This window comes from Pongo pygmaeus, chromosome 9, assembly GCF_028885625.2.
Source record: "Pongo pygmaeus isolate AG05252 chromosome 9, NHGRI_mPonPyg2-v2.0_pri, whole genome shotgun sequence".
Lineage (NCBI taxonomy): Eukaryota > Metazoa > Chordata > Mammalia > Primates > Hominidae > Pongo > Pongo pygmaeus.
The window spans coordinates 22,879,687-22,940,634 of NC_072382.2; the positions used below are offsets into that span (position 1 = coordinate 22,879,687).

The window sequence follows — 60,948 nt, forward strand, 5'->3', positions numbered from 1 at the left end:
AACTGAAGTTAAGGGAGCATCTACCCACGTGATCTCTGATCCTCACAACTTTCCTAGGAGATAGAAATAATCACGTCCATTTCACAGGTGAAGAAACGGAGGCACAGAGAGAAGTGACTTGCCCAAGATGGCACAACCACACACCACGGATTAGCAACCAGCTCTGCCTGGCTTTACTAGAGCTCGCGCACGCGTTTTCCACCACCCTTTGAAAAACTCGACCGGGACCTGTAAACGAATTCAATTTAGAGAAAGCAGCGAGGAGTTTCCGCGCTCCTGAGCATGGCAGAGCACCTGAGGGAAACGGTTTGAGAGAGAGGAAGCTTGGTGTCCAGGCCCTGAAGCACGTCACTGCGCAGACACAGCCAGGACACCGGACCAGGCTCTCCAGCCAAAGCTCGTTCCACAGCCAACCCCTGGGGACGAGTATTTTCCTGGGTGTTTCCGGCGGGCGGCTCCTCCTCGGGGCGCGGCCCAGCCTCCTTCAGGCCCCAAGACCTTGAGTGAGGACCGAGAGAGAGCGCATTGCGCGGGTCGGCTGAGATGCGCGGGCCGGGGGGCGGGAGATGGAGCAGTGGCGCTCGAGAAGTTCAACGAAGAAGCCACCTCCCAGCGACCTCCGGAGCCTGCTTCCTCCGGGCCTCGCCTCTTTGCCCCGGGAATGGCCAGAGTGGTACACAAGGCTATGGCTTTGGGTGTTTCTTTTTATCCCATCAGTTGCCCTTGTGGCTCTGCAAGTCGGTTCGCTCAGGTCTTAGTCGACCTGGGAGCGCGAGCCGCCCTAAGTTTCCCCAAGGGCTGGGGGTGGAGAAACAAAGCCGCTGCGCTGCGCTTCCGCCCATAGATAGGAAATCAAGGCCCTTGGACTCAACTCTGGACCGAGGGGTCGACGCCAGGAGAGGTGTCAGTTCGCCCGCAGTTGCGCGCTCTGGGCCTGCTCTGGGCGTGTGGGGGCAGTATAGAGAGGCCAGTTGTGCGCCTACAGGTCCTGGGGAAGGAAGGACCTCAGGCGGGGTGGGAGAGAGGGTCGAGGTCTGGCCCCTGGAGTCCTCAGATACTACCGGCCTTATCGGGGGAGTTGCACAGACTGGACGCAGCTAATGAGTAGCAGTAGGCAATCGAAATATAATCACCACCACCACTTACGAAGCACCTACAATGTGCCGCGCACTGTGCCAAGCAGCCCCATGTTTGTCCCCCTCCTTCAGTCTCTTTCTGTGACTAAGGTTACCGTAGTGCTTCTCCTGTGCATTCCCCTCGGCTCTGCCCTCCCCCATGTCAGCCTCGCTCCTCTCAGCCCCCCTCCCTGCCAGTCACAAGCCTCGGGATTATGCGATCAGAATGTGCGCTCCGGCTGCCTCCTATGACAGGTGCTAGGGCAGGGACCCCTCCCTCCGGAGGCAGGCGGCAGGAGGGCAGGGTGGGGGAGGTTGCAGGAGGCTGCCGGGATAAAGACAGCAGGCCTGGGAGCCGGGAGCCCTGGGCTGAAGGGTCAACCTGACCTCTTGCTAGCCCAGTGACTTCGGGAAAAGGGCAATGCCTGTCTGGGCTCCCCTTTCCCTAACAGTAAAACAAGGGCATAGACCCTACTCCACAAGGCAGTAGTAAGCTCACGAAGCGAACCAAGGAAGGTGAAGAAGGTGCTACTCAAAGTGCCAGGTGGGTCAGAGCCGGGAGATGGAGAGCAGCAGAGACCCTACCCCTAAGACCTTCTCCCACTCAACACACGCCCTCCATCTCCCTGCGCACTGACAGGAAGGGCTGGACCGTGGGAGTTATTAATTCCTTTGGCTTTTTCACTCCCGGTGCTTTGAAAGGACCCTGACCCAGGGCCAGCTGCGGGTAGAAGAAGCGGGTGAATATAACCCATTTTCCCAGCTGTTGAAGGTCAGGAACCCCAAATGATCAATCACTTCAGGGGCTTTTCAGCCTGGGCTAGGGTGTCTAAAACAGCAGTCTCCAATATGGAAAGGGTGGGAAAATCTGAAGTCAGCATGATCTCATTTAATCTAAGCAGCCATCCTATGAAGTAGGTAGTGTGCTATTATTATCCCCATTTCACAGAAGGAGAAACTGAGTTCCGTGAAGGCAGTCACTTACAGGCATTACACAGCCAGTAAGCAGCACAGCTGGGATTCAAAGCTGGGCTCCTCACCACTAATGCAGCCTCTGTCCAAGCATTTTGCTGCCTCCTTCCTTCCCACTTTTACCACCCCACAGGCCTCCCCGCTGTCACAGAGGCCTCACTCCAGCTCTGTCCTGGAGCGAATCCAGAAGCCCCCTCCCAATCCAGAGACCATACTGGGGACGGAGGGAGGGTTGGAATGGAAGTCAACACAGCTGCCACTGACTGCCCACCAACTCTTGGGGTGGGGGGGCGGGGCAGGTGGACAGACAAATGAAACCTTAGAGAAGAAGGACTCTTGGAGGCCCAGGGCCATAGTTGTGGGGAGGAGACAAGGGAATTATGGGCCATGCTCACTCCTGTGAGTGAAGCCATGGCACAAGGTTGAACAATGGGCTCTGGGGAATGGAGGAGAGTAGGAGTGGGGAAAGGAGGGAGGGAGGTGTGGACGCAGAGCCAAGCTTGAGTATCAGCCAGAGAGAATCAGGAAGCCAGCCCCCTCCCGTCCCCATGGAAGCCTGCCCCTTTGACTCTCTCCAGCTTCAGCTAGGTTTTCTGAATGGTGGGATGGAAAGACCATCCCTTCCTTACCAGACAGAGGTGTTACCCACCCCAGAAGAGCCCTCTTCCGCAAACCCACAGGTTGTCAGTTGGGCAGTGCGAGGCTGGGCATGTAGACCTTTGCATTGCAGAATGAAAGGGAGGAGGGGGAAGGGAGTGAGGTCCAGGTCTGAGGGAACCGAGAGAACTCTGGGGAGAGCGATGCTTTGTCCCAAGGGCCAGCTCTGCCCAGGACAGTGGAGCTTAACCTTCTGGGGGCCAGGAACTCCTTGGAGATTCTACTGAGAGCATTGAGCCCTCTCCCACTCTCCAGAGCCAGGCACACGCAGACACAGTTTGAAGGGTCTTCAGATCCCCCTGGCCATCACACTCCTATGCCTCCACCTCCCCAGTTGAGAAATGGGTAGAACATTCCTACTGGCTTCCCTGGAACTAAGGCTGAATAAAGGCAGGTCCACTCCTCCTGCCAAGCACCTCAAGAAACTGAGGCCTCGCGCCTGCCCAGGAGGTGCCTGAGGACCCTGGATAGGACCCGGGATAGGCGCTGCGTTTGGCCCACTTCTTCCACCACCACTCTTTTGCAGCCACATTTTGAAACCTTAAAGGACCAGCTTCCAGGAGAGAAGGGACGGGGAGAAGACAAGTAGGCACACGGGGGTTCCCTCCAAACACCTGGCCTGGGGTTTGGCTAATGACGTGGGAATTATGTGTGGACTTAAAATATCTGTGCTTTCCTCGGCTGTAATCGATCTGCAAAGGGTGGACGGGCTCAGACCCCAGAGGCCGACTTCCGGTTCCAACAACTTCCTCTCGGTTCAACGAGAATTAAGGTGGCCACCGAGCAAGGTGGAGAGCTCGCCTCCAGGGCTTTCGAGCCAGGTTTGCCGCGGGTCCCTGGAGCTCTTCTCCCCGCCCTGCGCTCTTGGCCTTGCCCTTGCCAGAGACGGCGGGGCACCAGGCTCCATCGCGCACCTGGACTTCGCCTTCAGGCGGGAACCCCAGCACCCGCGCGGAAAAGCGGGTGGCCGGCTCCCCAAGAGCAGGGATGCAGAGCCTGGAAGCGAATATGGAGGGCAAAGGTGTGCGTCTCCCTCCAGCGGGCGCGGGCGGCGGGGTTGGTCAGTTTGTAAAACTTCCAATCCGCTCCTGCTTTGCGCTTCATAGACGCGGGGTACCAAACAGCGTGTGCGCGGCTGGAACGCCTCGTTTATCCCGCACCTCTGGGATCCGCGCTGTTCCCAGATAAATGAAGGTGTGCCCCTGAATGCGGGCTTCCTTTACGACCTCCTCACTCCCCTGCCTCATTCAACACAATATGCTGGGCAGGAGAGACGCAGCTGCGAAGGCCTCTCCCAGCGCCTGATTCCCAGCGTCCGCTAGCCCGAGTTCCGGAAATGGCTAAGCCCCTAAACTCGGGGTGCAAGTCCCAGCGTGAGATGGGCGAGGAGGAAGGGCGGGCGACCCTGGGGCGCTGCTGGGGCCCTGCTGAGCAGGCACAGATCGGGTCCCACGCCTGCTCCCCCGAGGTCCGCCCGCGGTCTCAAAGCCCCTAAGCGATCCCTGCTCTTTGGAGCGCCTGGAGAGCACTCGTCGTGGGCAGTGCCTCCCTCCCTGCCTCTATCCGACTGGAGGCTCGGGTTGGCGCGGCGGCGTCTGCATTCCGGGGAGATTGGGGCAGGGGCTGCGGCGGCTGTGGGCCGGTGCCCGGGGCAGATGCTGACCTCCTCCCGGCGGAGGACGTGGTGAGTCACGCGGTTGGCTGGGTCTGGCGAGCGCGCCGAGGACCCGCGCGGACTCGCTGCTCTCGCGCCCGCCCCGGCGGCTCTGGAGAAATGGCAGCTTTTCTGCGAGCCCTGGAGGTCCAAAGGGGTTAGGAACCTTTGGATCCGCCGGTCTCCCGTAGTGTTTTGCTCCAGGGATTTCTGATAACGCGCGCAGTGGTTAAGACCGTAGGTTCTGACGTTGGATCGCCTGAGTTCGAATCCCAAGTCCTTTGCTTTGCTGTGTGGCCCCGAGCTATTACTTCACTTGTCTGTGTTTCGATTTCGTAACCATTATAGAATGAGAATAATAGTTCCACCATAAGGCTATTGTTAGGATTGCAAACATCTCAGTGTGCAAGGGCTGACTTGTAATGTAACAGTTGCCGATAGGCTGTGGCAATTACGTTGTTATTTCTAGAGTGTGAGATGTGTGCACAGGGTTCCCTAGGACAGGAGGGTTCCCATGCAAGACTTAGAAGCTTCTGGGCTTCATATTTTGACTCTTCCCGTCTTTTCTGCCAGTGTCCAAGGTGTCCTTTCAGCCACCCCACACTTCAGTTATTGTAGCCTTCTGCCATTTGCAGAGCTGGCAACTTCCAGCCAAGTGCTGCACAGGGCTCGCTGATGTGGGCGTAGTCCCCATTTGACTCACATGGAAGTCAAGGCTTGGGTCAGTCAGGCAAGGTTACATAGAAGGTAGGTGCCAGGCTGTGAAGACGGGGTGCCCCTCCTCACAGGTCCACAGTGCTCAGCCAGGGTGGCGGTGCAATAGATAATTGGGGAGTAGAGGGCAGCTCAGACTGAAGGTGGTGGCTCTGCCGGGTCCAGTGACTCACACCTGTAATCCCAGCACTTTGAGAGGCCAAGGTGGGTGGATCACGAGGTCAGGAGATTGAGACCATCCTGGCTAACACTGTGAAACCCCGTCTCTACTAAAAATACAAAAAATTAGCCGGGCATGGTGGCACACACCTGTAGTCCTAGCTACTCGGGAGTCTGAGAATCACTTGAACCTGGGAGGTGGAGGTTGCAGTGAGCCAAGATCGTGCCACTGCACTCCAACCTGGGCGACAGAGTGAGACTCCATCTCAAAAGAAAGAAAGAAAGAGAGGGAGGGAGGGAGGAAGGAAGGAAGGGAAAAAAAGGAGGGAAGGAGGCAAGGAAGGAAAGAAGGAAGGAAGGAAAGGAAGGAAGGAAGAGAGAGAGAAGGAAGGAAGGAGAGAAGGAGAGACAAGGAAGGAAGGAAGGAAAAAAAGGACGGAGGGAGGGAGGGAGGGAAGGAAAGAAGGAAAGAAGGAAAGAAAGGAAGGAAAAGAGAGAGAGAAGGAAGGAAGGAAGGAGGGAGAGGGAAGGAAGGAAGGAGAGAGAAAGAAAGAAAGAAAGAAAGAAAGAAAGAAAGAAAGAAAGAAAGAAAGAGTCTGCTGTGCTCTCTCCCCACTGGGCACCCTCTAACCAACTCAATCCCCCATGCTCGGGCTCTACCGGAGCCACCAGGACTGGGCAGCTACCCCCCCAGCTAGGGGCAGTCCTCTGGGCTATTCATTCAATCATCTATTCAACATATTTTCTGAGCAGCGCTGGGTGCCAAGTACTGCACTCAGCACTGGGGAGACAGTGGCCAGGGACTTGCATTCTAGGAAGAACACAGACAATAAACCAAGTACATCAACAAATGTGGGAGATAATTTCAGATCGCAGTAGACACTACGGAGGAAAAGGAAGATGTGACAGGAGTAGCTAGGGTGGCGAAGGAAGGCCTCAGCAAGGAGGTGACACCCAGCACTAGGGTTGAGGAAGAAAAGCTTTTCTTCACCATGTCCCCACAACCTTCCCAAGTGTGGAGCCTGGAGCCTGAGGCCACAGAATGTGGAAGCTGCCTCCTGGAGGGCTGACTGGGAGAAGCAAAAGGGAGGGAGAAAGGGGCAGCCAGCGGAGCATTTGCCAGGGGTGGGAGTGCAGGACTTGAAGCAGTTATGGTAACCTTCCACCATTTGCAGAGCTGGCAACTTCCAGCCAAGTAGTGCACATGACTTGCTGAGGTGGGTGTAGTCCCCTGGCTCTCCCAGTACACAGTGAAGTAACTGGGCATGCAGAAACTGCCTGGCATGTGAAGGAACCTGACAGGAATCAGGCAGTAAGCTAGGGAGAGCCTCAGCTGCGGGAGAAATAACGCACCTGGAGAGCAGCAGTCAGGCCCAGACTCAGGCTCCAGCACTCTCCCTGTGGCCAGAAAGCTGGAAGGATGCCCTTGCTCAAGAACCAGCTGGGAGTGGTTCCACTTTCAACTACGGAAGGACCAATAGAGGAACAAATGATTGAACACAAACAGAAACAACCAGCTCCTCTTATTAGCACAGTCCCTGGAATGTTTTGGAAGGGACCTAGGAGAGGGAGTTGGTGGAGGTTTGCATGAGGGCTTCAGGTCACACACTCAAACGACTTGCCCAGAACGTTGTCCCCAAGGTACTTTCTCACTCGTTGGCACGTGCTCATTCTTCCTGGATCCATCTATAAGATAAAATGCAGAGGACTAAAGGCGCTCGTTCCAAGGACACAAGGTCTCAGGCGAGACAGGAAAGATTCTGGCTTAGGGCATGAAATCCTTGGGTTTGAATATCCAGGTGGTCAGGGAAAGGTTGAATAGCGAGGCGGTAATTACACAGGTAATACAAGCCCAGAGTGTTTAGGTGGTAAGAGATGAGGTGATGCTCAAAAAATGCTTCATGAAACACAGCAAATTTTTGCATTGGGTGCGCCTGGTTCAGAGGTTCTACGAAGAGTGTACAATTGCAATTGTTCCTGTCTTGGGGTTGTCATCCCCACCCCAACCCTCTCCACCACAATTTGCCTCTCATAGTCCTTCCCTCATTTTTTAGGCAGGAATGGAGGTGGAGAAAGAAGTGGGGGTTTTGCCACCACCTTCTGGGTGCCTGCAGGCAGCTGCTGGGCACAGGAGAGTGGAGTAGTCTGCTGGCTTGGAACTCCTTGACAAAAAAAAAAAAATGCATCTATAAGCCCCTGGGAACCATAGGACACTTTCATTCATTCACTCAACAAGCATTTTATGAGTGCCAAGCCCTACAGTGAACAAGACAGACCTGGCCCCTGCTGTGAGAAAACTCACTGCTCTCAAGGCACAGGCGCAGGAAGGGCCAGCACGCTGTTAATTCTGCTACTTGATTCTTGAAGAGGGGGTGAGTGGGTGACCAGCTGTCCTTGACTAGGGAAACCAAAGAAAGAGTCTCAGAAATTGGTGCTGCACTGAGCAGTTGGAATAAACTGAGGTAATAGAGTCCTACAGCCCCAGGTTTAATCTTTATTTTATTTTATTTTTATTTATTTATTTTTTTTTCTGAGACGAAGTCTCGCCCTGTCGCCCTGCCGCCCAGGCTGGAGTGCAGTGGCACAAACTCTGCTCACTGCAAGTTCCGCCTCCCTGGTTCACACCATTCTCCTGCCTCAGCCTCCCGAGTAGCTGGGACTACAAGCGGCTGCCACCACGTCTGGCTAATTTTTGTATTTTTAGTAGAGACGGGGTTTCACCGTGTTAGCCAGGATGGTCTCGATCTCCTGACCTCGTGATCCATCCTCCTTGGCCTCCCAAAGTGCTGGGATTACAGGTGTGAGCCACCGCACCTGGTCCAGGTTTGATCTTTTATTCCACAAATATTTGTGGTGTGCCAGGCACGTAGGAGGCTGCCCTGGGGCAGCTAGTGGGGTTGAGATACACACATAGCCAGGCAACCAGACAACCACGAGATCTGGGACAGAGATGAGGCAAACGGAAGCGTCACCTTAAACTAGGAGAGATGGGAAGACTTCCTAGAGGAAGATGCTCTAGGCTGAACTCTGAATCATTAGCCAGACAAAAGTGCAGGAATGAGGTTAGGGAATTCCAGGTAGGGGAAACCACCTATGCTACAGTGCACAGGCTAGAGACCTTGGCAGGTTCTAGGAACTTGAAGAAACTGCTGGACAGGAGCATTTAGGATGATGGCAGGAGCACTCCGCTTTTTGCTATCTAACTTTGGAAAATTATTTTGGTTAAGTCTCAGTCTACCCATATGCAAAATGGGTATGATAAGCCTTGTATTGCCAGATTGTTGGCACAACAGGAGCTCAATAAATAAAGGACTCTCAAGTGGCTTAGGTCTGCCGGCCAGTGAGGCGCGGTTCCCATTGGGCATGGAGTAGGGGGCGGCTGGAGCCTGCGCGCTCTTGGCTTGGTTTGCGGAATATCTTTATTAACGAGCACTTCAAGGTAAGCCGGCGATGGAAACCAGATGTGGGATCGCGCGGTCGGCGGCGGAGCAAGGACCAGAGATACCAAGGGGGTAGGGTGGGGGTAAGAATTAGCCCAGATGAGGTTGGGAGCAGAAGCGCGACCTCCCAGATATTTTTTTTCTTTGAGAGACCTTAGATGCAGAAAGTTGACATCTGACCCACATTCCTGGGTTCACGGTGCTCAGGCCCTCTTTAATTTTACCTTGCACTTTTACCTCTCACCCCACTCCCAGACTCCTTCGAGGTACGTTCTCGCTTAACGATTTTCTCAGCGGTTTAAGGAGGGCTGCTCTCGCTGGTCTCCTTCAACTTGAACCATTCCACAGCCGGGGGCCAGTTTCCCCTCTGCGTCTTCGCTGTCCGCACGGCCTTCCAGGTCGGTGGAGGGACTAGCCTGAACAGAGGTTTCAGGGCGCGACGGCTATTTCCCAGCTGTGTGACCTGGGCCAGGTGGCCGCCCCTCTCTGAGCCTCCGTTAGCTGATCAGAAAATTGGGGGCCCCAATCTCTAGCACGGTTTTCATGAAGCGAAATCGAGGGGCTGCACGCGCAAAGTTTTTTTCCCTTGCTGTAGCGGTGCCAGGGGCCTTGAGGCTCGCATTGGTGGTGAAACCACAACCTATCAAAACTAAGAAGTTCGTTTTACAGTCGGGGGCAGTGAGGCCAGAAAGAGAAGAGACGGTCTCACCCCTCTCCCCCACCCCTGACCCCAAGGAGTGAACAGGTGACAGCGCGACTATCGGGCAAGGTCAAGGGGTCTCCAGACTCCGCTCTCTGTACTTGGCCTGGCAGGAAATCCCCTCGCCTGGGCGCAGACGTAGGGCGTGCGCTGTGCGGCCTCTGGAAGGGAGCGCAGAGGGCAGCACTCTAAAGCTTCTGAAGCCCGGCCCAGCCCAGGGCTTCCCCAGGGCTTCCCCAGGGCTTGAGAGAGCACAGATTTCTCTACATCCCAGCCCAGCGCCCTTACAGCAGACGGAAATAGTTAACAAGACGTGCAAGTGACCATGCACTGGACGACGAAGGCTTGTGTGTGTGTTAATCTCCCGTAGGAACGGGAATGGGGAGGAAGGTTGGAAACCTAGGAAAAGGTGCCAGCGGGAAGGCCCGCAGCTGCGCCCGCGAGCTCGCGCGCAAGAGGCCGAAGGACTCGCTTGCATCCGCAGGCCCGTGGTCCCCCTGGCTTCGAATGTCAAAACCTGTTAGGTTTATTTTGGGAGGCTTTTTTTTAACCTGTCATTAAAATTTGCATTTCCCTTTGCCCTAGGCCAAAGCTCCGACACCCCGCCAATTCGCAGCCTAGCCTCGGGAGCCCTGGGGATCCTGGCACCTCCCCAGCCCCGCCTAGAATCGGAAAAGCCCTCGGGCGTCTCCGGGTTGAATCCCCGCTAGCGAGTTAGTAGCATCTCCTTAACAGTGGAGAGAAGAGGGCAGGGGCCAGTGGAAGGAGAGAGGAGGAGGGGACGAGAGAGGGGAAAAGAAGAAGCACGGCAGGGAAAAAAATTTACTTTTTTTTTTTTTTTTCCGCTGCAAAACCTTAAGAGGGTTTGGGAGATCTGGTCAACTTTCCGAAACATCTGAATCTTTTTACTGCCCTCGATTCTTTCCCTCGGCTAGCTGTGGGGAGGGAGGAAAGAGAGAGAAGGAGAGAGAGAGGAAGGGGGGGAGGGAGGGGAAGAGAGAGAGAGGAGGGAGAGAGAGGAGAGAGAGAGAGAAAGAAGAGGGGGAGAGAGAGAGGCAGGCGTGGAGGGGAGGAGGGAAAGCGAGCAGGCCGGGCACGGAGTGCACAGCCACAGCCTCCTCGCCTCCCCAAACTCCCAACCAAGGCGCGCGGTGGCGTCCTCGCGCCCTCGCTCGCGCCCCCGCCCGCCGCCCGCGCAAGCCAGGCATGAACGCTGAGACTTGCGTCTCTTACTGCGAGTCGCCGGCCGCTGCCATGGACGCCTACTACAGCCCGGTGTCGCAGAGTCGGGAGGGCTCGTCGCCTTTTAGGGCATTTCCCGGAGGCGACAAGTTCGGCACAACTTTCCTGTCGGCCGCCGCCAAAGCACAGGGATTCGGGGACGCCAAGAGCCGGGCCCGTTACGGCGCTGGGCAGCAGGACCTGGCGACACCCCTGGAGAGTGGAGCCGGGGCGCGGGGCTCCTTTAATAAGTTCCAGCCCCAGCCGTCGACCCCGCAGCCCCAGCCGCCGCCGCAGCCCCAGCAGCAGCAGCCGCAGCCCCAGCCGCCCGCGCAACCGCATCTTTACTTGCAGCGAGGCGCCTGCAAGACGCCCCCGGACGGCAGCCTCAAACTCCAGGAAGGCAGCAGCGGCCACAACGCGGCCTTGCAGGTTCCCTGCTACGGTGAGTGCACGTGCGGGTCACCTGGGGCTGGGGACCACGGGGTGCTTGGCTTCCGCATCCCTTGAAACTGGTGGCTTGCGGGAGGTATGAGTTGGCGGGCTGGGGTCGGGGTGGGGGCAGCGGTTGGTGGCTCTGGTCGGTAAACGGGATCGATCGCTGCGAGGGAGCCAAGGGATCTGTTCTGTCTCCTTCATGTCAGGCGGCCTAGGCACGGAGCGTTTCGGCTGTTAAACTCGACTTGTAGTTTGTTTTTCCCGGTCCCTTCGGCATTTCCCCAAATCGCTCGCTTTGCGCTGCCCGCTGGGCGGGATTTGAAGCGGATGCTTCTTACCGGCCCAGGGCGTGCGGCGGCAAGCAGTCCCCGCGCAGCGCCAAGGAGTCTCCGCGCAGCGCTCTGGCGCTGGGCTGCGGGGCTGCGGGGCTGCGGGACTGCGGGGCTGCGGGGCTGCGGGGCTGCGGGACTGCGGGGCTGCGGGACTGCGGGACTGCGGGACTGCGGGACTGCAGAGGCCTCGCTCCTCGCCGGCTGGGAGGCTCCTCGGGCGGCGCCGCCACAGGTGAGAGCGCCGCAGGTGCGGAGCCAGGCGGGAAGCCCGGAGTGTGGTTGGCCGAAAGCTCACGGGAAATCCAGGCGCACTGGCGCGACACAGTGCGGAGCCAGAGACCCTGGGGTCCCAGGGGACACTGGGGTCTGGCAAAACCCGAGTCCTGGGACCCTTAGCGCTACTTGCAGTGGGGATGCGGGCAGGCCAGTTCCCCGGGAGCTTCTCCCTCGGCGATTCTTGGAGGCGGCAGGCCTCTGAACAATGGTTTAGGACGGAGTAAGAGGGGAGACAGGAAGTCCCGAGTCCCAGGTGGCCCAGGGCTGTGGCAAGAGAGAAGGGTCTGGGTCCTGATTTGAGCCCACAGGGAACCCGAGGGAGCTGGCTTAAATGACCTCCAAGCCGCCTTGAACGCAGCCACAGGAGGCAGGCCTGGGCCCCCCAGAGCACAGCCACCATTGCCTGGGAGAGAGAGACACTCAAGGACGTCTCTAGCCAGAGCAGCTCGGTAGCCTAGGCCTTCTCTTCTTCCAGAGAATCAGGGTTCCTGAACCCCAAAGCAGAAGTTGGAGCAAAGACGCAGAAAGGGAAAAACCTTCTCTGGGCCAGGAGCCCTGAGCACATACTCTCCCGGAGGCCTTGGCCTTCAGGCCCGGCCCTGGTGAGAAGAGTTGGGGGCAGGGAATTTGCCCTGATCCAGGCTGATGGAGAGGCACTAGGCCTGGGGACAGAGGCTGGGACACGGCGGAGGCCTTGGTGGCGAGAATAACCTTGGGAAAACAGCCGATGGCAGATGTTTTCTCGTATTCAGGTTCCTTCTTTCACAGGCGCAGAACTAGTTCATAGATGGCTGCTGACAAACATTCACAGTCATACGCTTGTCTACAATTGCATTCTACACACACATGCAGAGAGCATCTTCTTTAGGAGCCGATGTGGTCATACCCCAAGAACACATGCCCATGTGGCCTCGAATGAGCCACATACTCCCAAACCCATAGGACAGAACTGAGAGAAGATTTAGAAAGATTCAGTGGCCCTTCCCCACTTCCTCCACCTTCCTCTTCACCTCCAGTTGGAATGAGATCAGGCATTCAGATCACAGACCCCCAAAGCTCCACACACAGACACCCACAGCTCCTCACACAGACACACACAGCTCCACACACAGACACACAGCTCCACACATGGACACACACAGCTCTACACACAGACACACACAGCTCCACACATGGACACACACAGCTCTCATACAGGGGCTCCTTCCGTGCTAAGCCGGCAGAGACTCTCAGCCCTGTCCATACTGATTGCCCTTCTCAGCCCAGGGACACAGGCCCCAGCTCATCCCTGTCATTCAGGACTATTAGGTGAGGGCAGGTTGCAGACTAGGGGACCCATGGAGGTTCATCCTGAATAGCCAGCGGGCTCATGCTTTCTCTCCACTGCATTGGATTTTCATATTTTAATGAAAATTACCAGTGAAACCTCTGAAGAGGCTGATACATTAGGCAAGAAGAGAGCCTAAGGAGCTCCCCACCTTTTGGTTAAATGCCTTCAGGTCCAGAGGGAAGGCGGAGAGGGCTGGCCTCCCCTGAGCCCTCTCTCTGTGCCCTGCTGGGCCCCCACAGCCAGCCTGGCCCTTCCTCTACTTGCACTAGCCTTTGGAGCTGAGGGAAAGGGCCAGCCACTTGACCCACTACTGCCCCTAACCCGTGGCAGTGTGACCTGACAGCAAACACCTTCCCAAACCCCGGTTTCCTCATCTGCATCCTGGGGTGATAACAGAAAGACCTTACTGGGTCATAAATGTGCCTCTGCAGAGACAGCAAGAGGCAAGAGCAAGAGCCCCCGCTACCCCTGCCCCTCCCAACCCCCGCCCACATTTCCATCCCTATCTATCTCCGAGCTGCTGGGAACTCGAAAGCACCCAATTCTGAGGACAGGGCAAGTCCCTGCCACTGCTCTGGGTCATAAACTGCAGGCTGGGACCAAAGGCAGCCTGTAACTACCGGCTGCCTAAGATGGAGGCACTGCTCGGGGCAAAGCCACAAACAATAAACAGCAAGTCAGTGTTTGTTCTTTCCCTCTCTCAGCAGCTGAGTCTCCCCAGCCAGGAGATGTCTGGTCCTTCTAGGAAAGGGATTAGGCGCTTTAGGTCTAAGATGAAGAAACTGAGGATACAAAAGGTGAGGCTCTGCCCTTTACAGAGGTAGCCAGGAGGACGGACTCCGGATTGGGATCCCTACCCTGCCAGCAAGCAGGAAAACTGAGGCATGCATTGACAACAATTCTCTCCCACAGTTGTGAGAGTGTGTATACTAAAAAGGGGAGAAATGGAGTTCAAGGAAAAATCCTTAGACGTTCCCAGGAGCATGGGGAAAGTCGGAGGCGGGGGCGGCCTTGGTGCCAGTACCGGCGCTGGCTGATCTCCGTCTTCAGGCAGGCAGCTGAGACCTGGCAACCATTCCCAGCCCTGGAGGTCGGGGCGAAAGCTGTTCTTTCACGTGTGTAACTACACCTAACAAAAGGGGGAAGCTCGGAGGCCTCTTCCTGGGCCTCAACTTCTGGGCCCACTCCCGGCAGAGTCCAATCGCCTTTCGGCAAGGAAGGTGCCCCAGGCAGCTGAGCCAGGGCCAAGCCGAGGGAGTGCGGGGCGGGGAAGCCGCCTCCAGTCTCTGCTGGCCGAGTCTGGACCGGGTTGCGGAAAGAGTTGGTGAGAGAAACCCTCCCGTGCTGCAAGCGTCCCTACCCCAACTTGGGCCTTCCTTTCCCCAAACGTGCTAAAAGAACGAAGATTAAGGCGGCTCCGCAGTGTCCTTTGGGTGTGGAGACCGCGTTTTTACGAAACAGCCCCCACCGAGCCCTCTTCTGTTGCAACCCAAGACTTCACCATTCTCCCCTCCAGACTCTGGGTCTGCTCTTTGGCCTCCTAAATTCCTTGCCCGAGCTCAGGGCGGGCCGCCTGGGCCCCAGGAGACATGTCAGGTTGGAGACCCGACGTTTCTCAGCGACGCAAAGAGCCTCCCTGTACTCAGGGCAGGGACTCCGGCGCCTCCCCCCCAAACTCCGGATCCGACCCCCGGAGCCGCAGCCGGCGCGTGCTGGTCCTAGTCTACCAGTCCCGAGACGCGGGGCCGCTGCGGGAGGCTGCCCCTCTTCCCCCTTCCCTTTCGCTTTCGATTCGGTGGCGACAGGTTTTTGTTGAAAGCAGATTGCTACCTCTCCATCCACCCACCCCCAAAAGCAGCGCTCTCAGCGCCAAGGTCTGGGGAGGCGCGGGCCATGCTGGAGCCCCTGGGGTGCCTCCTAGGGGCCCAGTCCCGATTTTTCGAATTAGACGCAGTGGTTAAATACCAGAGGGTATTTATTTCCCCTGCACCGACATAATCCATGCACCACGAAATGTGTAAATTCTGCCGGGGTCGTATTTGAATTTAGTTAGAGAACTGGGGTGTGTTTTGTATACAAGAGACGACCCAAAGAAGACAGAAACGAAAACCCGACAGAAGCAGCAACAGCCAGTGGGTGACTGGGGTGATCGCAGGAAAACTCCAGCCTGGGACTGAAGCCTGCTCGGGAAGGGGCGACTGTTGTTTAATTTTGGAGGGAGGGATGGCGAAGGAAGATGCTTTTAATTTTTTACTTTGTTAATTTCCATAGCCTGCTTCACCAGTCTGGTCCAAACACATACGTTGTTAAATAGAAAAACAGAGGGCCTGGATTAAAACTCAATATTTTAAGTCAATCGACTTGCACGATCTTGCACAATCTTTTCTTTATTATAATTTACATATATTGAAGTGCTTAGCTCTGAGGAGGAAAGTTGGAAGAATTGTTATGTATGTGTACACTGTTAGTTAGGACGACCATCTGGATAAAGAAACAGACCATTTATATATTTCCTTAAACGTTGTAAAACGTTAAAGCAAAAGCATTTTTTGTAAGTTGTTTTAAGAAAATTTCAGAAGATACTTCGGAGCACCGGGGACCCCATTTTGTTCCTGACAGCAGTGTTTCTTGAGTAGGGTGACACTTTAGCCGGGGCATTTGCGCGGTCTCGATTCTAATGCGAAGTTCCAAGCGGCTGCGCCAGGAACCTCGCCGCGATCGCCAGGCTAAGCCGGAGTCACCAAGCCCTGAGCTCACGCGCTGCGATGCCGGCCCGCAGTAGGAAAACAGATTAAAACGCCCTACAGAAAATCTCGGCGAAGTCCCGGAGGACTCTGGTTTCTAAGATCAGCGGGGCGCACTTTCTCCGGGACGTCCCTTCTTCTCGGTCTCAGCGCCTTCCTGCCCGCAGCCGCGCGCAGCTTTGTTTTGGTGGCAAACTGAAATAAGAAATGGAAATATATTGGTCTTTGCCACTGCCAGGGATGAGAGGTGGTTGACGTCCGGCGCGTTTGTCCGGGCTTCGGGCTTCTCTGCAGACCCCTGGACTGGGGTGCCTGAGGCCAGGAGAGGAGGGGGATAGTTGCCCGGAGCCCCCGCGGCTCCGAGGCCTTGGGATGATTCATGGGGGGTGCGCTGCCTTGGTGAGCCTCTCGCCCCGAGGGTAGGCGAGGTGGGTGGGTAGGGTAGGGGAGTATATGCTGGAGAGAAGAGAGAACGCTTGACCAGAGAGAACTTCCTGCTCCCGGAGCCTCAGCGTCCTTAGCCCCCCAAACCCCTGTTCAGGAAGCCGAAGGACCTAGGCCCAGGCAACGGTTTGGGGTGGGGCGGTAAGTGCGCCGTCCTGCACCCGGACGTCGCCTGCCAGGCGCCACCTGGCCATGTGCTCCCGCAGCGCAGGGGTTCTCCAGCCATCAGCATAAGTCCTCACCGAGGTGACAGTCATCGGATTGGGAAACCAACACTGCGAGGACCCGGCTATGTGATGATACCGTCCGGGGGAATTCGAGTGGAAGCCGACCGTCCTGCGGTGCCACTAGACAAGTGAGAAGCAGCCCTTCCAAACAGGGCCCTTTGCTGGAAGGAGGAGGTACCTCTTTCCAGCCAGTGAGCGCTCCTAACTGCAACCGGGGTCTTCTCTAATATCAGTTACCCGCGGCTTCCAGAGACCCTGCCTCCAGAGGTGCAGCACACCTCTCCTCTGCAGATGTATAAACCGGGGACACCCCCATCTCCATTCAAGATGCTCCTTCCTCACCCAGTAGAGGGGTGCGGAGTAAACCCGGGACAACAACTTGCGTGCTGCCTGGAGGCAGGTCCCTCAGAAAGGACGACAAAAATTTGGTGATGCGGGAGAAGCTTCCACTGTGTCCAGGAAAGGGCAGCGGCCCCCTAGTTGCACCGGCCCCGGCCCCGGCCCCCACCCCCAGCACATTCTGTCACCTTAACAAAGACCGGCTTCTCCACCTGACCCCAACCCGCACCAGCCAGCGCCGAGGAAAGGGAGGAATGGAAAGGAGTTGTGGCTCAGCGGCGAGGAAGACCCACGCAGAGGCAAGCCTCTGAGGAGCCAAGGTTAGGGTGTGTAGGGTGGTACGCAGGGCCGCGGGCCGGTTCGGATTTGGACTCCAGAGGCAGTTGAAAGGGTCACCGTGGCGCTCCGCGGCTCCCAGGGTGCCGTTTTGGTAAGGAGGGGGTCACTGGGAGATACGGGCGGGGTAAGAGGGGCCACCGGCTGCCAAGTACCTGTCTTTCCGGGTGAAGGCGCCGCTTATTCTCGGGACCGCTTGGTCAAGGCTGCTGGGCACTGGCGCCGCTGCACATTGGGGGCAGAGAGGGAGCCAGTGCTTGCTTCATCGGATTCTTAAAGCAGATTCTTTAAGAGTGGATTTTCATTCTGAACTGGAGGCCCAGCATGGATGTTGGCCCCATGCACCTCGTAGAGGGACAGGACCTGGTGACCCAGGTCAGAGCAGAACAACTGGCTCTCCAGGGCTCTGAAGGCCACAACCAAGAAGGCTGGGAAGCTGTGGGAGGTTTGGACCATGACACTGATGTCCAGCGTGGCACACGTGGGGACCGGGACCCACAGTTGGGGTGTAGATCACCCCAGCCTCCACCTTTGCATTCTCTACTCCTCCATGGCCTTGGAGAAGTCCGTTCTGCTTCGGGGTCTGAATTTTAGCTGTATGAAATGCAGGAGCGTTGACAATTTCCAAAGACCCTCTTGGAGTTTCTGTGCTGGTAGCAGTCTGGGCCCACCTTCACCCGCTTTGTCTTCCCTCCTCACCCCCACACGCATTTTTGTCCAGGAGAAACTGGGGTAAGGTGGGTGGAAAAGGCTTCCCTGGAGGCTAACACAGGTCCTGAGTGGGGAGCCATCCCAGGACACAAAGCCGGCTGGAGGTCCTACAGGGCCATGGTGGAATGCAGGTTCTAGGCTCAGGACTGGGATGCAAATAGGGAGGGGGTAAGCGAGTGTCTTCGTGACCAGGCTCAAGCTGAGGCCCCAGGCTCATGGCCCCTGTGTCCTCTCATCTTCCCTATCCCAGTATTTATGGAGCGCCTTCCCTGGGCGGACCTTCTCCTAGGAGATAGAACATGCCAAGTCCCTGCCTCCTGTGTTATGGCTTATGTCCTTCCAAGTGTTTTGTACAGTTGGGCTTAACAAATGTTCGCTGGCTGGAAGAATAAATGAAGAACTGGTGTCTCCTGTAGTGTTGCCCCCACATGGTTAAGTGCACCCAGGAGCCGGCTTAGGTGTTTGTGTGAGCGTGTGCACAGCATGAATGTGAGCGGTGTGTGCCGTGCCCATTCTCTCTGGGTCCACGTCCTGATGTCTGAGTGTTTCAGGGCAAGGCCGAGGGTTTGTGTGTAGTCCGGTGAAAGGCATGTCTATCCTCTGGCACTTGTGTCTGTGTCCCCCAGTGTGCGAGCCTCAGGTGTACAAGGGTGAGTACCCGTGTGCATGGCTCTGGAGCTTCTCTGGGTCTGTGGGTGGCATAGCCTCTGCCTCCAGAGGCGCCCCCAGGGAGAGTGACTAAGCGCCCTTGCATCATGGCCTGTGGCCTTCCTGGCCCTGGTCATGGCTCCCAGGAGCAGCTGACTCACTGAGTGGCAGGCAGAATCTCCCTGTGGCAAGTCCCCGGTGGGGCCCAACCACCCCCAGCGTCATCCTGGGGCCCTCGAACGTGGTTCATCCAGCCCACCCACACTGCGGCGAGGCCTTCCGACAAGCCACCAGCTCTGGAATGTACCCTCTGTCCCGTGTGGCTCACTGCAGAAGAGACGTGTCCTTGGCACTGTCTATGCCCACTGCTGACCCCATTTAGCACACGAGCAAACTGAGGCCCAAGGGGAAATGGACCCCCACAGCCAGGTTAGTAGGAGGGCAGGAACCCACCGAGTTCTCCTCCTTCCGCTATGATGGGTGGAAAGGCAGAAAGTGTTGAGGAATCCAATCCACTCACCCGCTCTCTTGTTGGATGCGACTCCTGCAGTAAGTTGCACTCTCTCTGTGCATCAAATAGGGCAGATGCTTGCAGTTCTGCCTCAGTCTCCTTAGAAGTAAAGCAGACCCTACCATGAGCTCCTGGGCATTAGAGGAGAGAAGGAGAGCACCCATGGAATCCCTGGTGGGATTGCAGGGACCTGACTCTAATGCAGCCCCACCAGGCTGGGACTCCTGCTCTCTGCCCAGCTCCCCAAGCTGGGTTTTCTTTTCCTAAGTTCTTGAAAACCACAAGCCAGGGTCAGCTGAGGCCAGATGACCAGCTCCTCCCACTGTGTAGGACTGTCCACTAGGCCCTGAGGGCCTTTGGTTACATCGAGGAACCTGGTACCTCCCCTGACCCTGCAGTACACACACAATGGGTCATGGTGACATGGTGGGGGTCTCACTCAAGATTGGAAGAGATGGCAGTCATCTCCTGGCCCACATGTCTTATTTCACAGACAAGGGGACTGAGAGGCTTGATTCCATTTACACAAGGCTCACCAAACTTTGCCTGTCGCTATGCCAAGCCTTGTGGGGGATTCTGGGAAGCTCTGGATGCGGCCCCTGCCTTCAGGTCCAGAGGCAGAGACAGACAAGTGATCTTGAAATTCCAGTTCAGTGGGGTGGGCCCTGAGATGGGGAAAGCCCTGACTCAGGCTCTGAGGAGGTCAGGCTGGCTTGCCCTGGGGTGTGCAGGCGCCACCAGGGTTTGGTAGCTTACTGGAAGCCACTTAAGGGGAGGGTTCAGGAAAGTTGGGGACAGTTGGGATTTGTCCAGGCCAATGAGTTTTCTCTAGTGGCTGGAAATCCTGAGGCTTCTTCTCTCTTGACTTTCTCCTTTTCTCCCTCCATGCTTTCTCTGTAGATCAATAGGTCTTGGTTTTTCTATGGAAATAGTCATGTATAACAGCCCCCTTGCTTCTCTAGTGCCACTCTATTTCTCCCTGTGTTGAATGGCACTTTGGCCCTGTCCCACCTGGGAGGGGAGTGTGAGGAGGATGTGACGATGGAGAGAGGTAGTGTGTCTGCCCCGTACATCCTACACCACCAGGTTCTCTGCCCCACCCCTCACACTATACCCTTTGAGGATGCTAGGATATTGCAAATGATAGTGGTGGGGTTCTGATCAGGTTTCAGAGTATGTATGTAGAGTTTGGGGTCCTCCTGGATATGTGAGCCTCCCCGATGTCTCTACATGGCCACAAGGATTCATTCACACCTGGTTCACCTTCCAGCATGGAGCTGGGACAACTCCAGCTCCATGGCCTCTGACTTCAAGGAGGGAGCTCACTTTCAAATGGGGAAGACAAACATGCACATAGCTCTACTGCACGGCTCCGCTGTTGTGTGGCCTCAGCCTCCCCATCTCTGAACTTTCTTCATGGGACTCAGTGGTTTCAGAGGCCTTGGGATTCTGTGATACTCACCAAGAGAGGTGGATGGGCCCTCCAGAATCCTCGAGATGCCTCGAGACCCCACACTCTTCCCCATTCATTGTACCAGCAAAGGGGGAAGGCTGGTCCAGTCTGCCAAAGGTTAAGAGTCTGGGATTCCAGGCCTGGCTCCTGGCCTGAGTTTTCCCATCTGCAGGACAGAGACGATAATGGGTTTTGAGGCAAAGAAGGCTTAGAGTTGGCTGCTGCTACAGAACCATGTGACAGCCCAGAATGACTGAGCGTCCCTGCCTGTGCACCAGGCAGTACACCAGTGCTGCTTATGCATTATTTCACTTAATCACCATCACAATCCTATGAGATTAGTACTATTATCATCCCCATTTCATGGATGAAAACTGAGGTTCATGGAAGATAAGTAACTCGTCCACAGTGAGACAGCCAGGAAGGAAGAGTCGAGTCTTGCTGGCCAAGGGCTCCAAGAAACCTAAAAGGCATCCTGTTCTAGAATGATCCTGATTAGACTTGAGATAACCCTAATTCTGTCCCAGATGATGTGGGGATGAAAGACAGGGTCTTACAAACATGGCCCCCAGGGCAGGGCGCGGTGGTTCACGCCTGTAATCACAGCACTTTGGGAGGCTTAGGCGGGTGGATCACAAGGTCAGGAGATCAAGACCATCCTTGCTAACACGGTGAAACCCCGTCTCTACTAAAAATACAAAAAATTAGCTGGGCGTGGTGGCAGGCGCCTGTAGTCCCAGCTACTCAGGAGACTGAGGCAGGAGAATGGTGTGAACCCAGGAGGTGGAGCTTGCAGTGAGCCAAGATCATGCCACTGCACTCCAGCCTGGGCAACAGAGCAAGACTCCATCTCAAAAAAAAAAAAAAAAAAAAAAAACCATGGCCCCAAAGCGTTCTTCTCAGCTTCACATCCGGGGATGCAGAAGACAAGTATTGTTAGGAGTAAGTTTCGGCACCTGCCAGGTTGAAGTTCTACACCTGACTCTGTGACCTTGGGCACAGCTTCCTCACCTGTGCTAGGTGAAAACAGGGTCCCAGGCATGGCATAGGGCTTCATAGTTGGTATGAGGAATGACTGCATGAGTTTCCAGAGGTTTCAGGAACATGAGAGAACCTCTGATCAAGGTAGGGTGGAGCTGAGGAGCATCTGTGGGAACAGTGGGGTAATAACACCTGCCCTCTAGGAAACATGAGAGAACCTCTGATCAAGGTAGGGTGGAGCTGAGGAGCATCTGTGGGAACAGTGGGGTAATAACACCTGCCCTCTAGGAAACATGAGAGACCGCAGGAGGCTTTGTCTGTTTTGTTTCAAACTTTCCCCAGAGCCTGGAGCTAGTCTATATAGTAGATGCTCAATAAATGTCTGTTGCTGAGTGAATGATTGAAGGGATCTTATGGGAGGGGAACATGCTAGGAACTTTGTAAGTCTTTCCACTCTGTCTTTGTTCATCCTTCCTTTGAATTGAAGCCTGGGGTGAGAGCCTGCTTTGTCGTTCTCTTGCATTCTGGTAGAAAATGATTGTTTTTGCAGGGTTTCCTGTGGGGTGTAGGAGCAGGGAGACTCTGGGTAGCTCTATTCAGCACAAGCCTTGGTCTTCTCCGACTCCAGCAGTTGGAGGAGTACCACTTTTTCTCACTGCTCCTCTTTTGGGTCTCACCCCACAGGCCACAGGCCTGCGGTCTGACTGCCACACCCCCCGGGGTCAGCTCTAGTCAAATGGTTTTCTCCCTTCGTCCCCAACTCTCCTCCTCAGGTCTCCCCGATTCCTTACAGTGAGTTCCGTGTCCTGTCCGCTGGCACCCCCATTCCTGCCACCTGCCCAGGGTGCTGCCTGAGAGCTGCTGAGGTTCCTCCCCTAGTCCCCCATTCACTCATCCTCCACCCTGGGATTCTGAGACTCACCTGCAAGGGATGCAGCCCTCTGTTCTGGCCAGGATGCCATCTGACCTCACCCGGCTTCCCAGCGGGGCATCCGGCTCCAAGACCTGGGCTCTTCCCAGCACACCCATAATTCCTTCCACCCGTCCCACCCCGGCATATGCAATCTGAGGGCACTTGAACATCCACGATCCCCTGAGTCTCACCAAAGGCCTAGGTGGAGGAATTGAATCTCCATTTTACAGACAGAAGCCAAAGCTCAAAGAGGGGGAACAGCTCAGAAGGAACGCACGGAGGAGTGTGCGCCTGGCAAAAGCTCCTCCTCACATCCAACAGATCCTTCAGCCTGGCACTTCTGTGTCGGGCAGGGACCAGAGTGTTTGGCAGTGAACAAACTGGCTCCTGCCCTCAGAGAGCCCATAGCCTGGTTAGAATGTGCTACATGCCATGGGAATCCCCAGGGAAGGTGAATGGACTGGGGCTTCCTGAGCATGGACATTTGAAGCGGACCTTGAAAGTTGAATAGGAGCTCACCAGCTGAAGGAGCTGAAAGAGGCCCTCTAGACTCAGGAAACAGCATGAACTAAATCTTTGGGTAAGGGAAGAACATGAAGCAAGTTTGTGGAGTGCAGGGGCATGATGGATGCCGGTGAGGTGGGCTGAGGAATGGCAGGGGCACAGCTGAAGAGAGCTTTATATTTTATTTTATTTTATTATTTTTTGAGACAGGGTCTCACTTGGTCACCAAGGCTGGAGTGCAGTGGCGCAGTCTCAGCTCACTGCAACCTCTGCCTCCCAGGCTTAAGTGATCCTCCCACCTCCGCCTCCCAAGTAGCTGGGACTACAGGCTCATCACCACGCCCAGTTAACTTTTGTATTTTTAGTAGAGACAGGGTTTCTCCGTGTTGCCCAGGCTGGTCTTGAACTCCTAGACTCAAGTGATCCTCCCACCTCAGCCTCCCAAATTGCTGGGATTACAAGCATGAGCCACCGTGCCTGGCCCCTGGGCCATTTATTTTCTACCAAGGGGTTCAGACTTTGGGGAAGCCACTGGAGGACGCTGAGCAAAACAGTGAGACCCCAGGCTGAGTGTTCTTTGCATGGTTCAGTATGGCCTTTGCTTTTTGCATTCAAAATCTTTATTTTAATTAAGAATGAACTTTTTATTGTGGTAAAATATACATAGCATAAAATGTTACCATTTTAACATCTGTAAGTGAACCTTTCAGTGGCATTAAGTACACCCACAATATTATGTAACCATCACCACTGTTTCCAGAACTTTTTCATCATCCCAAACAGAAACTCCATACCCATTAAACGAGAACCGTCATCACACCCCTGACCCCCCACCCAAGTGACCTCTATTCTACTCTCTCTCTATGGATTTTCCTACTGTAGGTACCTCCTTATTTTTTTTTTTTCTTTTTTTTTTTTTTTTTTTTGAGACAGAGTTTCACTCTTGTTACCCAGGCTGGAATGCAATGGCGCAATCTCAGCTCACTGCAATCTCCACCTCCCGGATTCAAGTGATTCTCCTGCCTCAGCATCCCAAGTAGCTGGGATTACAGGCACCCACCACCAGACCTGCCTAATTTTTGTGTTTTTAGTAGAGATGGGGTTTCGCCATGTTGTCCAGGCTGGTCTTGAACTCCTGACCTCAGGTGATCCACCCACCTCATCCTCCCAAAGTGCTGGGATTACAGGTGTGAGCCACCACACCTGGCCTTAGGTACCTCTTATAGGTGGAATCATATAGTATTTCTCCTTTGGCATCTGGCCATTTGTGTATCTCCTTTGGAGAAGTGTATTCAAGTACTTTGCCCATTTTTTAATGGGGTTGTTTGTTTCCTTGTTCTTGAGTCATAAGAATTCTGGATATTAATTCCTTTTCAGATACATGATTTGCGAATATTTCTTCTCATTCTATGGGTTGTCCTTTCACTCCCTGGATACTGTCCTTTGATGCACAAAAGTTTTACATTTTGATGAAGAAGTACAATTTTTCAATTTCTTCTTTTGTTGTCTGTGCTTTTGGTGTCATATTCAAGAAATCATCAATAACTCCAGTGTCAGGAGGATTTTCGCCTATGTCTTCTTTTAAGAGCTTTATAGTTTAGCTCTTAGGTTTAGGTCTTTGATGCACTTTAATTTTGAATATGACATAACATAAGGCTCCAACTTCATTCTTCCTCATGGGGATATCCACTTTTCCCAGCACCATTTGTAGAAAAGATGGCCCTTTTCTCATCGACTGGTCTTGGGACCTTTGTTGAAAATCAATTGCGCATGTATTTGAGAGTTTGCGTCTGGTCTCTATTCTGTTGCATTTGTCTATCTGGCCCCTGAATGATCATCTAATATGAAGTCCAGGATCGCAGAATGTACAAGGACCCTTGTAGGACATCCGTTCATCTCCTTGCCTGCAGGCCAGTGACCAACAGGTCACAGAAATTCAGCTCAAGGACACGTTTTTTTTCCAGGACCTGGAGCTGGTGAGAAGGGGTGGAGGGCAGAGCCAAAGGCGAGGACTCTAGAGCCACAGTCTTGGCCCTGGCTAGGCCCCTGGATATTCGGGGGCCCCTCTGCCCCTTCAGTTGACCATCCCATGAGGACGTGGCCTTTGGGGAAATTCTCATGTGCTCTGAGGGTCTATACGCCCACCTTCTGAGATGCTCAAATCTGGGACCACTTCCTTTATTAAGATGATTCCAGAATCCTTCCAGTGGAGCTCGGAGGAGCTCCAAGAGGGAAGCATCCAGTGGCTCCATGCTGTTGGCCCCGTGCATATTTTGAAGATTTTCTGTTAGATTCCCAAAAGAGGCACTTTCAACTCCCTGTCCCCTACCCTAGGCCATCCAGTGAGCGGCACAACCAGGGGCTGGGGCTCCAGGGACTAGACAGCAGGGTCCAAGGGGAGCACAGCTGCAGAGAAGTAGCCGTCCCCGGCTCCCCGTCCTAGGAACTTCCCCGGCCTAGGTGACTAAACAGAGGCCTGCTTGAGCCTGGTCTTCCAGCCATGTGCCCTAAGGCATAATTTCTAGTGTTCTTGGAAAATCACAGAAACTATGTTCATTCCACAATTGGGCTACACAGGCTGCTTGATGCTTCAGATGCCTTTGGTTTGGAGAAGCCCGTGGAGCTCAGGACCTGGAAACAGATTTCGGCCCACATAGCTGAGAGACCTTGGGCAAATTAGTTGACCTCTTTGCCTCAGTTTCTTTACCTGTAAAGTGGGGATAAGAATCATGTCTACCCGTTAGTGATAGGGTGTGGCTTAAATAAGGTAAAATAAGTAAGGATCGGGCCGGATGTGGTTGCTCACGCCTGTAATCCCAGCACTTTGGGAGGCTGAGGCAGGTGGATTGCCTGAAGTCAGGAGTTTGAGACCATCCTAGCCAACATAGTGAAACCCTGTCTCTACTAAAAATACAAAAAATTAACTGGGCATAGTGGTGGGCGCATGTAACCCCAGCTACTAGGGAGGCTGAGGCAGGAGAATTACTTGAACCCAGGAGGCGGAGGTTGCAGTGAGCCAAGATCATGCCATTGCACTCCAGCCTGGGCAAGAAGAGCGAAACTCTGTCTCTAAATAAATAAATAAATAGGTAAGGATCTTAGAACAGTTCCTGGAGCATAGTAAGTGCTCAGTCAATGTTAGCTGTTATGATTGATAAGATTTTGCTGGGACCTTGATTCTATCAGACTGGTCAGAAACCTTGACAGGCAGTTAAAGTTGACTGGGATGCACAGAGTTGGAAAATGAACAAATTATTACTGAATCTACGATTACTGTGTGGTTGACATTGTCTTTTAAAACATGGATGAGTGATAGGAGGGGAGGGGGCTGCCATCTCTATCTAACGCAGCGGGGGCAGGCTTCAAGGAGGGACAAAGGCCACCCAGGCCCCTCAGGCCCCTCCTCCCCATAGGCTGCTGCACCTCATACCCATGCGTCATGAGCTGGGGAATAACTCTCTCCCTGCTGAATGTGTTTTCTGTGTTTATTTGACCCAGAACTTCAGCCTGTCCCCAGGGCAGGGGTTCTGTTATGTTCCTCTCTGATCAGCACAGGGCTGAGCACAGAGAATCAGGCTCGGGGAATGTCAGGCAGCCTCTGCACCCTCCCTGGGCCCTAGCTTGCCCATCTGCAATTAAGAAAGCACCTGGTGGGCATTGCCCTGGGCCACACCTGGACTGAGACTTTTCACGGAAACCCACTGGGAGATATTAGTATCCTCAATTTGAAGATGAGGAAGGTGAGGCTGTCCCGCTGTGAATTGAACCCAGATCTCCTGAAGCCAAAGAGCCTTTTTCCTCCCCTGCCCAGGGGGCTCATGCCCACTTCCTGGACGCCCTCATGCCTATGTGCCCATCAGATTCGACCAGCATGTGAGAGCTCTGTAGACGGTGGAAAGGGGAGCACTGGGAGGGGTTTTCAGCACACCGCATGCTGTGCGTGGGCTACACCATCTTCACCCATCTACTGAAATGATGACCACGTTCCCTGACCGCCCAGACCCCACTCCCTCCTCCCTCCAGAGCCATCCTGAGAACCAGGCCAGCCCAGCCCAGGACCCCCATGTGATGTGGAGGAGCAGCTCCTGTGGGTGAAGAAGGAGGAGACAAACCCTTCTAAACAGAATGAGTAATAGCCTCCTCACTTGCCCAGTGTTGGCAAAGCCAGGGACAAGAGGCCGGTTTGGAAATATTACTTGTACCATGTGGCAGGTGGACAGTGAGAGCCAGGCCTCCACAGGGAATGTATGTGCCCAACCCCTGCTGTATTAACGCATCCCCCAGGATTTAGCCCCATGAGAGAAGATTCCACAGAGCCCAGTTTTGTGCTACACAAAGTATCTTCTTAGGAGATCCATCCCGTTGCAGGGGATCCATCCTCCCAAGAAGTAGTAACAGGTGGAAAAGAGATGTATTTGTCTCACGTTCGCTGTGGATTAAGGTTTGCTTGGTAGAAGGGACACACCATGCATTATATATATATTTTTTCTTTTTTTAAGATGGGGTTTTGCCATGTTGGCCAGGCTGGTCTCGAACTCCTGACCTCAGGTGATCCACCCACCTCAGCCTCCCAAAGTACTGGGATTACAAGTGTGAGCCACTGCGCCTGGCCACACCATGCATTTTAAAGAAGAGACTTATTTGAATTTTTTATTTTGTTAAGATGAGCAGAAGTCAATGAAAAAAACAGTTTCTTCCTTCCTTCTTTCCCTCCCTCCCTCCCTCCCTCCCTCCCTTCCTTCATTCCTTCCTTCCTTCCTTCCCTCAGACAGGGTCTCACTATCACCCAGGCTGGAATGCAATGGCTAAATCATGGCCCACTGCAGCCACAACCTCCTGGGCTCAAGCACTTCTCCTGCCTCAGCCTCCTGAGTAGCTGGGACTACAGGCTTGTGTCACCACGCCCAGCTAATTTTAAAATTTTTTTTATAGAGATGGGGGTCTTACCGTGTTGCCCAGGCTGGTCTCAAACTCCTGAGCTCAAGCAGTCTGCCCACCTTGGCTTCCCAAAGTGCTGGGATTACAGGCATGAGCTACCATGCAGGGCCAAAAGAACCATTTTTAACTAACATGTTAATTGTGAATGCTGAAACATTGATTATTTATATTTTATCCTTACTATATGTGATAGGCAAAATCCTTGGAACCCATCTACTCCAAATCCCAGCCATTTATACAAAAACAAACACCAACCAAAACTTAGATATAATTATCCTTTAGATATTTTGAATCGTTAACTATTTTATAGTTGTAAATGTGGATTTTTTAAAAAGCCAATATTGAAAAATCTTTTCCATTCTTACCAACTTTAAGGAAGTTGATGACTTTCTTAAAATACAAACTAGGACTGGGCATGGTGGCTCATGCCTGTATTCCAGCACTTTGGGAGGCTGAGGTGTGAGAATTGCTTGAATCCAGGAGTTTGAGACCAGCCTGGGCAACATAGTGACACCTAGTCTTAAAAAAAAAAAAAAAATTTAATTAGCCAGGTGTGATGTTGTGTGTCCATAGTACCAGCTACTCAGGAGGCTGAGGAGGGAGGATTGCTTGAGGCCAGGAGGTTGAGTCTGCAGTGAGCTGTGATTGTACCACTATGCTCCAGCCTAGGCAACAGAAAAAAAAAAAGCAATCTTATAATTAATCGAGCCATTACTTCCCCTTTCTCATCCAAGGTGAGAAAAGCCTTGTTGCTTTTTCAGTTTGTAAGTGATTCTCTAGATTAGAATGAATACATTTTGGCCGGGCGAGGTGGCTCACACCTGTAATTCTAGCACTTTGGGAGGCCGAGGAGGGTGGATCTCGAGGTCAGGAGTTCAAGACCAGCCTGGCCAAGATGGTGAAACCCCATCTCTACTAAAAGTACAAAAATTAGCCAGGTGCAGTGACCGGTGCCAGTAATCCCAGCTACTCAGGAGGCTGAGGCAGAAGAATGGCTTGAACCCGGGGGACAGAGGTTGCAGTTAGCCGAGATGGCATCAATGCACTCCAGCCTGGGTGACAGAGCGAGACTCCGTCTTTATAAATAAATACATAAATACATAAATAAAAATAAAAGAAGGAGCAAATTTGAGAAAGAAAAGATTTGATGTTGGTGAAAGCAGCACATTCTTTCTGGGATCATATGCTGCTTCTGCAGGCTAAGAAATTCAATTGTTTGGCCAGGCGCAATGGCTCATGCCTGTAATCCTAGCACTTTGGGAGGCTGAGGCAGGCAGATTGCTTGAGCTCAGGAGTTCAAGACCAGCCTGGACAACAACGGTGAAACCCTGTCTCTACTAAAATACGAAAAGTTAGCCGGGAGTGGCGGCATGTGCCTGTAGCCTCAGCTATTCGGAAGGCTGAGGCAGGAGAATCACTTGAACCCAGAAGGCGGAGGTTGCAGTGAGCCAAGATCGTGCCACTGCACTTCAGCCTGGGCAGCAGAGCAAGACCCCGTCTCCAAAAAAAAAGAAAGAAAGAGAGAAAGAAATTCAATTGTTTAAGATTAGTTTGATTCAGCATGTACTTGGATGCCAGACACTGACAACAGGCAGGGTGAGGGATAATGATGCCTCGTAACACCCTTCCCCTGCCCTTGGCGAGGGCACAATCTAAAGGCAGAGGCTGCCATGAATCCACTCTTTAAAAGTTTTTTAAGTCTATATAACCAAATAAATTTAACATTTGATTTTACAGCAGTTGCCAATGTTTCACCCCATTTATAGTCTTTGTTATATGTATGTGAAATGGCCCTTCATTGAAAGGGACCCTGGGAGCTACTTTTGACAGAAGTTTATGGTTCATAAATGTCATTCTGGGAGCTGCCACTCGGGAAACCCGAACTGGAGAGGATGCACCTGGGGAAGGGAGTGGCTGGGGATGACACAGTTGCAGGCTGAGCGACGTTGCCCTGGCTGTCAGCTGCCAGATCGTAACTGTATTAATATATCATGGCAATGATAGAGTGGGTGCCGTGTGTGGGTCAGGGGATACGCCGTTTTGCACTCTACTTCAGTCAGACCTCACAGCCATTCTGGAATGTGGATGTTCTCAGCCTCAACTTACAGATGAGGAAACTGAGGCACACAAAGGTGAAGTCACTTTTCCAACGATACCCTTCTGTGGCAGAACCACAAGGTGGCTTGGGAGCTTCCTTAATAATCTCCTTTAGTCGGCTCCCATTTCTTTCATGGGGAAAACTGGCATTCCCTAGTCTTATGTGAAGCGTTAGCTAAACACAGCTTCAACAGACCTCTCCAACCACATCGCTGCCTCGAAACACCTCCTCTACAGAGATCTGGAGTCGCCCCAAGGCTGGGCTAGGTGCCCCTGCCCTTGTCACCACCCTGCACTGTAACCACGGCCCCTGTCACTGAGGCGAGCCATTTGAAGGGAGGGACTGTGTTTTACTGGGCTTTATATTTTCACCACCTGGAACTTTGCCCAGTGCATAGCTGGTGCTCCAGGAATGCTGTTGAATGAATTAATGTAGCAAATAAGTGGCAGAGCCAGGGGCCAAGCCCACGCCTGTTGTACCCCAAAGACTTCTCATTCATTTCATTTTGCCTCGTGCAGGATCTAAGCCTCTCCGTCTCGCCTGCCTCCGGATGAAAGTGATATTACAGTGTCTTGGTGAAGGTGGTGGAGCTGCAGGATTCTTTCTGCTACAGAAGGGAAACAGAGGCTTGGGGGAATTAAGTGAGAGATGTCTTGGGACACGCCCAGGGCCACATGGTTTAGGGGAGTTGAGAGGGACAATGAGCAGACAGACCACAGGGCTGGATGCAGGAGGTGCAGGGTTCGAGTCCTGGCCCTTCCATTATCAGGCGGTATGACCTCGCTCTGGGCCTCTGCATCTTGGCTGTGAAGGGAGGGTCTGGTCCAGTGGGGTCTCTGAACCCTGGGGACGTATTGCTGGGATAGGGGAGAGCATGGGAGACTCTGCTTCTCTGGCAGTGGGTCCTGCCGGGGACAGGGTCTCATCCAACCACCCACGCCATGAGATGGAGCTTGGGGATGGGACGAGGAGCCGGGAAACTTCTAGCCTCCTTGAGGAGAGAAGCTGATAGGGGCACTTAGAGCCCAGACTGAAGTCAGAACACCCGTCCCACCCCAGGAGGCATCAGGAAGTGATCTCCAAGCATTAGATCATACATGGGCTTTTCATGGAGACCCTGAAGCTTGGTTTATCCCAGTCCTTTGAGATAGAAATGACCCCAGTGGCTCAGCAATGCCCCTTAGGACAAGATGAAGCCTGCCTGACCCCTCCAGGAGTCCTCCACGTTAGAAAGATGACTCATCACCACCTTGAGAGGCAGTGGGCTTGGCATGGGACTATCCGGTCTGCCCCTCCTAGCTATGTGATCTTGAGCAAGTTATTCATCTTCACTGGACCTCAGTTTTCTCATCTGTGAAACGGAGATACCAACATTGACCTCTGGGATCTGGGGAGGGTCAGAGGAGATAGTGGGTGGGTCAGGGCAACACAAATACAAGGCATTACATTATTGCTGTCATGGTTGTAATCAGCCCTGGTTGGAGAGCTCCTGTCTAAGGGTTCTCCCTTGGAAATTTGGGATTTGCCCTATTTGGGGTGGGGGGATGGTGTCTTGGTATCTTGTTTTACCATAAAATGCAACATGCCTTGCCGAGCCCTCCTTGGCTGGCAATACCCAATTCAAGAGCCACTCCATTGCGGAAGCCTTCTCCGACCTTTTCAACCGAAATCAACCGCTCCTTTCTGTGGGCCCTGCTGTGCCTGGGAAACAAGACTCTTGCCCTGGGGACCCTGGAACACTTGACCATGCTTGTCCCTCACCCATCTCTTCCACTAGGCCATGATTCCTAAGGGAAGCTCTGATGAGGCGCCCAATGAATGAATCAGTGAGGCAAGACACAGGGTGGGGGAGGGAACAGGAAAGACAAATTCCAGACACAAGCTGCGGGGTGGAGGGGACCCAGGCCTTGGCAGAGGGGCCATGGGGGCTGAGGGCTGGACAAAGTTTAGGGTTCTTTCTTTCCACCAGTTTTTTTTTTATACGAGGAAACTTTACTCATTTGGACTAACTATAGGACAGTTGAAATTACAGTAGACTCAAAAATTAAAGTACTTTTTCAACTTTTAAGTTCCAACAGTAGCTTGACCTTGGCCTCCTACAGCTCTCAGAAGAGCTGCTTAAAGGAGTCTCATGTTCTAATTGGGTCACAATGGCTTCCATGGAAGTGAGGGCTTCCAGAGGGCTGGGGAGCAAGGTGTGCTCCCAGAGTTGGCAGTTGTCTTGTGATTTTTACTGCAACATACAAGGCCCCTTGTAGAATTATGAATGGTGGTGGTGATGAGGGGAAGGCAGGGAGGTTGCCAGGTAAACTTGTCCAGGTCCTGTTCAAATGATTACATATGCCAGCTTCACAAGAGGGGTTCCTAGGGAAGGTGCCTTCTTTCCATTAGTCCACATACCTTTTCGTTTAAAAAAACTTTTTATTTTGATATAACATTACACTTAAAGTTACAAGTGGACTACAAAGAATTCCCACATGCCTTTTATGCTGACTCCCAAAATGGTGATGTTGTGCCATATTTGCATTGTTTTCAATCTCTCTGGGTCTCTCTCTATGTATATGCTCTGTTTACGTATGTATTGATATACATGCATACTATATACAGCTGTATCATTTAACAGTAAGTTGCAGGCTGGGCGCAGTGGCTCATGCCTGTAATCCCAGCACTTTGGGAGGCCGAGGCAGGTGGATCACCTGAGGTCACGAGTTCGAGACCAGCCTGGCCAACATAGTGAATCACTTGAACCCGGGAGGCGGAGGTTGCAGTTAGCCAGGATTGTGCCACTGCACTCCAGCCTGGGCAACAGAGCAAGACTGTGTCTAAAAAAATAAAAAATAAAAATAAAACAGTAAGTTGCAGACATATGACTCATATGCCTCTTTGCCTCTAAGTACTTCAGCGTGTGTAGGCCCTGAAACAAGGCACTGGTCCACATCTGAGGTCCCAGATGGTCAATGAAGTTGATCTTCAGCAGAGCAGTTTAATCAGGGGCAGCCTTGAAGGTGGTTGCAAGGGGGCCAATCTCTCGAGGCAGCTGAGAGCAGCCATTCTCCCGTGACTTCCTCCCTTTTTCCTTGACCCTGTCTCCTGTCTGCCTGTCCCAGCCCCACCCACAGCATCCACCCAGGAGGGCCCAGCACGCATGCTCCAGGCCTGGGATTCAAGCCTCAGCTCTGCCTCTTACCGGTTTTTTGTTTTCTTTTTTTTTTTTTTTTTTGAGACAGGTCTCCCCCTCTGTCACCCATGCTAGATGGAACTCTGGGGTCAAGTGACCCTCCCATCTCGGCCTCCCAAAATGTTGGGATTACACACCTGGACCTTCTTAACAGTTACTGTTAAGAATCTCCCTTGTAGATTACACCACCCCTGGACCTTCTTAACAGTTACTGATTCTTAGCAAGGCATTTACCCCTCTGGCCTCAGTTTCTGGGGCTGTAAAATGGAAACCTGGCGGTTGTAAAGAGGCTGGAACCCTACGGATGGCATAATAGATGCCCTAGTACTTTGTAAAGTACAAAGCCCAGTTCCTGGTTTTGTTTTGTTTCTTCGTTTGTTTTTTGTTTTTTGTTTTTGAGAGCCCAGCATTAATCCCTTTTCCTTCCTGGACTCTGGGAAGCCCACTCCATCTCTAGACTAAGAGAAAGACAGTCCTCCCCACTCACCCCTGCCATTGCGGGAAGAACTGAGAGAGCTTCTGTGTGAGGACGGAGCGGTGGAGGACGGGGCGGCAGACCCTGCCTCGGCAGATGCCCGCCTCGGGAAGAACCCACAGGGAAGCTGGTAACAAATCTGCCAGCCACGTGGAAAGCCGCTGGGCCAAACGACAGGGGTGTCCTGGGGAGCTTTTGCAAGGCAAAGGCTTTTGCAAGTTAGTTTCCTGAGCACCCACTGTGCGCCATCCTCTCTGGAGGGCCAAGGAATCCTCATGGGTCTCCAAAGGGAGGCCACTTAAGGAATGAAAAAGAGCCCAGGTCTCAGCCTGTCTGTCACTCAGTCACTAGTGACACTGGTGGGTCCCTTCTCTCAGTGCCTCACTTTGCCCATCTGTCCAATGAGGATGCTGGGGCCACCGTGCGGGAATTCTGAGGGAACTGGAATGAGGCAGGAATGTGAAAATACCCAGAAGTAGGGGAGGAAAGACCCCTGCAAGGAAGGCCAGCGACCCACCCCATCCATCTCTTTGTCCCTTGTAGTGCTGGAATGGTGGCAGACGCATAGTAGGGCTGAATTACTGCTTGAGTGGCAGATCCTCCCAGCTAGGACCTGGGTCTTCAAACAAACGTCTAGAAACCTCATTAGGCACTGGGGCCCCAGGATCATCACCTTCCGTCCAGTGACTTTATTGGAACTGCAGTGCCTCCTGGTGGCCAGTATGCACAACTGCAGTCTTGATCTTGGCCTGCTGGGAGTTGGGCCCTGGAACCTGAATGCTTAGCCTTCTGGGTAAGCAGCCAGGGCCGGGGACTCCTCTTCGGTCTTGGCTTCCCACAGGGCTGTGCCCCTCCATCTCCTCTTCTCATACCCCTCCCTGGCAGGAATTCATGCAATGTTGTTAAGCTGAGCAAACAGAAGGCAAGAGCTTTGTCCAGAGCCAGGGAGCTGCCAGGGTCACCTTTGGTCCTTCCTGCCCTGTGCTGTGGCTGGTTCCCTCGACCTCCCTCATCCTGCAAGGTCCCTTCTTCCGACTCCATGCAGCAGCCTCCTGACACAAGCAGTGTGTGCAGGGGACCAAGGCCCTGCTACGTCTGGAGCCCAGCTCCAGGGCCTGGGGCCCTTTCCTGCAGACGCACTGGCCACCCTCAGCTGTGCCTGCAGAGCTGCCCCAGCCATACCAGAGGCAGAAGGAGCCCAGAGGAGTCTCCCCCAACCCAGGCACACACAGGCATTTGCATTAATTCCAGGGGTGTGTCCTGAGCTCTTACTCACATGAGGCCCAGGCCCCAGCTCCAGACCCCAGCAGTACATCTGGGAGGCCCACTCTGACCAGCTCACAGTCTAGGGAGGGAGCAGGCCCATAAGTCGGTGCTGTAAAGCAGGGGATTCGGTGTTTAAGAGGCAAGGGAGGTCAGGCAGGAAGAAAGGTGACCCTTGGCTGAGCCTCGAAAGCCCAGGAGAGGGAATTCACAGCAGAAGAAATATAAAAAATAAAAGGTTCCATAGTATTTTTTTTTTTTAAAAAAAGGAAAGACAAGATATCACTTTCATCCTTTGTGCTGGCAAAGATTTTAAAAACACTATAATGACCATTATTGGCTGTGAAGTGGGAGGGGACACCGTGGTAGCTGAGGACGTTACAGGTTTCTAGAAGACAACTTGACTGTGTTTCTCAGAGACTCCCAGATATGTGGATAATTGAACTTTGTATTTCTAGTTCTTGAAGCTTCTTCTAAGGGAATGGCCATGCATGTATTGAGAGATTTAAATCACAGACCTGCTATGACTTCAAACAAGTAGAAACCTGTGAGCCCAACAGAAAAAGATGGATTAAATCAAATAGCGATTGTTCTCACTACATAGCCATTAAGAATGGTGTGGTAAAAGAATATAGAACAGCATGGAAAGAGGTACGGAATATGGTTAGATTTTACAAAAACGTTTACAGGCTGGGCACGGTGGCTCACGCCTGTAATCCCAGCACTTTGGGAGGCCCAGGAAGGCAGATCACCTGAGGTCAGGAGTTCGAGACCAGCCTGGCCAACATGGCAAAACCCCGTCTCTACTAAGAGTACAAAAATTAGCCGGGTGTGGTGGTGGGTGCCTGTAATCCCAGCTACTCAGGAGGCTGAGGCAGGAGAATAGCTTGAACCCGGGAGGACGAGATTGCACTGAGCCGAGATTGCGCCACTGCACTCCAGCCTGGGCGACAAGAGCGAGACTCCATCTCAAAAAAAACACAAAAGTCTACAAAGTAATGTCTTCTCGTGTGTGTTTGTGTGTGTGTGTATGTGTGTGTGTGTGAGTGATTTTCTTTTGGTCTGTCTTGATTTTTTTTAATCTTCCATATAGAACATAGATTACTATTTGTAAGGGGAAAGGAAAGTCACAAAAGTTACAGAGACAGCTATCTGGGTGAAAGTAGTAGTTAGCCACAGACAGAAGAGGCAGAGAGACGTGCTAGGTAGAAGGAAGGGTGCCCGCAGGAGTGCGGAAGTCTGAAGTTACTCGTGCAGCGCGCTGCAGAGCGGAAGCAGGTCTCTGAACCTCAAGCTAGATGGAATGCTGGGGTGTAAGTCCGTGAGTCTGGTGGGGACCAGTCCTGCCTTCGGGACCCTGAATGCCACATAAGCCTGATGTACAGGGTTGGCAGATTTAGCAAAAAGCAAGCAAGCAAACAACAAAACCAGGTTGCTCAGCCAAATCTGCATTTGAAATAATGAATAATTTGTAGGATAAGTATTTCTTGTGCCATATTTGGGATATACTTATACTGTTTAAAGTATTAACTGTTTATCTAAAATTCCAGTTTAACCGAGTCTCCTGTATTTTTTCTGGCCATTCTAAAGAGGGATCTGGGAGCCAGTGAAAGGTTACAGAGAGATCCCTGACATGACCAGCTGTGTATGTTTTAGACACGCCCTCTGGTTGTATTTGAGGGTCGTGAGCCTGAAAGTGGAGAAACCCCTCAGGAGGTCAGGACTGAGCGTCACGCTGAGCGTCACCCTGAGCGTCACCCTGAGCGTCACTGAGATCCTAGAGGTCTGAGTTGTGGGGGCCCAGTTTGTGAGGATGGTGGCCAATCCCCATGGCAAAAAAAGGGCCTTTCTCGGAAGCTTCCCTAACCTTCCTCCAGCCCATTCCAAGTGGTACTTGTCTCTTGCTTCCCATAATCCCACAGCACAGAGCCCAGCCCACTCTCAGAGCATGCACCATCCAGGATTCTAATCACTGCTTTCAGATAACGTTTCAACCTGTTCCTGGGAGAACAAATAGAAAATTAATTCAGACCAGCCCCGCCGCCCCCCGCAAAAAAGGAAAGAAACAAAATTAACCCATAGACCCATATTGCCACTTCTGGAGACTTGTAGTATTTTCCGAGGACAAATGCTCCACTCCCTTCCTCTTTTTGGTCAAAATGAGATTTATTTGATATAAATTGAACATCTTTACATGTGTTAAAACGCTATCCTTTCTTAGCATCATTTCATTCATTTGTTCATCAAATGTTTACTGAGCATCTACTGCATGCCAGCTATGATACTAGGTGTTACACAGCAGGGTAAACAAAGCATACATGTTCAGATATGTTCCCTGCTCCATGGGAGGGAGAGAGAGAGACAATAACAAAGGGAAAACAGAAGAACAAATAAATACTTACTATTGGCGCGGTGGTCCATGCCTGTAATCCCAGCACTTTGGGAGGTCAAGATGGGTGGATCATTTGAGGCCAGGAGTTCAAGACCAGCCTGGGCAACATGAGGAAACCCTGTCTCTACTAAAAATACAAAAATTAGCGGGGTGTGGTGGCCCATGCCTGTAGTCCCAGCTACTCAGGAGGCTGAGGCCCGAGAATCATTTGAATCTAGGAGGTGAGGTTGCAGTGAGCCAAGATCGAACACTGCACTCCAGCCTGGGTGGCAAAGCGAGACTCTGTCTCAAAAAAAGAAACAGCATGCAGAATAAAGACTATCAGGAAGGATCTTCCATTTATGGAAATATCATCCTTTATTTAACCAATCCCCTATTGTTGAATATTTTGATTACTGTCGGTTTTCCTACATATTAAACTATGACATGATGAACTTTCTCTCTAGTGAATTCTTACCATCATTTATTTAGAGTAAATTCCTAGAAGTGAGATTTCTGGGTGAAGGCATATAAACTTTTAATTTAGTTTTTGTTTTATATATTTGAACACAATTTTGTATTTTCTTTTTAGTTACATTTTTTAAAAATTGAAAACAACATGCTGTAAATTTTTTTTTTTTTTTTTTTTTTTGAGACGGAGTTTCGCTCTTGTTGCCCAGGCTAAAGTGCAATGGCACGATCTCAGCTCAGTGCAACCTGCGCCTCCCATGTTCAAGCGATTCTCCTACCTCACCCTCCCGAGTAGTTGGGATTATAGGCGGCTGCCACCATCCCCGATAAAGTTTTGTATTTTTAGTAGAGACGGGGTTTCACCGTGTTGGCCAGGCTGGTCTCAAACTTCTGACCTCAGGTGATCCACCACCCGCCTCTGCCTCTCAAAGTGCTAGGATTACAGGCGCAAGCCACCACACCCGGCTGTAAAAAACTTTTTGGTGTATACTTTTATGAGTTTTAACACACTCACGTATAGATTCATGTATTCACTGCCACAGTCAGGACACAGAATAGTTCCATCACACCAGTGCAAGCCCTTTGTTGACAAACCTTCCCCTCCTGCTTCACCTGGCAACCAGTGATCTGTTGCTAGAGTCCCCGTAGTTTTGCCTTTCCCAGAATTCATGTGCTAGCTGAGTGAAGTTGCACTTTATGTAAATTTGAGACTGGCTTCCTTTACAGACCCTAAGGCCACCTTTGAGATTCATCCATGTCATTGTTTGTCAACAGTTCTTTCTTTTCACTGTGGAGTTGATCTGTGGCCTGGATGGACCATAGCTTGCATCTCCATTCCCCTGTCAAAGGACACTTGGGGGTGTTTCCATTTCAGGGTGATTCTAAACAGCTGCTGCAGACATTTGCTTATGGGTTTGGGTTCCTCTCCTCTTAAAATAAGTCATTATTTCTGTAGGGTAATTACCTAGAAGTGGGATTGCTGGGTCATGAGGTCAGTGTTAGTTTAACTAGATAAGACACCGCCCAAGTGTTTGCACTGTGATGGATGGGAGTTCCAGGTGCTCCACACATCGCCGTAACTTGGCATCATCAGGTCTTCTTATTCCCACTGTGATAGGCACATAGTGGTATCTCATTGTGCTTTTAATTTGCATTTCCATAGCGGGTAATGAGGTTGAGCATCTTTCACGCTTATTTGCTCCCTGTATATCTTCTTGGGTGAAGTGTCTGCTAGAATATTTTGCCCACTTTTTGTTAAATACTACTATTAACTACACTCCACACTTTATTCAGATTTCACTGGCTTCCCCCAATGTCCTTTTACTGTTCCAGCATGCCCCCCAGAACACATTGATTACACTTAGTCCTCATGCCTCCTTGGCCTCCTCTAGTCCGGGGCAGTTTCTCAGACTTTCCTTATTTCGAGAGCATTTCAGGGCTTGGGTTGGTGGCTGTGGGTGAGCAGGATGGCCTGTGCCACTGGCTAGCCTGAGGACTGCCATTTCCACCCCACCCTCTGCTGAAGATTGGCAGCCCCTTGAGGGCCGGGACACTGTTTGTCTCTGCAAACGGCTGTGCCCCGTGCATGTGTGCTGAAATCTAAGCCCAGTCACTACTACCCCTTTGGCATTATTTATTGGGACTGGAGCTAAATTAGGGACATTCAAGTTGAGCTCTGGACAGACCCCAGCGTCAGATGAGGTGGGGTGGGGACGTGATCAATGGCTAACCTTTAACCTCCTCCCTCACCCCCACAGGACTGTTTGGACAGCAGTGGGTTTAGTCAGTGCCCTTTCAATAGCATGAAAGGGCCTCATGCTGGCCTGTTTTTTTAAAGGAGATTATATCAGTGTGTGCACTCCGCCACAGGGTGCGTGGGGCCAGCTCACCCGAGAACAGAGTGAGCGGCATGTCCCCCGCAAAGCACATGTTTGGAGGAAAAATAGATGTAATCAAAACCATGGAGGATAAAATGACTGAGACCCCTTGGCACCATATGCATGGGCCTGTGCACAGCTCCACACAGGCCCACACCACCCATGTCCACACCCACCCACGCGGATCTGCACCCACACACAACCGCCCACATGCCCACGGGGACACACATCCCACTTGTGTGCCTGCACTTGACCACACAAGCACGCACACTCCACAAAGCCATCCACAAGCAACTACACATATGTTCCCCACACCCACTCACAACGGCAGACTTGTGCCACATGCCCTCGGGTGTACATCTGTACACACAGATGCTACCAGCACCCTCTCCCTAAAATGGCTCTAGAAGGTCATTCTTTAAATCACGGCCAAAAAAAAAAAAGAAAGAAAGAAAGAAAAAAGAAAAATCAGTCACCTTTGGAAATCTCTTAAGGGTTTTCCTGTTTTAAAAAGGTAAAACTAGATTAGAGTGATGCCATTGGGTTGAACCAGGACAGATGGGTAGAGGTTAAGGGAACGAAGCAAGGCTTTCCACTTCATGCATTTCTACAGCTGAAATCCAACAGCCAGGGGTTCCCAGCACTAGAATAGGCAGCTCCCAGTGGTACGGGGGTCCTCCCAGGGGGAGTTCCAGCAGAGGTTAAAGGGCTCAGTGGCTCCCGATTGAGAATACAACCTTGAGCTGAATGCTTCCCACTTCATCAAAAGCAGTCTATGGCAATAATGCTGACCTAGGATTGTTTGAAGAACATTGGATACCATGATGGCCATACTGTGTGCACAACACCTTCTGTGGGGCAGGCATTGCTCTCGGTGATGTAGGTTCACTACTTGATTGATGGCTGTAAGTAGTTAGGGGTTTACTATCAGATCAAGACTGGGAAGCTGCAGATTGGGACTACATTGTCTTGGACCCCATAGCCTCATCCCTGGGACAAACTCATCATGGGAGGGGCGTCAGCATAGACCCTTTCCGGGTCCACAAGGAGCTGCTCCAGGGAAGATGTGAGAAGTCCAACCCCTGGCGGGTGGCCTGGACCCAGGCTGGGCGCTGTTGCTGCTCAGCCTCATGCCAGCATGAGGTGCCTCAAGGCTCTGAAGAAGGCTTGCACAGCATCCAGGCAAACTGAGAGCTCCCTGGCAGTCTTCTCTACCCCAGTGTGGCGGCAGGGTGGGTGTGGAGCCAGTTCCTGGCAGATCCTGGACTGGGTTTCTGGACCTTGGTTTCAATTCTGGAGCCTCCCCTATGAAGCCCGTCTTTGCTTCTCCCTCTGTCCCCTGCTCTCTGCATGGAGACACCGCTCAAGGTCTGTCTGGGTCTTTCTTCTCCCCTGTCTCCAGCAGTGACCTTTGCTGTTTGTGCTGTCAGCCTTGAATGGTGGCATTCGTCATTGAGTGCCCCTTTTCAAAGTATCCCACCCGACTTTCTCCCCAATGGGTAGGAGGATGAAGCAGTTGGTTCATTTACTCAAGAGACATTTTCTGCACATGCTCTATAGAACATCGGCTCACCAAAGGTGCACACAGATACCCGGACAGAACGAGAGCTCAGTGATGTTTGTTATTTAGAAGTTGTTCATTTATTCCTCAGCAACCTCTTACTGCATCTCTGCCACCAGACCTATCCTGTGCTGAGCCTCAGGCTGAGAAGGGACAAACGGCATGAGGTCCCAGCCCTTGGGGAACTGACATTCTATAGGAGGAGCTGGACATTCAGGGCTTGATGAGATACGAGTCAGCAGACATAGCCAGTCAGTGGAGAGGGTGAGCAGAGGATAGAAAACAGTCACAATCTGGGAGGGCCTCCTGGAGGAGCACTGGATCTTGGAGGTCAGCTGGAAAGAGGAACATTCCAGGCAGGGGCCTGAGATGGAGACTTGGGGGACCAAGGTCGGTGGTTTCCTTTGGTCAAGAGCAATCAGCCTGAGCCATGGAACTTCTATTTTCAGAGGCCATCTTGCTGAGGAGGGCACCTTGCAGGGAGCCAGCTCTGACCAGCACCCAGGCCTTCAGCCACCACGCTGACTCTCCAGCCAGCCCGGGGTCATCTCCCTGGAGAGCAATCTGCTGGCTTTGCCCAGGGCCCGGCCCCACTCCTCATCTCATCCCTGCCACCATCTGTCTCACACAGGCTGGAGAAACTCAGGGCCACCCGAGGAACAGCAGTGGGAACTGCAGAAGGAAGGGAGACTCGGAGGGGTGGCAGTAGCCTCCCAATGTCCGCAGGGACAGGGCTGTCATGGGGAAGGGCGCTGGGGGGTTAGAACTGGAACCAGTGAGCCAGACCTACAGGAGACAGACATGGGCTGGGTCTAAGGACAAATAGTCCTGCTGTCCTGGGGGCAGTGAGCTCCCTGCTACCCTAGACTGGAACCAGTGCCAGATGGAGATGCTGCAGGTGGCGGGAGGTAGACATAGACAGCCTGAGCTTGGGGTCTTAGGACTCAGACTCTGAAAGGGCCATGCTTGTCATTCTGACCAGTCGAGTGGAGCCGCAGAACTTCGGGGAATTTTTCTCTGTTGTCTAAATGAGGAACCCAGCCTCAGAATTTAAAGCAAGCTGACTCAAGACAGGTTAGAAGGTTTGCTTCCTTCTTCCTTGAGGAACCAGGAGCAGCGCTCCCCTGAATTCCTTCCATCTCTGACACAGGCACACCCTCCCCCTCTCCTCCCCTCCCCAGGTCCTCAGGGACAGTTCTGGCTGCTGGTGAGCAAGGGAGGAGGGACCCTCAACTACCCCGCTGTCCCTATTTGTAGGTGAGACTCCAGAGATGAAATGGGTCATCTGAAGTCCTGAGCAGAGCGGGGGCCGAGGCCAGGGCTCCCAACTCTTGGGCTGGTGGTCTTTGCACACCCTGTGCCACCTCTATCTCTGCCTGCTCACTTGGTCTCAGTGGGCAGCTGGAGGTGGACAAAACTGGACCCTTACTTGTCACCAAGAAGACTGGACTTTCTGCCACTTCCCCTGAGAGGCCAAGAGCTGGCTCAGTGCTGAGAGGCTGCCCCCAGGCCACATCCTCACTCCCTCATCTTCAGTGGCTGGTCCTGCTCCCCACAAGATGGACAGAGCAGGATGCCTTGGTCATGTGAGGCCCCTGGGTTCCTTCTGCCCCTACCTCTCTCCCTGGGAATAAGGCCTAAGACCCCAGGGGAGGGAGTAGAGGGCAGGCCAGGAGATGAGAGGCTGTGCTCTGTCCGGAACTGGGGCATGTTCCCTTCTCTCTCTGGCCTCAGTTTCCCCCCAGTTAAAACTAAGAGTTCAGGCTGGTCCATACCAACTCTCAGTTCCTGTAACATGGAGCTCCCATTGCTGTGCAGGGTGGTCCCAATCCCCAGCAAGGGTCTATGGGGCTGTGAGATGGGGCCTGGGGACCAGGGCTCAGGGCTCAGTGCTCACCTCCCTCAGCCCCTCATCTGGCTTCCAGGAAGTTGCAAAACAGGGATGGTTATTTTTGGTGAGGCTGGGTGGGGTTTCTAAAAAAAAAAAAAACCTAAAACATAAAATGTATTTGTCTGCCCGGAAGATAAATATCTTTGCTGAAAGCTCTTGGCCCAGCTGCCAGCTGCAGTTTGCAGAATGCTGTCACTGAAGCCGTGGCTGTCTGCATGTGCCTGGGCTCACACAGGTGTCATGAGTGATGCCGCTGGGCCGGTTGTGCACCCCCACGGCGTCTGCACTTCCAGTGGCCCTCAGGAGCAGCCTCCTGAAGCTGCTTCCAGGCCTACTCTGGGCACTCACCTCTATGCCCTTTCCTTGATGCCTTGGAGAGGGAGGTGAGAATGCCACAGGCCAAATGTCCCTCTCAGCTTCCCCAGTGTGCACAGAAAGCCAGGGATGAGACGAGTCTGAAGCCTCAGCCCTCAGGACCTGGATGGAGTCAGAAGACCTGGGCTAGAGGCATCATTCTGATGCTTAATGCCCATCGCTTGGACCTATTTCCAGAAGAGGAAACCGAGGGTCAGAGTGGTTGATGCTCACACCTACCACATGTGCTTGTTGTGATGATCAAAGCTCGTGCACGTGAAAGGTCGTGTCAAATGCTCCCCACACGTCTTATTAATTGTGTTCGTTCTTTCACTCAACAAGTTCCTTTTCCCCAAGTTACAGACAAGGAATGCGGTCCTTGAGGAGCTCACACCCACATCTGCAGACACCCAGTTGGCTGCCGTTCGCTAGGCATCTGTGCACGCCCTGCACATGCTCCTGTGCCCAAGGGCCTGCATGCTTGGAGGACTTCTCTAGGGTCGGAGTCCTCTAATGTTCACAGGGTCTGTGGGTTTGCAAGTCCAGACTAGAAATGTGAATATCAATAAGGCAAAACTACATAGCTAGCACGCTAGCCTCTTTATTTCCCACAGCTACCCTATGAGGAAGATCCTATAAGTGTCTTCATCCCCATTTTATAGAGGGGGAAACTGAGGCACATAGAGGGTAGGTAAGCTCTCCTGAGCACACAGCTGGGGAGTCATGGCCATAAGATTCATAGCTGGGCTAAAGAGTCCATGACCTAAACCGGGGTCCTTAGCCCCCAGGCTGTGGACCAGTACCAGTCCATGGCCTGTTAGTAACTGGGCCGCACACAGGAGGTGAGCGGCAGGTGAGCGAGCATTACCGCAAGTTCTGGCTCCTGTCAGATCAGCAGTGCCATTAGATTCTCACAGGAGTGTGAATCCTACTGTGAACCATGCATGTGAGGGATCTAGGTTGCGTGCTCCTTATGAGAATCTGATGCCTGATGATTTCAGGTGGAACAGTTTCATCCCCAAACCATTCCCCACCACCACCTGCTCCACCCATGGAAAAAAATATCTTCCACAAAACCAGTCCCTGGTGCCAAAAAGGTAGGGACTGCTGTCCCAAACCCTTTGCCAGGAGGTGAGTGTGTCTGCCTAGGAAGCTCACCAGGTTGTGTGGTGGTAAACTGGCTTCTCACCTCACTCTCCCACCCCAGCCTCCACCTCTTCTTCCTTAACCGGTATGGGTTGACTCGTCCTTGCAGTCCTGAGCTCCTAGGAATGTGCCAGGGGGTTCCATCTGTCAGATGTAGGGGCTGGGAGCTGTGCTCATGTACACCTACCCAGGCCTGGGGTCAGCGTGCTGGGGATGAAGGTGCCTGGGCAGTCTCTGTAAACTGTGGGCAGGAGCTGCTTGTAACAGGAAATGTGGCTCATGCCTCAATCCCATGCACCCCCAAGGAAGAAAGACCCTTCTCTTGAACAATAGGTGAGATCAGTGTGCAGGGCTAGGGGGCAGGGAAGGAGGTGTTGACTCCTCAGCACTGGACTCTTGGGGCAGAGTCTCCACAGCTCCTGCTGAACTCCTGGTGGGACTAGGCCAGGAAAGGAGGGGCACTCCTGTCTGCCCCAATGGTGGGTCCTCCTCACCCCAAGCCCCACTGGGCCAGACATGGCTGCTGAATGAGTTTCCCTTCCACCCAGGGAGGCCATGGCACTGGGGTCAGAATTCTCGGGGCCCAGAAAAGTCCTAATGAAGGGAATCTCTCTAGAGAGAGGAGCTCAGGGTCAATGAGGTGGGGATTAAAGGTCACAGAGGTCAGATTGGCTGATTTAGGTTCACACACATTGTTACTGGAAGGGACCTAGTCTAAGATAATGGCAAAGAGGCTCAGAGAGGGGAAGAGATTTGCCCAAGGTCACACAGCATGTTAATGGCAAGCCAGAATTAGAAGCCAAGTCTCCTGACCTTACATCCAATGAGCTCTAAGAGGAAAAAGGCAAGGGGTGGCTACCCGAGTGCCCCACTCTCCCCCTGACATCCCCCTTCTCTTGCTTGGTTCAACCATTGGTTTCTGACTTTGTTTCCTCCTCCCTCAGCTAAAGAGAGTTCCCTGGGTGAGCCAGAGTTACCCCCTGACTCTGACACTGTGGGGATGGACAGCAGCTACCTGAGTGTCAAGGAGGCTGGGGTGAAGGGGCCCCAGGACCGGGCCAGCTCAGACCTCCCCAGCCCGTTGGAGAAGGCCGACTCCGAGAGCAACAAGGGCAAGAAGCGGCGGAACCGGACCACCTTCACCAGCTACCAGCTGGAGGAGCTGGAGAAGGTCTTCCAGAAGACCCACTACCCAGACGTGTATGCGCGGGAACAGCTGGCCATGAGGACAGACCTCACCGAGGCCCGCGTGCAGGTCAGTGAGGGCCACCTGGGAGTGAGGCTGGTAAAGCAGAGCCTGTCCCTGGGCTCTTGGCTGCAGCTGGGGTCTCCTGACTGCCCACCAACCACACCATGGTTTTCCTTTCCTCAGTTCATTGAGAACCTGAAAGAGGGGGCTCCTAGCCTGCCCTTCATGCCCCTGTCCCAACTAGAGCAACTCTGCTTTTATCCTCTTTAATATTGGGCTTCTGCACTGTGGCGGGGGGTGCAAAGGAAGGAGGGCCCCCAGCAGAGGGGCAGGAAGGCTGCTGCTGGCTGTTTCTGGGCTTTACACAGTGTGAGAATCCTGGCTCTTTCATACAGAGAAGGGTTACTGGTCCCTGCTCTAGAAAGCCTATGTCTTAGACAGGAAACAGGACAAACATGAAGACAATGTCTACAGCATCCCAATGGGCAGAAACAGAGAATAGTTTAGCTCTTCCTTCTGCCTAAATGGCTGCATCCCCCTCCATTTTTCAAGTCCCAACTCATACCTCTTCTGGGAAGTCTTCCTGACCACTGTGGCTAAAGTAGTAGCCCCCTATTACCAGCCAACAACCAAAACACCCAACCCAGTACAATACAGTGGAACCCAACACTCAACCCAACTCACTGCAACCCAACACAACACAACCCAATAGAACTCAACTCAACCCAGCACAACACAATGGAACTCAACACACTCAACCCAATTCAACCAATTCCAACACGACACAACCCAATATAACACATTCCAATGGAACTCAACCTAACACAACACAACACAATGGAACCTGACACACTCAACTCAACTCAGTGCAACCGAATAGAACTCAACCCAACCCAACACAACACAACCCAATAGAACTCAACTCAACCCAACACAACACAATGAAACTCAACATACTAAACCTAACGCAACCCCTTCCAACACAACACAACCCAGTGTAACATTCCAACAGAACTCAACCTAACACAACACAACACAATGGAACCTGACACACTCAACTGACTCAACACAACCCAATAGAACTCAACCCAACCCAACAGAATCAAACCAGCTCACCTTTTGCTACACTGTCCTATTTTATCTTCTTAAAAATTTAAAAAATTTTTTTTGTTTTCTTTTTAGAACAGGGTCTCATTCTGTCACCCAGGCTGGAGTGCAATAAGACAATTATAGCTCACTGCAGCCTCAAACTCCTAGGCTAAAGTGATCCTCCCACTTCAACCTCCCAAAGTGCTAGAATTATAGGCATGAGCTACCATGCCTGGGCCCATTTTATCTTTTGGGTATTTTTGTTTATTTTTTAAAGAGACTGGGTCTCTCTCTGTCACCCAGCATGGAGTACAGTGGTGTGATCATGGCTCACTGTAGCCTTAACTTCGTGGGCTCAATGGATCCTCCCGCTTCAGTTTCCTGAGTAGCTGGGACCACAGGCATACACCACCACACCTGGGATAAGTTTTTTTATTTTTTGTAGAGATGGGGTCTTGCTTTGTTGCCCATGTTGGTCTCAAACTCCTGGCCTCAAGTAATCCCTCACCTCAGCCTCCCATAGTGCTGGGATTATAGGCATGAGACACTGTGCCAAACTCCTATTTTGTCTTCTTTACAGGATTGTTGACAGGCTTAAGTTATTTTACTTGTTTGTCCCCTCCCACTAAACTGTGATTTCCTTGAGATCAAGCACTGATTGTTCATCACTGTATTCCCACCAATTAGAGAAAGCCAAACACAGAGCATCAAGGCTAAAAAATAAGTATCCGTGGATCAATCAACCCTTGTCCAGAGAGTTGTGTCTGCCCCGATCAGCATGAATTCACAGCAAAGAAAGGATCAGAAAGAAAGAAAAGACCCATGAGTAGCCAAAATACAGGTGACAAAATTCACACACTCAAGTTTAAGTTTCAATTTAACACAAAATAAATGTCATAATCAGTCTGCTTTTCCAACCCAAAGCATGTTGGAAATAGCAAAAAAGTGTTTCCATGTAGCAGTTTTTCCCTCTCCAGTGGGCCAGAAAAATCAATAGCTTTAGAACAAAGAGAAATCTTTTTTTTTTTTTAAATCAGCAAAGTGCCATGCAGCTCAGTTGGCTGGGCCCTTCAGTGTTAGGACAGAGATGCCCCAACCCTGCAATCCTCAGCAGGCCCCAGGGACTCTTGCATTAATTCACGAAAGCATCTTCAGCAGCATTGTTCTAAGGCGTCAGTAAAAGGTTCATCTGTTACAACCATGTTCTGTTTAAGAAGGCAGAGGCATCTCTAATAGAGTCTACAAACTTTTTTTCCAAAATGGCTAATGTGGAAAAGGACTAGTGGTTATCAGTAAATATGTAGCTGTTCAGAAATTGCAGCTACCAGAAGTGATGCTGAAGAGTTGCATGGTTGAGTTGCTGTAAGTTCCCTGAGGGCAGCCTGCCATTTATTTTTTATTTTTTACTTTTTCAGACAGGATCTCACTGTGTCACCCAGGTTGGAGTGCAGTGGTGTGATCTTGGCTCACTGTGGCCTCCACCTCCTGGGTTCAAGTGATTCTCATGCCTCAGCCTCCCAAGTAGCTGTGACTACAGGCATGCACCACTACACCCAGCTAATTTTTTGTATTTTTTGGTAGAGATGGAGGTTTCACCATGTTGGCCAGGCTGGTCTTGAACTCATGACCTCAAGTGATGCACCTGCTTTGGTCTCCCAAAGTGCTGGGATTACAGGCGTGAGCCACCATGCCCAGCCCAGGCTGCCTTTTTTTTTTTTTAGACAGTCTTGTTCTGTTGCCCAGGCTGGAGCGCAGTAGTGCAATCTTGGCTCACTGCAACCTCTGCCTCCCGGGTTCAAGTGATTCTCCTGCCTCAGCCTCCCGAGCAGCTGGGATTACAGGTGTGCACCACCACACCCGGCTAATTTTTGTATATTTAGTAGAGATGGGATTTCACTATGTTGGTTGGCTGGTCTTGAACTCCTGACCTCAGGTGATCCACCCACCTCAGCCTCCCAAAGTGCTGGGATTACAGGCATGAGCCACTGCACCTGGCAAGACTGCCATTTTATTCCCTTCCAGTGCCTAATGAATGTTTGAGGAAGGACGACAGGGCAGCTGGGGCTTTCCTGTGAATCCAGAAGCCCTCACACACCCAGATCTCATTTGAATTTGGACAACCAGCCACTCACATGACCTTACATGCCTGAGTTTGGACAGATATCCTAGCATCTAGCCTGATCCCCAGCAAATGGATTGGGGAGGACCCACAGGTGTAGGTAGAGAAAGGGGCATGGCTGGTTATGGGACAGCCCTGTAGGTGCTGTGTTGGTGTGGGATAAACCTGTTCATTTTCTGTGCAGTACGTGTGTACATTTGTGTTTGCATATGTGGGTTGCATGCATGCTTCCTAACAAACATATGGGAGTGCCCGGGCGTAGAATTCACTAAGTACTGAAAGAAGAATGACACTTTGAGTACAAAACATGAAAACAAAGGCACACAGAGCATTTTTCAGTTACCACCATACAACTAAAACAGTGTTCTCTGCACACACACATGCGCACGCACACACACACACACTTATACCTACTTCCAAAATGGAGTTGAGGTAGCTTACAATTAAAGATTTATTTGTTCAATCTAAAAACAAGAACAATGGCATGAAATGCGGAGGTAATGTGGTAAAAAAAAATTTAGGCTAAGGTTCATGTTTGCCATTGAGCACAAACTTCAACTTGGAGCTTCCTGGCAGCCAAGGCAGAAAGGGAAACTCTGACATGCTGCATATCTTATCACCTAGTGGGAGGACCATAGAATTATAGAACGGTAGTGCTGGAAATGATCACCCCATCTTCCCATTTGATAGACGAGGAAGAAGAGGCCCATAGGTGGGAAGTCATAACCTGAAGTTAACAGCAGCCACTCAGTAGCGGCACTGCGACTGGAATCCGGGACTCCTGAGTCGCAGCCTAGTGCTTCTTTGACTTTAGTTTACTGTACAAGGACACATGCCAGATTGTTCAGAGGCTTTTCTTTGTATAAAGGCAGCAGGGTGGGTGGGATCTTCATGTGCGTCAGACCTCTGGGTTGAGCCCTAAGCCTGGCAGTGGGGGCTTAAGCCTGGCAGTTAGTGCCCTGCGGGGGGGGGGGGGGGTAAGGGGGTGGTGATGGAACCCCCTGCCTGCCTCTACTGTGTTTATTCAGGGCCCATACTCAGCTGGTGGCAAGCCAGGTGGCTGGCGTAGAGTGGTGGTGGGGACAGGGACAGGGCAATGGGGGCCCCAAGATGGACTTTTCCTGGGAAGAAGCCTGGGGTTTGGCCCTGCTCCAGGGGGCTGCAGGGGCCTCTCTCTGCTGTCTGGGATTCCAATCTCTGCAGCTGGTGTCTGAAGACAATAAGACAGAGGCCTCCCCGCCCTGGGCCACCCCGCCCTGGCCCCAGATGGGCTGCGGTTAGCGAGGCCTCCGCCAAGACAGTTGGTTCCTTGCACAGCCCGGTCCTCGGGAGAGGCCTGTGTTGAGTGGGCCCAGGCTGGGGTGGTCCTGAGGTATGACATTCAGACCGGGAAAACAGTGGGGACCTCGTGGTTGGCTGTCCTCCTGGGGCTGCACAGTGGAGACAGGCCTGCGGTGCAGAGCTTGGAGGCACAGGAGCGGGCCTGGGGGTTGGTGTGGCATCTGGAAGGGAGCTCTTGGAGCCCCTGGGGCGCCAGGGGTCAGAAATGGAAGGACATTCCAAGCCTCAGGACCTGCAGATGTGAGCATAGAAGGGGTCGTGAGGATACCCTTGCTGCCTCCAATTTACTGGGGAGGATATTGAGGACCGGCCAGGCTCACCTAGCTCATGTCTGGATCTGGGCAGAAAAGCCAGAACTGGGTGCACAGGGTAAGGCCCCAGGACAAAGGAACAGGAGAAGAAGGAGGGAGGAGGTGGGCCCCTCTGCTCCCACCAGCTGCTCACCCGCCTCTCACCATTTCCATCATCAGCCCTCAAATAAATCCCTCAGCCTGACCTTCTTCCACTCCTGTTCCAAAGACAGTGCTAGCTCTGCTGGCCTCTCCCCCGCGTGGTCATCTGTCTTCCCCAGATAACCCACATCTCCTCCCTCACACTCAGCTCCAGCGAGCCCGCGCCCTACATTCCACTCCCCCACGTGGCTCCTCCCTCCACTCTAGACCCCTTTGCCAGGCTCCGGCCATCTCCTTCCCTCTTCGGGGTCCCTCCCCTCCCATCCCTGGATCCTCTGTTCCAGAGCCTGCAGGGACATCTTCCACTTCCACAGTCCCACCATGGGGACCTGGAACCCACAGAGACACAAGGAGAACCCCAACAGTCACAGTGACAAAAAGAAAAAGAGAAGCCATCTCTCTCCGCGCCTCCAGTGGCTTCTCCCCTCCCCCCAGCCTCCCCCACAGAAAACCCTGGGAGGCTGAGGAAGGAGCGGAAAGACGGAGCTAAGCCTGCAGGAAATTAAACATGAAATGAAAACAAGCTCCTCTGATTCATTCTCTCATCCTGGCCCCAGTCTCCCATCCCAGGCCGCTGATAAAGAGGGATCCCATTTCAGCAGCACAGAGAGGAGACCCCATCTGTCCTTGGCTCCCAGTGGGCGGCCAGGGCCTGGACCCTAGGAATCCCTGGAGGAAAAGGGGCCCTGGGAGGCCAGGGCAGGGGCTGAGACCCCAAAGTGGGGAGAGGGTCCGTTTCTAGGGAAGAGGCTTCTCCTCCCCCAGTCAATGTGTGTGCACACATGCACGTGCGTGTAGCCACACTAGTGGGTACACTCGTGCACACACACACATGCTTAGGATTAGGAAGGGGAAAGTGAGTTGGTACAGGAGTGGAGAAACATACTAATGTGCACCCCTGCTCACCCCCACCCTCCTCACAGTAACATGAGATATATCCCCATCTTCCTGGACCTCTTTCCTCTAGCAGAAGACAGTGAGAAAGGTCAGGAGCTGTAAAGAAACAAATGGGAAGTACTCTAAACATTCTTGGACTGCATTTCCCGTCTATCTCCCCTGCTGTGACTTTGAGGCACCATTCGCCATGCAGAAACTGAGGCCCTTGGCAATGCCAGTGCTCCTATGAGCCTGCCCGTTGGCCAGCTACACTGGATGCCCAAAGAGGCCAGGCAGCGTCTGTGAGGAAGCACGTCCACACCTCCTTCTCCCCTCCTCGCAGTGGTTCCTAGGAAGCTCAAAGGCTCTGAGGCAGAGGAATTTTGAGAGCTGACTCCTATATTTAGCTCAGCAGCCGCATTGGTCATGATGGATGAAGAAACGTTTCCACCTGGAGAGCAGGGACTGGACCTCAGGAAAGTTGGCTTTCTTGACGCCTGGGCCTGGCAGGGCCTGGCAAGGCTCCTTATGGCTCTGCAGCTGAGGCTGTTGTCATGGCTCTGTTCTCCCGGTCTGCAGCGTGCTGTCTGAGGTGTGCCCACTCGCATCTGAGTCTGCAAAGCCAGCAGACAGGTGCACATCAAGCTGGCAGAGGCCTCCCTCTGAGGAGCACCATGGTCCATCTCTGAATCAGCCTAAAGCCATTCCTGGCCTGGAAGCTGATCCCTCCTCACTCTCCCTCTCTCACCCACCCCGTCCCCATCACCCCTTCTCCAGATCCTAAGTCATGGGCCAGGGGTAGGGCAGCTCTTGCTCTTGAGCCTTGGGAAAGTTCTCAGCCTTCCAGAAATGCTCGTGCAAAGGAAAAGGACCCAACACTCCCCATCACCAAAAACCCCAGTGCTCACAGCTGATTCAGAGACCTCCCCTCCCCCGCTGGACTCCCAATCAGGCCAACATCCCATCCACTTGTGCTCAGTGATGGGTGGGCCTCCACTTCCTCTCACCATCAGGCCACGCTTCTACACAACATTTTGTAGCGACTGCCTCTACAGACAGCACCAAGTGCTGTGAAGGAAAAACCCTTCACTTGGCATTCAAGGCCCCCTGCGATCTGACTCTATTTCTTTCTCTCCCACCACTTCCTTCAAATTGACCTCTTTAGGTTTTTGGAGCATGCCTTGCTGTTTCTAAACCCAGGCCTTGGCTTTCCTCCTTTCAGTCAACCATTCAAGGCCCAGCTCCTGTCGCTCCTCCAGGAAGTCTTCCCTGACTGCCTCTGTTGCCCAGCAGAGCCCCTGTTCTCCCTTTAACACAGGGGAGTTCTGAGCTGGGAGACTGTCTCCATCAAGAAGGCTGCAGACAGGATGCAGGGAGGAAGGCATTCTGAATCTGGACCAATAAGCCTTAGAGAGCCACGAACCTTTTGGAAAACTGTGGCAAAACTGTGTGTGATTGTCTAGGAGAACACATCTGGAGGAGCATTTGTAGCTTTTATCAGCTTCTCCACAGGAGTCTGGTTAGATGACTGCTAAGATGACCAGTGACTTGTTTTATAGGTGGTGACACTTGGCTGCTTTAGATTCTGAAGCTTAGAAAAATAAAGTTCTGGCTCAGGATCACGCCCACGGCTAGTGGGGGTAAGATACCTTCCCAGCTCAGAGTGGATGATTCTAGATTGTCAGCTCTTGAGGACAAAGACCAAGGTTGATATTTATGTGTGGCCGCACCACTTCCCAAACGCACTGCAACTGATGGGGGGCTCAGGGGAACAGTTTGCACTGCCTGAAAGTGAGGCATCCAGGCTGGCGTCTCACCCTGGTGACAATGGCTTTTTCGTGTCTTGTAGGTCTGGTTCCAGAACCGAAGGGCCAAGTGGAGGAAGCGGGAGCGTTTTGGGCAGATGCAGCAGGTTCGAACCCACTTCTCCACTGCGTATGAGCTGCCCCTCCTCACCCGAGCTGAGAACTACGCCCAGGTAAGTCCCGCCCTGAGCTGCCGCCACCGATCCCCAGCCCCTGGTGTTCTGAGAACGAGCCCCTTGGAGGACAGCCCAGGTACCCCAAGATGACTTATGGCTCCAGGCGGCCCTTCTGTCTCATTCCAGGGGTATGCCTGTTTATACCAGAATGTGGGAGGCCCAGGGTTAATCTATCCAACTAATCATTAAACCAGGCTTGGCTGAACTTTAGGGAAGGGAAGGTTGGGGCAGTGAGAACGGCTCTTTCCTCCACTAGCTTTGGCCACTTTTGCTGTGGGCATCGGAACCAAGGCAGGCAGAAGGCCACCAGGCCCTCAGATACCGCTCAGAGGGTCTCTTCAGAAAGCGAGCTCTGAAATCTCCAGGACTCGTGGCCAAGTTGGAATGAGCTTGGGATTCCGAGTCCGGGGACTTAGGTTACTTTCCAGCTCCAAGTCTTTCTCACTTCAGGCAAGTCTCAAGTCTCTGAGCCTCAGTTTCTTCACCTGTACCTTGGACATGGTAAAAGCATCTGCTCAGCTCTGTTGTCAGGCAGTTGTAAGGTCTAAATTCAATCATGCAAAAGTATTTTGTGAATTGTACAGTTTCAAAAAGCTTGTGTGCCTGCGCTCAGCTCCTGGGGCCGTGTCCTCCCCTCCCACCAGAGCATTTTCCGTGGGTGTCTGTCAGCCAGTCCCCTGTTCTAGTGTGAGATGCAAGGGACGAGAAGTATTGAGTCACATCAGGCACCTGGGATGCTTGAAGAGATGTGTTTTTGGCCAAGTCCAAGTCCACTCCTGACCCCCCTCAGCCTGCCCAGCAGAAGTGGCTGCTCCCTCCCTGCTCAGGCCTCATTCTGGCATGGCCTCCGCTTCAGCTCCCAGCCCGGCCCTGCCCAGCAGCCAGCCAGTAGCACGGGCACCCCTGCATCCTTTACTTCTCCCTGACCTGGTTCTGTGCTAGCAAATGGTCTCTGGCTCTCCAGCCAGACCAGCCCTCCGTTCCCTCTCCCCCAGCCCGGGATTCATGCGGCAGGAGGGCAGGAGGTTAGGGCACAGGCCTGGAGGTGAGGCTGAGGAATATGGGGTGTCTCACACAGGCACCATCAGCATCAGCTCGCACTATGTTCTTCCATTTTCTTTCTCCCCTCTCCCTCCCTAACTCAGCCTCCCTCTGTCCTCCCAGGATGGAACTCTAGCTCCCTCCTTGGCTTTGAGCTCTGCTGCCCGAGCGCACAGCTGGAGGGAGAAACCAACACAGGGCCCTGTTCGCCCCTCCTACCCCCACCTCACCTACAGCACCACACAGTGTGTGCTCAGACCTCTTCTGAGAGGGGGTGATGGAGGCCAACCGCTCTCCCTTCCCCTGCACCGTGGAGAGAAATGCGGTTCCCTCTGGGATTGGGGCTGAGCTCCCTCTCCCTGCTTTAAAATGCCTCCCTTGAGTGTGCTCCAGACACATGCAGGAGGGCAGGCCAGCAGAAGCCCACATGAGGTTACCAGGAATCCCGCGTGCATAAGCTGAGAGGTTCCCGGGTCTCCCTCACACCCTAACTCCACCTCCTTATACATGCCTAGAAGGCAGAGGAAGATGGGAGCCCCAGGTGAAGGTTGGGGAGGGAAGAGAAGCCCAGCGGCACCGATGCAAGATAAGATGGCCAACTCATCCCTGCGCATGCCCTCGCCCCCTTGGCACGAGGAGGTCCGGTCTCAGCTCTGGCTGTCCACTCCTGAGGCAGCCCCTTCCATCCTGAGTTAGTTCTGAAGCCTCCTAGTTCAGGCCCTGGAACCTCAGCCACTGACCCTTGGTTTCTGAGAGGTTTAGGCCCCTGCCACCCACCTCACCCAACTCCTCCATCTTCCCTGCTACCGGTGGGGGCCCAAGGGAACCTGCGAGGCCAAAGCTCTCTGAGTTGAGGTCCGCTCACCTTGCTCAGGTGCCTATGGATGTGAGGGGCCTGGGGAGGAGCTGGAGGTGAATGAGACACAGCTGCCATCCGCAGATGGAGGCCAAGTCTACAGTTGAGTCTAAAAACAGGAAGCCAGCTGGGGGGTGCTGGGGTGTCACCCTTCCACTGGACCCTTAATGAAGCCTGAGGTCACTCCTTAGAACTGAATTTCCCTCTGCTGCTAGCCTGGCCCTGGGAACAGAGATGCCAAGGTGTAAAAGCCACCCCCACAGGGGTATCTGGATGTCCATCAAGGCTAAACACTCAAGAGGGGCTTCATGGGAAGGATGGACAGTGAGGGGAGAGGTGCTCTGGGGGAAGGGGCGAGCCCCTTCCTCACTGCGCCTGCCTGCCAGCCGGTGACCTCTCTCCCTTCCTCTCCCAGATTCAGAACCCGTCCTGGCTCGGCAACAACGGGGCTGCCTCACCAGTGCCAGCCTGCGTGGTCCCCTGCGACCCGGTGCCTGCCTGCATGTCCCCTCATGCCCATCCCCCTGGCTCTGGGGCCAGCAGTGTCACCGACTTCCTGAGTGTGTCTGGGGCTGGCAGTCACGTGGGCCAGACGCACATGGGCAGCCTGTTTGGAGCAGCCAGCCTCAGCCCAGGCCTCAATGGCTACGAGCTCAACGGCGAGCCGGACCGCAAGACCTCGAGCATCGCGGCCCTCCGCATGAAGGCCAAGGAGCACAGTGCGGCCATCTCCTGGGCCACATGACAGGGCACCCCCGCCCCGTCCCCACCTCGGGACACCATGGGCCACGCCCATGTTTTCCAGGCCCCCAGCCTCCCACTCGACTTTCCTCTTAGGAACCTAGCCTGGGCCAGGGGCCTGACCCTCAGCACTTTCAGCCGCCCCAAGTCTGAGGCCCCGTGGACTGCTGGGAGGGAGGGGGCAGCAGGCCCCTGGCCCCTCCCTGGCACTGAGGCCCTGACCCCTGCTCCCGGCCACAGGCAGTGGAGAAAGCCAGGTAGCCACGTTTTTCAGCTTCGCATCCATGATGAGCTGAAAGCGCTTTCTCTCTCCCGCCCGCTCCTCTGCCCTGCCTAGTTGACCATGAGTCAATGCTAGATTTCCATGCAGACCCAGCAGCCTCACCAGCCCAGTCTTGTCCATCCTTCCCGCTCCTAGTGGGGTCCCCTGGTCACCAGGCCGGTGGCTGTGTGTCTGAAGCACAGGCTGCCCTGCAGAGCCAGCCTCCTGTCCTCCCATCTTTCTCTCCCTGAAAGCACATGGAATCCGACCTGCTGGGGCCAGGGCACCGGCCTCCACCTTCCCCTGAACAGCGACAAGTCTGACAGAGCCTGGCTGACTGCATCCTGGCTGTCCCCTGGGCTGGATACACCTGGAGGGAGTGGGCAGAGAACGACAGGAGCTGGAGCCGAGGACCCCTGCTGCCATCTAGCAATGCCAGTCCCCAGGGGAGACATGGGCCAGCCCCTCACTGGACACTATAGGGGAGGAGCCAGACCTGAGGGAGGCTGAGAACACGGATGCCACAAGGGCTCCCATGGTGCTAGAAGAAGGAAAGGTCCTGGGAGAGGGGGAGGCATCCAGGTGGGGTAGGGGCCCGGGCAGTCCTCCCGCTCTCCCGCCTGCCTGGCATCTGGTACAGGGGGGAGTTCTGGGCAGTTTTGTTCTCCATCCAGAGCCCAGTCAGGTTGCCTCCAGGAGGATGCGGAGGGGCTCGTCTCTTCCCTGCCCTACCCTGGCCCCTCCCTGGGGCTGCTCAGCAGTGTCCCGGCATGGAAGGACTCACAACGCGGAACACATAAGCTAGGGCTTGGGGGCCGGGCGGCAGAGGGTCAAGAGCTGCGTGCAGGCTTTGCTAGAGGACATGTGGCCATGCTCGGCCTCCAGGCCCTGCCATGGCCTCAAACTGACTGTCCTCCCTGCCATATCTGTCACAGTGTCATCGCTGCCCGGAGCCTTCCATGGCAGATGGGGGCTCTGTGTCCCTCCAGGCACTAGGAGGGTGTTGTTTTTCTCCACACAGCTTTCCACACTCCGTCCTTACACTTCTTCCATAGGGGCCAGGACTCTCTGCCCTCTCTCCAGCCTGTGGAAGGGCTCCTGGCCTGGGCTCCTCAGCGTGGCTTTGCTATTGCAAATGGGGCTGTCAGGATGCCTTCCTGAAACCAGGCTTCCTGCCTCCAGGAAGCAGGGCTCTGTGCCTGCCTGCCTGACCCCTGCAGCTTGGGTCTGGCCCTGAGCCCCAGCCCTCACCCAGCTGGGAGTACACAGTAACCGTCCAGAGGCAGGCCTGTCAGACCCCGGGGGGGGGGGGGTCCCTCCAGCAGGCAGCACCCCGCATTCAGGCGCTCGCCTTTTCTACCTTCTCCCTTGATTCCTGTCATGGAGTAGGGCCAGGCCCATAGGCTCAGGGTCGCGGACACAGAAAGGCCTCCTGGGTTGGGCTGAGGGTAAACTTGGTGTTGTTGAATGAGGGTCTCTGGGGTTGGGGGTGACAGTCTCCCGCCTGCCTGGTGTTCTCATCTGCTCTAGAAACCAGGCTGAGGAAGGGTCTGGCTGCAGCCTCCCTTAATAAGAGTCAGACCTCTTTGTGAACCGTAGCTCTAAAATTGATCTTGTAGAGGTGAAAGGGTCTTGGACATTGAATTAAATGTTCTTGGAGGCTTGGCTTTAAGTGTTTCAAATATTTGAGGATTTGGAGTGACTTTTGGGAAGTTTTTTCTAGTTCTGAGGTTCTCTGAAGTGACCCAGACTCCCCCAAAATCTAGCCAGGGAAAGGAAGAACTTAAGGCTGGGAACAGTTTCCCCATTTCTCCCCCATTTCCTTCTGAAATGCTCATGGTTGAGGAAGGATGGGGGAGGAAGGAACTTTCACCTTGGGTCTTTCTCACCCATGAGAGAATCAGGACAAAGAGGAGGAGAGGCAGGTAGCTCCAGAGTGGGCCAGGAGGGACAGCAAGGGAATCAGGACAAAGAGGAGGACAGACAGGTAGCTCCAGAGCAGGCAGGGAGGGAGAGTGAGAGCTTTAAGGGGGCTCTTCCGCAGGGGCCCCCGGCACTCAGTTCCTCCATGCGTCTGCTCTCTGGCTGGGCTAGACCCAAGTCAGGCAAATTTCAACCCAAAAGCTTGAGAAGAAAAGGCATCTATTAGAAGGCTCTATGGCTATGGCTGCCTGTCCCAACACACCCAGGAAGTGTCTAGGATTAAACACGCCAATGTGAAACATTCCTGTTCATCTCATCAAAGGCAGCCATGTACCCCCGGCCTGTCCTCCGTGGCTTGGCCCAGCCCTTGGGGGCTACCTAACCACACTAAGTATGATAGGGCCACTGAGTTGGGAGGAAGCTTAGAAACCCTCTAGTTAGTCGAGTCCCTTCACAACAGAGAAGACCCTGGCCCAGAGTGGAGACATGACTGCCCTGACTTGTATTTGCCATGAGACTAAGCTGAGAGAGGAGCCTGGGATGTGCCACCCAGGGTGTGAGGGTCCGGGCCTCAGTGGCACCGGGGGCAGCCGGTGCTGCATGGAGCTCCCCTCTCCAATGCCTCATGGGCATTCACTCAGCAGCTCAGTTCTCCAGAAGAGAACCTTGGGGCCCAGTCCCTTCCCAGACAGGTGGCTAGGCCCAGCCTTCTGCACTGCAGAGCAGGGGGCCACTGGTGTGTCAGCTCCTAAGATGACTGAGCAAGTCAGGGCAGCTGCCCAAGGCCATCTGGAGCTAAAGCTCATGAAGGCAGGTGGAGAGAAGCATCTACCTGCCACATGGTTCATTGCTATGCGAATAAGCTAAGAGAGGTAAGGATTTCCTTTGGATATCTGCGTAAGATCTCAACAGAGATGGCAACTTAAAAATGAAGTCGTGGGTAGCCGGCAGATGGATGGGCAGCCTCCCCACACTGACAGCCTCCAGTCCCTGCTGGGCACAGGTCTCAGCAGGCAAGGCTTGACACTAAGGTGCTGCTACTGCCCTCCAGATGCCAGCACTACTCCTGGTGCATGGGAGCGAGGGCTCTGGGGGGCACACAGAGAGGCTTGTCTCCAAGGCTGAAATAGCACTTGGAGGACATGGGCTTTTGGAACTTTCCTTGAATTCTTTTAACTATACTTGATTCTCAGCACTCACTACCGTGCCTCCAGCTTTGGGAAGCATGGTGGCCAGGTTAGCTCAAAGACACTGCAATGGGATGGGTGCAGCAAGTGTGGGGTGGGTCCCCAGCACACACAGCTGTGATCACACTGGACCCAGCTCCGTGTCCCATCTCCTGTCATTTCGGCTGGGCAGACAAGAGGGACGCTTCCATGAAAACTACGTACCCTGCTTATGCAGTCATTCCCTCCCTGGGCTAGACAGTGGGGGGCCATCTTCGAGAACCTGAAAGACACACGGGGGTTCCTGGTCTGTTTCATGGCCCTTACTGTCCGGTGCAAAGGCAAACAGGCCCAGCTGGGGGAGGATGGTTGGTAAACTGGCCCCCAGGAGAACACTCTGTGACTATCCAGTTAAAAAATAAGAAGGTGACAAAGACCCATCAACCCCACTTCACTTCTTTCAGGATGCTGTAGGGAGGAAAGGTGCTTCCATGACCTAACCTCGGCCTCTCCTTTCTTCCCTCTTCACTCACACACATAGAGCTAGGCCTTTATACTACTGATTTTGAAGGACAGTTTCCAATGTCTAATCATCTGTTTAGGTGTGCAGTGGTTGAACAAAGAAAGCTGAGTGCTAGAAGGAACATGAACCTCAACCGATACTTATTGTTCTCATTGTAAGATATTTTAACCCTGTATAAATGCAACTTTTCCTTTAGCTTAATGGCCTGGGGTGGAATATTAAAAATATATATTAAAAATACAGTAAAAATCCAGAAAAATGTAAAAAAAAAAATGAGGTCGGTTCCATAAAGTTTTACTGCCTATACCACCATGTAACTACATTATAGCAAAATACTAAAAGAAACGTTCTTGCCTTTTAAAGTAAGTTATTGCACTTACATCTTTTTTGGGAGAGGAGGAACACGGATGGGAAGGAGATGTAGGGACCCAGGCATGGGGCAAAATGGAGTGCAGAGGCAGCCGGGCACTCCCAGAACACCCTTTGCTGGCCCAGCCCAAACTGTTTGGTTGTTGTTATTTGCAATAAATTCCTTCTCCTTCCTCCTCTCAACTGGAATCTGTCTGTTTTGTTCCTGACTTGTGACAGATGAAATGTGATCAGAGAGGCCTCTGAAATCTCACGTTAATTGAAGTCGGCAAAAAATACTAACAGTGCCCTTTTGAACTGCTGACACAGTACAGAAGGGATTACCAGGGCTAGATGAACAACAGGTGGCCGGCTGATGCTCCTGCACAAAGAAGGGGTGCCTGGCCTGCGAAGGTCTGGGACATACCCAACCCCCTTGTCCCAGAGGACCTGTCTGCACTGCAGGGAAGCTAGAAGGAGGCAGTGGGTACCAGAGCCCACTTCTCAGGCAGCCCAAAGGGTCACAGCGGCAACTCTTTGCCTCTCCTGCATCTGGGGTGTGCTTGGCACAGACTGTGCCGTGAGGTCTTCACAACCAG

At 53.2% G+C, this 60,948-nt stretch overlaps 1 protein-coding gene across 1 annotated transcript; it reads left to right on the top strand.

The window, feature by feature from the left end:
• The first annotated feature begins 10,513 nt into the window (after positions 1–10,513).
• On the top strand, positions 10,514–60,553 carry ALX4 (ALX homeobox 4). The gene is made up of 4 exons (XM_054439125.2): positions 10,514–11,077; positions 45,387–45,697; positions 53,358–53,486; positions 55,802–60,553. Exons 1-4 carry the CDS (start codon positions 10,618–10,620, stop codon positions 56,129–56,131), a joined length of 1,230 nt encoding a protein of 409 aa, XP_054295100.2. The 5' UTR covers positions 10,514–10,617; the 3' UTR covers positions 56,132–60,553.
• The last annotated feature ends 395 nt before the right edge of the window (positions 60,554–60,948 follow it).

Excerpts from the sequence above, each read along its gene's own strand:
- ALX4 (XM_054439125.2), top strand. The coding sequence starts at position 10,618 with ATGAACGCTGAGACTTGCGTCTCTTACTGCGAGTCGCCGGCCGCTGCC. Across the intron at positions 45,698-53,357 it reads TCACCGAGGCCCGCGTGCAG|GTCTGGTTCCAGAACCGAAG; the intron begins GTCAGTGAGGGC and ends CGTGTCTTGTAG. Across the intron at positions 53,487-55,801 it reads GAGCTGAGAACTACGCCCAG|ATTCAGAACCCGTCCTGGCT; the intron begins GTAAGTCCCGCC and ends TTCCTCTCCCAG.